Raw genomic sequence first — 71,657 nt, 5'->3', positions numbered from 1 at the left:
GTGCTCACTTTGCAGTCGTGGTGTGATATTATTTGGGATAATGTATGAACGGTATCTAAGGAGGTTTAGGCAAATGAGCCTTGCTCACCATGATGGCCGTTGAGCCCGCTGTGTTTTCTACCAGTAGAGGGCGATGCCACCGCATTCAGATCCTCAGTGGGACTGGTCGGCACAGCTGCTAGTAAGCCTATTGGGAGAGAGACACAAGTTATAATGAATTACCAAGTGTGAGAAAGAGCGCGATAGAGACAGACAGAAAGAAAAAGAGAGAGAGCGAGAGAAAAAGAGAGTGGGCAGGTGATAGGAAGAGAGTGAAAAAGAAAAGCGAGAGAGTTCAATACAAAGTGAGGGAGAAAAATACTTACTGACTCCTCTGTATCTGGACAGCTGCTGGTACATTTGTCTCATCCTCTCTATGTTGAGTCGGCTGGCCTCTGCATGGTTCACCATGGGTTTGGGGTAGTCCACCCCGACCACACATTTGGCCGCCCGCTGCACCTCTATGGGGGCGTTCCAAGGGTCGTAGATGTACTTGTCTGGCATGTCTTTCAGGACAGGTAAGTAGCGTCTGCAAGCAGAGGGAGAAATTAAATCTCAGCACCTCGTCACAACTGCCAGAGCAGTTGGTTCAGCATAACATACAGACAGTGGTCAGACAGAACAGCCTTGCTAATGCATGACTTGATAAAGAAGATACTTGTGTGTGTGCATCTTGTGTGTGTGGGTGTTTGTGTGTGCGTGCATGTAGCTATACCAACCTAATGAAGTCTCCTTCGGGATCTATTTTTCGTCCGAAGCCCACGGGGCAGTAGCAGTGGAAGAACTGCTGGAAGAAGGAACTGCAGGAGTGACACAACCAGCTGCCTGCGTTCACACTCCAGTCTGCATCCAGCAGCAGCTCCTCAAACACCTGACAGACACACACAGAACAACAACACAGTCATTCACACATAACATGTATCTCTTCTGATTCTTCCCCCCTCCCTCCCTTCTCTCTACCTTCATTCCCTCTTCCCAGCCCTCTCTCCCTCCACACCACCCTCCATCTTTCTCTACCTTCATGCCCTCCTCCCAGCTGATCCACAGGTCTCCTCTGGTCAGGAAGCAGGCCACAGCGTGTCTGGCCAGGTGGTGGATCCAGCCTTCCTGCCTCAGCTGAGTCATGATGGCGTCGATCCAGGGGAAGCCCGTCTTGGCTTCGGCCCACTTGGCCAGCGCCTCGGCGTTGCGGTCCCAGGGGATGCGGATACAGATGGGGTTCCCGTCCATTTTGTCGAAGCGGGGGTTGTTAGTGGCAGCCGTGTAGAAGAACTCACGCCACAGCAGCTTGTCGTAGAGAGAGATGGGGGGACTGCCGTTCGTCTTCACCTGAGGGGAGAAGAGAGAGGAGAATGTAATCGTGAGGAAAATAGGAGCAATCTTATGTGAAAGTTCACTGTGACAAGTAAGAGTTGGTGTTAGGTTGGGACGGATGTGTGTTGGTGTTAGGTTGGGACGGATGTGTGTTGGTGTTAGGTTGGGACGGATGTGTGTTGGTGTTAGGTTGGGACGGATGTGTGTTGGTGTTAGGTTGGGACGGATGTGTGTTGGTGTTCGGTAGGGATGAATGTGTGTGTGATAGTATTTAGTAGGTGTAGTTATGTGTGTGAGGTACTGTACCTTCTTGTAGAGCTCTGCCAGTTTGCTGTAGAAAAGTCGACAGGACAGACATCCAAAGCGGAGGTAGGGGCTGAGACCTAGAGGACTGGGCAGCAGGGGGCTGGCGGTCTTCCTGGTACTCTCAAAATTCACCTGCCACGCCTGGAGAGAGAGAAAGGTGGTTTAATATATGATACATTGATGATATAATTGGACAGGAAAATCTGCAACGCTCGTTCACCATAAAAAAAAATCCCATCTATGATATAAAACATAATTACTAATGAGTCTCTGTGTGTGTGTATGTGTGTGTGTGTGTGTGTGTGTGTGCGTGCGTGCGTGCGTGCGCGTGCGTGGTTACGTACAGTGGAGAGGTCAGGTCCCAATTGTCTCTCTATCCTGGTGAGAGCTTCACTCTCTCCTCCTGGCCACACGGCTGGAGCTAAGCCCTCTGTATCAAAGCCTGGGGAGAGAAACACAGAGCATGTTTAGACACTTGAGGTAAATTATCTCGAAAACTCGTTTTTTCCGCTTTTAAGAACCATTCTAGACAGACTTGAAAGAATTGCGAAAACAATTGAATGTTCAACTCCATGAAGCAAGTATGGACACCCATTCCAATAGTGTCTTACCCAGCTCCTCCAATAGGGGTACTCCGTACTTGTCCCTGTGGTTGTCTGAGACAGGGGTGACACATCGACCCATGCTGGCCCGGGACAGAGCCTCTACTGGGGCATCGGGGGGCGGCATGGAGCCCACCAATGTCTGGAAATGCTTGAAGGTGAGAGGAGGATGACCCCCGTTGAGCTCTATGATCCTGCAGAGAGGAGAGTGTTTTCAGTTAGGGCTCTGTTCAATCCAAACCTCCAAGTGATGTCATCCGGGTGTCCCACTCACTTGTCCAGGTCGTAGAGAGTGTGTGAGGTCCTGCTGACAACCTCCACTCCAGCCTCTGTGGCCAGTTTCTTAATGGCTGCATCCCGCTCCTTACCGAACGGCTCAGAGTCACACTCAAACGTCAGCTGGGAGATGTTCCAGTCCTGAGAGGACAGGACACAGCAGACACACACTGGGGTTAAAACCATATATACTGATCGGCTTTGAAATGGTCAGCAAACACTGATACAGTAGGGTGAATATTTGCTGTCCCTGGGGGTGAGGGAGGCTGGGGGAGAGGGGAGGGAAAAGGGGTCTCACCTTAAAGAGTCGGGGGAAGATGTTGGCCGGCTGGCCTCGGATCACAAACAGACGGGAGTTGAGCTTCCGAAGGCTTGCGTCTAGATCTTCCAGACACTGCAGCAGGAACCTGAAACACAGGAGGGACGACGACCGTCACTACATGGCCATGCTGGAGAGGACACTGCTTCAGGGGCATTCTCAGAGCGCAAAGAGACTCATGTTTACTACTTAGACCTGACACCATGTTTGACTGAATAAAACCCTAATAAGTCCCACTAAATAATACATTATAAGTAAATGAATAAGAACATGTTTGTTGGATCAGGATATAAATACATAAACTCTAAATCCCTTTCTAAGAAGCAGACCGACGCCCTTTGACCACATGTCCATCATTTATGTTATGATGGTATGCAATGATCATATTATAATTGCTCCATCACCGCATGTTTCACGATGCAGGTTTCAACAACTAGTCTTTCACACAAACTTTCTGAAGCTCACATTTGCCTTTTCGCATTTACGACACCCTTTCCAGCATTTATGCAGTAAATCATGTCATTGGGGCACAGATTCAGTCCTCACCGTTGCATATGTCATATTTGGCATGAAACTGTGCCGTGGCTGAGTTAGCAGGATCACAGCATAGCATCCCAGGTGACTGAATGACTGACTGAACGTAGTCACCAGAAAATGCTGTGATCCTTCTGCTAAGCGTAAGAACAGCCCCCTGAGAGAAGAGCAGCAGGTGATACATGGTGTGTTTGTCTGGTGTTTGAGTAAACACCTGAACACCTTTGAAGACAACGATAAACACACCGCCTGTGGAGAGAGGCCAGATAAGCCGATAGTCCTGCTATCTGTCTGCTGCTTCACACTAGCAATTTTCCAGATCAAATAACAAAGAAAGTATAGGTGTTACCATTGAAACTGTGGTTAATCCAGCTGCGGATCTGAGGGCCACTGCCACCTCCTGCTGCTTGAGCAGTTAAGAGATCAAGCTAGGCCGCTCTGCCACTGCATAGCCTGCTGGAAAGTAGGTCATCCCAATAGCAACCACTTACTCAGGAAATGTAACTCTCTCTTGGCACACTAAACCGGCTCCCTGCCTGAACGACGCCATTTTACAGGCCTCGGCTCTGCGCTCTTGAGTCTTTGAAAGACGCCAGAAAGAATGCCCCAGAGAGGATTTATTAAATTGTACAGAAAGTGAAAAGAACATTTGTCTGGCCGAGGCAACGGTAAGTACTTGGAGGGAAATATTTATATTACACTATTAATGCTCTCTTAACTGTCACCGGAAAAGAGAAGCTGTTGCTTTTGCCTGCTATTCATCCCATTAGTATTCCTCCGCTAACTTAAAATGACCACGGAATAAGCACCACTTCACTATTTCACATGCTCGCCATCAATCAATGTTTCAAAGAGAATAGCCTAGTAGATACCCAAAAGAATAGTCAAACATAGGATCCACAAACTTTCAGAACCTACCATAATAGCTACATACAGAAGTCACTACTTTTATCTTGAAAGCAGACATAATTACAATATAGGCCTACTGCTGCAATCCTTACTCTGCTGGGCCCAAACAACTACCTGATGATGTCAGGGTCCAGGCTTTCCGCTGGCACATCTGATCACTCCATACTACCATCCTCTTTAGCAAGGCCAGATATTGGCAACTGTGTGACGGGAGCCGTTCTGAGAAGCACCACAAAACTAGAACCACTAGAACAGCTGGGTCTGGGACAATTCAGTGTCATTGATTTTCAATAAAGATTTGTACAAAATCTTGAATTGGACTTTCAATTCACTTCTTGAATTCAAATGGAACAGAGTTCAACCCAACCTACCTCACTCACTCTGTAATAACACTGTAATAACACTGTAATAACACTGTAATAACACTGTAATAACCATTGAATTGTATTTATGGTAATAACACATAAGCATTCCGAGCATGGACAATTCATTTAAATCTACTGGGACAATAGAAGCGTATTGACTGGTTGGTTGATGGATGAATAGTTACGGTTGTTGTTCCTCACCTCCACCGGTTGACCCCCAGGTTGGAGGAGCCAGCGAACCAGGGGTCTAGGAAGTAGACACAGCGCACCGTGTCTGAATCACGCACAGCCTCCAGCAGGGCCGGGTTGTCATGGAGACGCAGTCCCTTCCGGAACCAGTGGATGGAGTTCTTGGCCATGTTCAAAAACAGGGCCTGGAAAAAAGACAGGAAATGTTAAATGTTTAGAAGCACAGTATGTACTTTAGGGAATGGGTCACAATAAAAATGTTTTTAAAGAGTTAAAGACTCTAAAAAGATTTAACAGGGAACTGATTATTAAATACACTGGAAGTTAGAAGCATAATATTAATATTACACAATTTAAAAATTCATTGTTCATAATGTAATGGTTATTGGAATGAAATTGTACATTTGCATGTTCAGTTGGAAAATTACTTTTGTTAGAAACAATGTACAAAAAAAGTATAAAATGGATTATCGTATTTCTGTTACAGACTATATGATGTATAGAGTCAAAAGGGACTAACACAGTACAACTAGCCTAAACCAAGCAAAGCACTGCTTCAAATCTCACGTCTCCAATTAGTCTGACTTATTAAAACTCATTATTTGCGTTTTTCTAACAAGAAAATAACGATCTCGTCTAAAGCAATTTGCGGACAAATCAGAAAAATACAATAATGCACGAAAGCAATAGAAATAAATATTGCCATTATATTTTTTTATCAACTTGCAAAAAAACACAATACCCTCAGTCTCCCAACTTTTGAACGAAGTTATGTCACACTCAGATAGTACAGCTTGTGGCTTGCAAATTTATGACACAGTGTAGGTGATTTGGTCACCGTAACATCAGAAATGTTAGACCACAAGCATCATCAACATAATATACATTGCATAACTGCACACACATTGTTCAGAAAGCTCAGACACACACACATAGACATACAAATGTTATACCGTATCAATGGTCAGACAACTTCGTGTTTTGATAACTTGGAATTATTAGGTTATATATGCATCTTTGCCAATTGTAGTTACTGACAGCCTTGTTCTGTACAATGGTCTCTACCTACATAGTAGTAGTATACTCTAAATACCCCAATTAATAAATAAATAAAAATATATATATATGCTCACACCATTCAAACCAATGAGGGTTGTGAATTGTAAATCCAATTATCTCAGAATAATTCTAGGTCACGATTTGCCAATGCACAGCCTCAGAATCAGGTCAGTGACATGCACCTTATGTCAGGATAATACATGTGCATGGAAGATAGACCTACATTCTGATAAGTAATAAGCTTACCTGTAATGTGTTGTCAAGGATGTGTCTCTTATGTCATTACCGTTGACAGGATCGTTTAATTCCACGGGTGGTCTCTCAAAGTGGGAATCAAACAGTCGAGGTTTTCTTGTTGGGTACAGTTAGTTCTCCCAGTGCAAGAACAAGACGACAGTTGCATAACTGTTCTAGCTACTGCGCATGGCCAATGTTCCAGAACAACACGTGATATAGAAATATAAATGAATAAATATGATGTCTGTTTCAAAGCACAGTGACTTTACTGGCTAGTTACAAAGTTCTAGGCTCCCAGCAACACGCCCCAACAAGCAATAAAGAAGCGACCTAGAAATCCAATTGGTTGACGCAGTAGGCCTTTACTCACGTTTCTGCTGCATGGAACGATCGGGAGTACTTTTTTGAGATGCATCCAGCTGCAGCCTCGCAGACTAGCCTGTTACTAAAACTAGCCTGTCACTAAAACCAATACTATCTACTGGCAGTGGTTAATCTCTACCACATACACGTGAATGTATTTTCTTTCCTAGATTCCTTTCCTCGCCCACTTTCCTTTCCTAGCTTAATTTCTTATCTACTGGCCGTGGTAATCCCTACCACATACATGTGAACTCCTTTTCTTTCCTTGATTCCTTTCCTCCTTTCCTCGCTCCCTTTCTTTTCCTGATTTCCTAGCTCCATTTATTTTCCTCCTTTCCTATCCTTCTTTCTTTTAGTCCTTTTCTAACTTCCGTTGCTAGCTTCCTTGTCTTTCCTCCTCTTCTTTGATAGATTCCCATTCTCATTTCCTAGCTCCCATTCCTCTCCTCCTTCCCTTTCCTAGCTCCTTTCTTTCTTCCTTTCCTAACTTAATTTCCCTCTTCCTTTCCTTTCCTACTTTTCTTTCCTAGATGCAGAATGTCGGCCCAGTTTCACCTAGTTTCATCCTCTCCACTACTCGCGACTGGACTTCCTCTCACTACCATATTTGGTGGGGAGAAAATGTGTAAATGGCTGCTTCAAATTTATAGCCCCCTGTGACATCTCTGGGGTTTCCCTTCTGTCTGTGAGGGTAATTTTAGTGACTGGCTCCTGCCGGGCTATTGACTTTCTAGTATGTAGAGGCTTTTGGTGGACTAGATATGATTTCTTATGTAGTTTTCGTGCCATTTATGTTTTCATTGTAGGTTGAAAATATGTATTTTATATGGAATAACTTAATTTCTATAACCTGAAACACCGCCCTGTTTTCCCCGTGTATTTTGTGATTGGTTACATTGGGAAAGACCCGGATGTTCACGGGTGGTAAGATTTTAGAGTCCTATGCGTAGTGCAGTTGCCTGCTAAAACATGGAAACAAGCGCAACTGTGTCGGCCTGGATGGAGGACGTTATGAATTAAATAACGTACACGTTCATATATTCATATTTTGAATAAATATCTGAAATCAGACGTACAAAAATAATCTAAAACATAATTGCAAATAGTTTACTTTTAACATACAATAAAATGAATGAAATCCGTATAGATTTTTATTTGGGCAATTTCAGCGTGACTTTGTTTGGGGTCCTTCGTTAGCTAGGCGCCAGTCACTCTCTTGTTAGCAACAGAGCTACATAGCTCAACGTCTGTGTTTTGGATAAATCGACTTGAATACTGTTTATTTTGATATTCGTGGTCTCAGAATTGGTCAGCGATGAATTTAGAGTTGCTCGGTAAGGATAATTTATAATTCTTCAATAATTTCTTGGGTGCAGGACTTCACGTAAAGGAGGATATCGTAGCTTGGCAGCACTAGCATGCTAATTAACGAACGCCAAATACTATACAAAGCAGTCTGAGTATAAGTAACGTTAGTGATACATACAATCTATTTATTTCCAGAGTGTTAATCTTACCTTTTAACTACAAGGTGAAAGCACACCGCAAAATAGCAGGCAACTACTACTATTAGACTTTAGCCATTACATTAGCCAATGAACGATCTTCGTATGTAGATACTGTCGTTTGGACTCAGAGTATGTAAACAGCCAGTAACGTTAGCTAGTCTGTGGATTGTGTGCTCTTCCAGCTGTTATATGACCTAAGTCAGTCTATATGTACTAGAGAGCTAACCACATGATTTGTTATTTTTCTATAGAGTCGTTCGGGCAGAACTATCCAGAGGTAAGCCATTCCAATCTTATTCTACATGTTACTTGTCATTTACATTGTAGTCATTTAGCAGACGCTCTTATCCTGAGTGACTTCCTGATGAATACACCTGTGTCTGTGTGAGTGTCTTCACATATAGTTGCGATCTCATTGACAGGAGGCCGATGGCACTCTGGACTGTATCAGTATGGCTCTCACATGCACCTTTAACCGCTGGGGCACGCTTCTGGCAGTGGGCTGCAACGACGGACGCATCGTCATCTGGGATTTCCTGACACGGGGCATCGCCAAGATCATCAGCGCTCACATTCATCCAGTCTGCTCACTGTGGTGAGAAAGTGAGCCGCGGTCACGAGAAAGGGAAAACACCAGGGTTGGGGTCAATTCCATTTCAATTGCAGTCAATTCGGGAAGTACACTGAAATTCCAATTTCGGAAGAATTGTGGTTTGGTTTACCTTATGAATTGATTGCAAATGGAATGGACCCCAACACTGTAGCATAAACACTTTTCATAATCAGCAAACTATGCTTACATTTATATATGCAAAAATGTTCTTCTATTTACTCATAAACCCATGATTTGGTCCTGGAGCCCTTGTCAAAAGGTGTTTTGACTGGTTCTGAATTATTTTTAGTGTGGTTCTGAATCTTAACTGTCCTGAACCTTAACCTTGTGCCTCTGCAGTTGGAGTCGAGACGGTCACAAGCTGGTGAGTGCGTCTACAGATAACATAGTGTCGCTATGGGACGTCCTGACGGGAGACTGTGACCAGAGGTTCCGCTTCCCCTCGCCCATCCTCAAACTGCAGTACCACCCCAGAGACCTGTGAGTTTCTATATATCTGACTCATCTTATACCTCAGCCTAGTCTTGTCCTTTCTAACTCATAACTCCTAACCCTAACCATTAAACTACAGTTAGTACCACCGACCCCACCCACCTGGGAAATATATATCTATACTTCGACCTTAGCTCAGCCTACACCTCAGGCCTCTTATGATTCCTAATTTATTGTTACTCCTAATCTCAACCCTTACACACCCAAAGGTCTGTGAAGTGGTTGTTTATCTAATATGGGATAAGGGAGTAACGGTATGGGAAAATATGGAAATCCCCCCTTGTAAATCTCAACCTGTCCTTTGTTTCAGTGACAAAGTCCTGGTGTGTCCTATGAAGTCAGCTCCGGTGCTGCTTACCCTGTCCGACTCTAAACACGTGGTTCTGCCCGTGGATGACGACTCTGACCTGAATGTGGTGGCGGCCTTCGACCGGCGGGGGGAGTACATCTACACCGGCAACGCCAAAGGAAAGGTCAGAGGTCACTGTGGCCTGGGTTTATGTATTTGTGGATCAGACATTTTGCCATATTCTTTTTCTATTTAGCACTTTATAGGTTGTGTGTGTGTGTGTGTGAGCTTATTGTTCTCACTGATGTGACCCTGCAGATTCTGGTGCTGAACACGGACACACAGGATCTGGTGGCATCGTTTCGGGTGACAACAGGGACCAGTAACACCACAGCCATCAAGTCCATAGAGTTTGCGCGCAAGGGCAGGTGAGAGGTCTGAGAGGAAACGAATCAGTATGTGTTGATGAAGGCTGAAAGGCAATAGGACTATGTTTGTGTGAGAAATCATTCTGGTACTTAGAAGGTAGTTGTGTGCCTCTTACGGAGAATATTTCATAGTTCCGTCAAAGGACTGATCGTGATCCACTCTCTCCTCTCTCCCTCTCTCCAGTTGTTTCCTCATCAACACAGCAGACAGAATCATCAGGGTGTATGACGGGAGGGAGATTCTCACCTGTGGGAGAGACGGGGAGCCAGAGCCCATGCAGAAACTACAGGACCTGGTCAACAGGTGAACACACACACACACATACACAGAGACACACACACGCACGCCTTCGCTGTGCATACAAACCACACACATGCTCACTTTGATACATCTCTTTCCCTCACTCCTTCTCCTCTCTCTGTAGGACTCCCTGGAAGCGGTGTTGTTTCTCTGGGGATGGGGAGTACATTGTGGCTGGTTCAGCCCGGCAGCATGCTCTGTACATCTGGGAGAAGAGCATTGGCAACTTGGTAAAGATCCTCCATGGAACCAGAGGAGAACTACTGCTGGACGTGGCTGTAAGGAACCACCCAAAACCTTTCTTTTTCTAGCCCTCTTCCCCTCACTAGCTAATTGTCATGAGTTATTCTCTTTTTTTGCCTCGTTTCTGGATGATGTGCTTCCTCTGTTTTGAATTGTCTGTACTGGAGATTCACAGAATTGACAGTAACTCATGGTGCTGGTGAACTTTTTCCTGACCTATGAACCCTGACCTCTCTGCAGTGGCACCCTGTGCGACCAATCATCGCCTCCATATCCAGCGGAGTGGTGTCCATCTGGGCTCAGAACCAAGTGGTGAGTGACACACAATAAGGTTGGACCTGAGTTCTTCACCCTGGAACTGGTCTGGGTGCTGGACTGGTCTCTTTCTGCGACTTGGCTACCTAGGTTTTGATTTCCGAGAGTGATTCCTCTGCAAGTGAATCTGATGGAATGGGTTAGCTAACTCAACGCTATGTGTTTTTGTGTTCAGGAAAACTGGAGTGCGTTCGCCCCAGACTTCAAGGAGCTGGATGAGAACGTGGAGTATGAGGAGAGAGAGTCTGAGTTTGACATAGAGGATGAGGATAAGAGTGAACCTGAACAGACAGGTAGACGTGCGCGCGCACACACAGGCACACACGCGCACACCCTTGCATTGCGACTAGTCAGGGACTGATTTGTGTGTGTGTGTCAGGTGCTGACGCTGCGGAGGATGAGGAGGTGGATGTGACCTCTGTTGACCCCATCGTAGCATTCTGCAGCAGGTAAGTGTGTTCGATGATGAAGGTAGACAGGTGTTTCAATGGTGACAGCCTTATAGCTTTAAATAGGCATTGCAATTGAATAGAAGTCTAATAGTAATACAATGATGAATATGGATTGTGGTCTCTGATCTCCCCCCTGTGTTAGTGATGAGGAGCTGGAGGACTTCAAGGCCCTGCTCTACCTGCCCATCGCTCCAGAGGTAGAAGACCCTGAGGAGAATCCATTTGGTCCCCCTCCGGATGCAGCCGGTCAGACCACCCCTGTAGAAGATGGTTCAGCCCACACAGGGAGCGGGGACAAGAAGCGCCAGCCGTCCTCAGAGGGAGTTCCGCCCAAAAAGAAGGCTCGTACCACCACCATCGAACTACAGGGGGTGCCTAGTGATGGTGAGAGTAACACACACACACAATATGAACACTTTTTACTTTTTAATCATGAGCTAGTACCCTGACCTGTGTATTCTCTCACTATCGTAGAGGTGCACCCCTTACTGGGGGTAAAGGGAGACAGCAAGTCCAAGAAGAAGACGGCAGGGCGGCCAAAAGGATCCAAAGGTAAAGAGAAAGACTTTCCCTTCAGGCCCAAACCCTACAGGGGGGACAGGGTCTACCCTGACGGAGCGGTAGCAGGAGGAGGAGCAGGAGGAGGAGGAGGGATGAAGGGCAGAGCGGAGGGGGGCCTGACTGCAGCAGGTAAGGATGCAATATGATATGAAGCCACCATGAGGAGCCATGCTAATCCTGCTAGCTACGACGCTTCACCAGCCCTCTGCTCCCCGCCCCCGCCCACCACACAAACAGACATTGACCCCCCCCCCCCCAACTGATCCCCAAACCATCCCCCAGACCGTCAACCCCTGCACACCACAGCCTCACAACCCGCCTCTAACTACTGATTGGGAACTGATTCTGGGCCAGATTAATAACCACAAAATCCCATCAAGAGAGATTCTCCCCGTTGCGAGGCGAGGGGGTTAGTTTCGATTCTGGATATTGGGTTTGTTTGGTTTCCAACATGGCCGGCTAGCTGGCTCTCTCCTGACCTGACCTGCGGCTGGTTTGTCTACTTGCTGCTTGCCCTTTGACCCTCCTGCTCCGCTCCTGCCTCGCTCTCACCAGGGCTTGTGTGTCTATGTTGGGTGTGTGTCTCTGTGTTTGTTGTGTATATTTGTGGAATCAAGTTGTCTGCTCAGAGATTGGTGATGTTTGCTATGCTTTGTTTTTAACAACTGTCAAATCATCCAGCCGGACCACAATGCAAGACACTGAGAGAGGAGCAAAACTGAGCCGCCATAGGCTGTGCTCGAATGTCTACTCGTTTTTTATTGGTCAAACACCTAATGCATTGCTGTCTATCATGACCTTGACACCAGGGCTGTTCCACCATTTTGAAACCCACCATCTGATTGTCCTGAAATAATTGGTCATGTTAGAAACAGATACGATTAGTGTTCTTGCAACATTATTTTGAAATATAATATCGAAATCTGAGAAATTAGGCTAATTGATTGCTTCCAAATTGGCCATTTTTTTTGTTTATAGGATTCATATAATATTCACTAACTATATTACGTAACATCTGATTTGGACCAAATGTTTTACTAACAATGAGTCAGACATGAGGAATCCATAGAGTTGGTCAAAAGCCACTCAAGAACATCCCCCCCCCCCCCACACACACACCAATCCCACCACGACGATGAGTATATAGTATCAGTTTTCTGTGTCTGACAAGTAGTATGGAGCTGCGGCTCTGAGTATTGTTTCTTCATCTTATGTAATGTATTCCCAGTAAATTTGGTTATAGTTTTTTTTTCTCCTCTGTACAGAGAAATTACCAATTGAAGTTGTTAGGTTTGTCCCGTCCTACATCCAGATATTATGAGATTCTGACCACTATATGGTTCTGTTCCTACGACCCCCCCCCCCCCATGTTGAAGGAATAGTTCACCCAAATTACAAAATGACACGGGCTTCCTTAGCCTGTAAGCAGTCTATTTACAAGGTATGAAAGCAACCCATGCGTTGGTTTTGTTGGCCACTTTTTCAAATGCTAACTGTTTAGTCAATGGAATATATATTATCATTTTTACGCTTCATGTTTAAACCATCCTGAAGTATCTAAAAATTGATTTTGTACCTCAATAGTGTTACTTATATCTTTGGGAATGAAGCACGAAAATGCTAATATAGGTACCATTGACTTACATTGGATTTGTACCACAATTGCTAAAACATTAGCATTTGAAACAGTGGCCAGATAAACAGAACCAAAGCATGTGTTCTTTGGTTGCTGCCATACCTTGTCCATAAACTGCTGACTCTTCAGCTCCACTATACACGTTGCGTTTCTTTGCTTTGGTGATGTATGTAATGCTATGATCCTATGTAATGCTAGAGCGCATGAGTCGAGACCAGAGTTGGCACATTTGCAATTTAACCCAACAGTTTTTGTGACAAAACTATTAGTAGAGTTGAAAATGCGATGGAAACACAGTGAACTTTAGATTTTTATTCGGTACATGAAAGCTTAAGTGGAAAAGTACATTTTGTGTGCACTACATCGTCACGCACTGATTAAAAAAACTAAGTATTTATCTGCAATACGTCTGTTTAGTGGAAATGCATCACTGGCGGGAAAATGCGCATATTTTCTTTATGTGGATTCTAGAATATTTGCATGAAAATATGTCGTCAATTGGATGGAAACCTAGCTATTGTTAGAAAAAAGTTTGGTCAAAATCAGATGTAAGGTACTATATTATATGAATGCTATAAATAAAAATGGGCAATTTGGGTGCAATCAATTAGCTTAATTTCTCAGATCAAATTATATTTCAACAAAATAAGGTTGTAGGAATGCTTATCTTATCTGTTTCTAACTACAGTAGCGATTTTCAGAACAATCTGAGATGGTGGGTGTCATGATTTGCTGAAATTACATGGAACGACCCACCAGGCTATGCATCTGCAATTTAAAAAGATAATTTTTTTACATTTATTTTTTTACCTTTTATTTAACTAGGCAAGACAGTTAAGAACAAATTCTTATTTACAATGACGGCCTACCGGGAAACAGTGGGTTAATTGCCTTGTTCAGGGGCAGAACGAAAGATTTTTACCTTGTCAGCTTGGGGATTCGATCCAGCAACCTTTCGGTTACTGGCCCAAAGCGCTAACCCCTAGGCTACCTGTCGCCCCTGTTGGAGAGTGAGGGAATTTCTTCTTTTGAATCACATTTTATTTTCCAATACACGTCTAAGTTGTATTATTGTTTCAGTGCTAACTTCTGCTGTTGCAAAGTGAAGGAATTTCTTATTTTGAATCCCATTTTACTTTCTAATGCACCGCTCTTCAAGTTGCATTGTTGAGAAACTCATTATGCCAAGAGCCATGATATACCTGTAATGCCTCTGTATTGAATTCAGTGTTGAGTTCACGTTGACCCACCATACTGTCTGCTCTGGGAAAAGTTTGAAATTTATCTTGATACACTATAATTTCTGGACCTGGGAAGGTCAAATGGGCAACATTTAATGTGTTCAAGGACATCATCTCTGACTGTGTTTCTCCGACAAGAAGGTATGTTGTGAGCTATAATATATTTATTTTATGTAGCGCTTTTCGTTACAAAGACAATCTCAATGAACAAAAGAAATGCAGAGATCTGGATGGTCTTGGGCAACAGTCTTCCACAGCTTCAGGTGTTGTTCAGAACGGCTGTGCAGTCGCTTAAGCGGAGGGAGCATCGACGACACAGAGAGGGAGCATCGTCGGTCAGTTACTCAGACAGCTCTTCGTCAGTCACCCCCCCCCCCCCCTGTCTGTTGGTAGGCTGGACAGTCCGCGACTGAAGTAGTGGGTGATGCTTCGGCAGCTATTAGCGCCGGGAAAGAGCACCGCACCTCGGCAGTAGTCAGGAAACAGTCCCCTATGAGGCGGGCCTGTCAACCCCTCGCGCCGCTGTCCACATCATTCATGCAATCAGGGCAGGTGGAAAAAGCTGGTGCTGATGCGTCCTTCAAATGCCTAGCCAAACAAACTGACTTGCCATTAGTCGAGCAACTTCCATGGGTCAAAACCACCAGATATTATCGCTCAGAAACACTCAGAGGTCATGGGAAACCTTGGTGTAAAAAGATACTTGAAACAACATATTTTAGAAATGTATAGAAGCTCTCTACCTATGCTTCCTCGTGGTGCCATGGCAACCATGTGACTATTCTATTCATGGAGTTCTCTATTCTGTGTGATATTCTTGGTGTCTTTCCTACAGGGAGCCTGGTTTCACAGTCCTACAAGCAGCATGATATCGGGGGACTGGACTGAGCCAGCACCATAATCATCATCGCCCCCTGTGGTTCTGGAAGGGGAAGGACAGGCACCTAAATTCGGCCTGTTTTTACACTCTCCTAAAATCAAGACTCTGTGATATCACTCAAGACTGTCATTATGGTATCACCCCCCCACCACAACCCCACAAGACTCATTATGACATCACAGCCTTCTATTGCTCAGGCTGTGACTTTCCCTACCGGCTGTCTCTCTCTGTCCTCTCTGTGCTGGCTGCTATGGTTACCTGGATTATCTCCCTCCTGTCAAAGACTGATGTATGTGACCTGATGATGTCACAAGTTTTAGATGAGAGTTCTGACAAGGAACTCCTGCAACATAGCAGATTCACACTTTCTCATTTTCACTTTTTTTGGGGGATGAGTAACAGAAACAAACCAAGAGAAGAGGCAAGCAACAGTCTGCAATAGTATAGGGTCACCTCTCTTCTCCCCTCTGTCTTTTTTTCTGTAGAATGACTGATGTACAGGAGTTATTACATGGAATGTGTCCCAACTGGTCTGCTTCTAACTCTGTTTCTGGACATGTCTTTTTGTGTTTCTTTTTATACATGTTATTAAACCATTTAGATTGTTTTTGACTCGACCGCTGTGTTATTGAGTCATCCTGACTAGAGATTCCTGTCTGGAAGAACAATCTCTCACTCTGCTTCTCCCCCCCCCCCCCCCCTACAGTTACAACGCATACAGTAGTATCCTCCACCAATCATAGCTAAAGCAGGCCATGCACCATTTTGTAACCGTCAGAATGTTATGACAGGTTTGTGGCACAAGATGGCGCTCCTACAACGCCAATTGCCCCCCCTCCCCCCGCAGAACGGAGCCTGGTGAGATACAGCCTCACTCACTGCCTGGCTGAGCTAGGTAGTGATAATGAAGAGCTTTTCCCTGTCATTTGGATTCCATTTTGTGCTTCTGCACAGTTGGGTTCCATTTTGCCTTTATTTTGTAAGAACCGATTAGGAACTAGAGGATTCACACAGGTGAATAATACAGAGTATGGAGCTGATTGCGGTCATCCAGTAAATGAATATATGGTCCTATACCCACTGCAAATACATTTTAAATTGTTTTATTTGAAGAAGAAAAAAAACTGAAATTGAGAGAAAAGAAAAGACACCACAACAGCCAACGGGCCAGTTAAACCTTCACGGCCCCTGTGTGTGCGTTGCTTATCTTGTAGAGTGGACCAATGTTGCAGATGGAAAGATTACAGTTGGGTCTGACTGTCTATGTGTGGACAGCTGTTCACCCTCTTAGGCTGTCCGGGTAATAAAGGAATGTGTGTATGTGCAGAAGGTGCATCTCCTCAGCATGCCTGACTGGCTCATCATTCACACTGGTTATATAAGACCAAGCTCATTAGATCATTGGCCAGGCGTGGTGTTGCCGTTGTGGTGATGGATGGGTGGGTGGTGCTGACTACATGAGTTTGGAGTCAGACCAGGGACAGGATAGAAGTATTTAAACCAGGAAGAAGTCACATTCCGATCAATGTCTGAGTCTCGAATGACGACATATGCTACCGTGGCCCATATAATGTACTACTTTGATTTTGAGCGGAGTGTCTATAGTGTTCTGGAGTGCACTGTATGTGAAATAGGGTGTTATTTCAGGTTTGTTTAAAGAATCTGTTTCCCAAGGGTGTCAAGTATTTACTGTAAATCCTTCCAGATATCACATCATCATGGTCAGTCCTCACTAAGTTAGAATAATCAAAACTGGTTCATTAGCCTGTTGTCAACGTGACATGAACTTCGGAGGACCCAGAAGATCAACAATGACCCTATTGATGTGGTGGAATGGGTCAGTTTAGAGGAGTGGGTCCCTCTACTTGTGTCCTTTTAGTTATGCACACACTGATGGGAAAGAAGTTGACAGGTGGAAGCAAATTCCTGGGAGGCCATATTGCGCTCTGGTCTCTTCAGATCACTTAGGATCCAGGTAGGACGGTTCAGAGTGGAGGACCACATGTAAATGGATGTGGAAGCGACTTCATAATAAAACAGGTTTACAAAATGGCTGGAGGAAAATCGGGAAGGAACGGAATAGGTAAGGAGGCTCTATGGAAGGCAAGGTGGAGCTAAATGTACTCGTCTGATCACATTGTAGAATCAACATTCAAACACTGGACGGGTTTTAGTAGCTAATTAAAATCTCTTTATTACAACCACATGTACATCATCATCCTACCCAAAAAGAGTCTTCTGAAAAGTGAAAACAAGCAGAACCAGAGAGTTGCACAGACGGTAAGGTGTGGGAGACGTTTGGAGCCCTGTCCGTGGGGAAACAGTGTAGTGGGAGTAGGGAGAGGAACCAGAGGTGTGCAGAGCTTTAAATCACAAGTCCCCCCCACTCCTACCCCAAGCGTCTCTCCTGTGCGATTTCACTTCTCACAGGGAAGGAAGGCTATTTTCAGCCTTAATAATCCTCACCATACAGTATATATAGAGAGAAATGGAAGAGGGGATGGAGGGAATAAATCCTGTCGTTTTTCATCCATTATTCTGAGCATTTGAGTCATGCCGAGTGTGACGTGGAACACCTCGAGGAGAGAGCGACGAATCCATCACGCTCTCCATCCCTCCCTCTCATTCTCTTTCTCTCAGTATTTATTTCCCTCTCCCTCTATCTTCCATTTCTCTCTTCCTCTGCCTCTCTCAGCTCACGCACCAGGCAGGTGTGAGTCTTTCTTGCTGTGTGTGTGTGTGTGTGTGTGTGTGTGTGTGTGTGTAAGAACCACACGCGGTGTGAGAGTGTGTGAGAAACACACTCAGTGCATTAAGGTGTGTGATCCTGTAGCGCCATGTGCCACTAATGACGAGTGCTGACGACACTAATCACAAAGCAAATCACACCTATTATCATTATTATTACATTAAGTTATCAATGACAGTGTGAGTAGTACCTACCACAGTGAACCTTGAGTTAACAGGGCTGCATAGACCTGACATAATCCTGCATAGCCCTGACATAAGTCTGCATAACCCTGACATAAGCCTTTTAATTTATTTTTATCTTTATTATACATCTGACCCCCATCTGTCTTATCAATCAAGGGAGAAAACCAATTTTACAGACATTGTGGCCCTCGTCAACTAGAGCTTAAAACCCCATTGTCGACCCTGTACCCTAGCCTTGTACGGTACGTTCCATAATGAATATGTACAGAAGAAAATAACACAGAAGGAACAAGGCTATACATAGCCAGCTAAGACCAATATACAGAAACCTGGTCCGCTCCTTTCAAGCTCAACACAGCTCTCTTTACAAATGATTTAAAAGAAAGAATTTTTTGTTTGTTTGTTGTTTACATGGATTGTGAGTGTTATATCTGGAAAGGCTCTACACCACTATGACAAATAATTTTATTTGTAATCTTCCATAAAAGCTTTGTGATCTAAATAACAACAGCAATAGATCATTCTACAGTCATCCCACTGGCCCGAGTCCCTTCCCTGTACAGTCAATGTTCTGTGGGTTAACTGTAAAAACACCAGCCTCTTTCCTGGGACTAATTGACTCCTAACCTGCAGAGGCCTTCAGTACCACAACTATTTACCATTAACCTCTGGCCAGCCTCAGGGTCAGCCTACTCCATCTATCTACTCTACAGTATCTATCCCTGGAAACAGGTCATGTAAACGTCAAGCCAACGATAGGGGGGAGAGGGTTGGGTTGGTTGTTGCGGACTCAAGGGTACCAGGCGGGTTGAGCACAATCACGTCAGGTACTGTACAAACATCTCCCACTGCAACACCCTCCCCCTATAAGACTGTAAACTGGATCTCGGTGTCAAAAACACATTGATTGAGCGGGGTGGTTATCAATGAACACACAGTGCTACGCTTGCTGGTCTGTGGCATTGGTGTAAGATGACATCTTATCTCATGTCCAGCGAGCTGTGTTCTGGCGGATTCTCTTACGGTGCTGTATTGCTTTTAGAAATCTCAGTCACGTTTTTAGTTGAGGCGTAAAAGTCAATGTTTCATCAATGTCACCGGTCAGCGTTTTTTTTTTTACATAAAAAAATTACCCAAAGATAAGAGCAACAAAATGACACAATACTGTATAGAGCTCGCCAGCTTGTAGTCTTAAAACCCGGAAATAAGTTACCTTATTTCCGGGTTACCTTATATGGTTCGTTCATCCATCCCGATGGGAAAAGTGAATGGGGAAAGAGTTTTGGAACAAATACCGAATGAGATAATAGCAGTCAGTTAACATGACCTTTACGAATTATGAAGCTTTTATGTGATTTATGTGTTTTTTATAACAACTTAAAATCTTCAAAATTCACAAAGTGGCGTTAGCTGATGAAGATTCTCATAGAAGAAAATGTATAAGATCTCCTAAGCTAGTGTTTCCACACAGACCTTATTTTCGGCGTTTATCCAAAACCCCTACAAAAACGCCATTCATTTTCCTCATCGGCTTTGTCCAACGAACCATGGCGGAGTTAGTGCCTACAAAAAGACGCCATTACTATTTCTCTCTATTGTGTTTTAGAAAACTGTTTTTCAAACCCTATGAGCATGAGGCAGCCAGACATGGTGCAGACACACACACACACATACCTCTCCTCTCTCACACAGGCTCACAGATTGTAACAGACACACACTTGCAGTGTGTTACAGTATTCAGTTAGTAAGAAGGTCATGCACTGACACACACACACACAAAGCTATTGTCCGTGGTGCTTTATAGTGGAAAACACGCATGTACACACACACACACACACACACAGACCCTATACAGTAGTGACAGTCAGTAGTGAGCTGGGACAGAGGGACATCTCGTCTCGGGTACCCAGCCTCGTCCCGTGAGTCAGCAGCTCCTCCACCGTCGTCCAATCATCAAACAGCTTCCTGTTCTGCAGACGACTCAACTTCCTTTGGCTGAGCTCCAGCACCGTGTTGCACCGGCCATCTCCCAAAGACCCTCCCCCTCCAGACACAGCCTCTTCCTCTTGAATAACTCCTCTCCCTCCTCCTCCCATAGCGCCTCCTCTTGTGTTGACGCCTGCCTCTCTCAGAGAACCTGATCCTCCATTGGCTCCTGGCCTTGTGTAAGCCTGTTGCCCTCGGGCCTGCTGTTGTTGCTGCTTCTGCTCACGGGCCAGTAGGAGGTGCTCCCGTCTCTCTGTGCGGCTCCAGTACCTCCCCCTCATCACCTCCTGACTCTCCTCATCCGTACTCATCCCGCTGCGCTCGTCCGCTAGCTGCGACGCCCGGTCGCGAAGAATCTGGTTCCTCACAGCTCTCGGGTTAGGATGGTTGGAGTTAGTGTTGGGGGTAGGGTTGGGGTTAGGATTGGGGCACTTCCTGGACCCTCCACCGACCCCAGCCCCGACCCCAGTGTGGCCCTCAAGAGTGCTGTAGAGGCCCCCACCACCCCCTGACCCCTGGTGGGACAGCCGATTGGCCGGTTTAGGCCATGTCTCATGGATGTCCATGGATGTCTGGGGAGGGTGGCTGAGGGTGCTGAAGCGGTGCACCTCTCTTTCTCTTTGTCTTTCCCGCTCTCTTTCTTTCTCTCGTTCTCTTTCTCGCTCCCTTTCTCTTTCTCGCTCCCTTTCTCTTTCTCGCTCTCTTTCTCTTTCTTGCTGTCTTTCACGCTCCCTTTCATGCTCCCTTTCTCTTTCTCTCTCTTGCTCCCTCTCCCGCACTGGTATCTCTGACATAAAGCTCCTCTCCTGCTGCTGCCTCCTGTCGTTAACCAGCTGATCACGACCTCCACTATTGTCGCAGTAATGTCCCCTTGGTAAGGGCACAGCTCCTCTGTGTTCCCCCAGAGAGATTGCATGTTGCTGTGGTGAGAGGGCCAATCCTGCTGGGTGTGTGAGGACCAGTTCTGATTCTCCCTCTTCAGGCAGGCCCAGCTCCAGGCCTCTAGGTGGCGCTACCCCACAATGCTGCAGGGTGGCATAGGAGGGGGATGACGGGTGACTGGCCCGTCTGACACGCTCCTGGGGTGGGCCACGGTGGTGCAGGGTTCTACTTCTCCGCAGCTGCCCCATTGAGCTGGAGCCCTGGTGCTGCAGTGGAGGTGGCGGCCTGCGGTGGCCGGAGGGGGTACTGCAAGTGGAGAGGACAGGCGCATGGGCAGAGAGGGGCGCAGGGGCGTGGTGAGGGTTGAATAGGGACCCGCTACTTGAGCTGTGTCTGCTCAGACAGGGACGATCCGCCTTCCGGAACTGGACGGACGACACCCTGAAGATACAGAGGGCAACAGGAGTTATAAATGCGATGAAACAATGGTGAACAACATGCATTATCATCGTTCAACACTGGACTGAGGATACTTTGAAGATGGATGGCTATGGATCACGTTATAATGGAAAACTATGACAATCATAATGATCATTGTCTGGTGATGAACCCCTACCTGAAGAGTCCGTGGGGTGGAGGGCCCATGGATGGAGCGGCCAGGCCAGGCATGGAGCAGGAGGGCTGGGGCTGCATGGTCAGTGCCTCAGGGATGGCTTCAAGCAGCTCTCTGTGGTTCTTCTGGCAGCTGTCGCGGCGTTCCCGCTCGCACACCTCCCTCTGGTGGTGGAGACGAGCTTTGTACAGGCACATGCGCTTCTCTAACAGCCTCTGGAAGCGGCGGAACTCTCCCGTGCTCACGCTGTAGAACCCTGAGTCACTCAGCTCAGACGAGATGAAGGACTCAGATGATGGAGACCCTCCACCTCCACCCCCTCCTCCACTGACCGCCAGGCCCCCTCCCCTGGGGTGACATTCCTCCAGACCCCCCTCCTCTGTCTCCAGGCCAGAGAGGTCTCCCTGGTGCAGGCTACCGTCGGTCCAGCCCAGGCCACTGTCCAGCTCATGGTGAAGTGGCAGGTAGCCCAGAGGTTTCTCCAACATATAGTCCTCATCCTCAGTCTGAAGGAGAGAGAGAGAAAGGTTAGCGATAGCACACAGTCACACACACAGTATGCAGCTATACAGCACATACACACAGACATGAACACCCACCCACACACACGCAAGCACACACACACACACACACACATACACACACCTGGCTGTGGTAACTGCTGGGCTCTTCTAGGTTGTTGCAGCAGCCAATCAGACAGCTCTGATCCCTCGGAACACGACTGGCCAGCTCCAGGTCCTTAGAGAGAGAGGGGGGGATGAGAGAGTGAGAGAGCGAGCGGTTAATCAATGTGGAACTAACTATGAATAATGTGTGCTTACATGAATAAACAAGCATCTGATTTTTTGAAAATGCTAATTAGAGAACTTTGGTTATGTAATTTCCATGTTCAAATATAATTGTATTGGAGCGAACAAGCCTCTCAAAAAATTCCCCCTAAATATCCCTTTGTTATCAAAAGTCCTGATTATTAAGTATGGGCGTTAATGCAAGTCAATTACATGCTGTAGGTTTGCAATACAGATTTACTGCACTGAACTGTAGGTTGTGTCTGGCAGCAGTATCTGCGTCAGTGTGTGCTGTAGAAACAAACGAGCATGTTTGTAGATGGGAGAGAGGAGTGTGTTTTTCCCTCTGTATCCTAAGCTGAGCATACTTCCATTCTCCAAGGGGATTTCATTAGGCGCAGCTCACATTCCGCCCGCTGAACACGTGAGCGCTGTTTATGATTGTGTGAGCGTGTGCGTTTTTCGTTGAGTGTGTTTGGGTATATACTGTATGTGGTGTGTTTGTATGTGCTTGATGCCAAATGTGTCGATGATTTAGATGTAAATAAGATCAGGTTTTTGATTTGGTTATTCTTCTATTTATGCAGCGGCAAAGCACACTGACTGTTTGTGCCTGAGCAATCCTGCTTGTGTGTGTGTGCGCACGTGTGTTTATAGTTCCATCTCAGGTCCCTAATGTTTGTCGGCAGCATGAATAATTCCAGACTGGGTTGGCTGAGGGAAGCTGCTCCATTTTGAAAAAATGCATCGCTGTACAGCCCTGATCTACACTATGGTACATAGTCAGCCGCTCTGGAAAATAAAAGGGCCTTTTTTTTTTTTTTTAAATGCGTCAAAGCCTTGATCAGCGAACTCGAAGGGTGCGTTTCCTTCAAGAGGGATGCAATATGGACTTAGACGGCTGGAATTGCTCTTTTGCATGTTGGCCCTGATTGATGCAATTCATTGGAAGAGCTGGGGCCCTATTCAAACAAAAAGGCTATCCCGATGTTTACGGTTTCACCCCCCCCCCCCACACACACACACACACACACCCTGGAGAAGTAAGCTCTGAACCTCCCCTAGTTCGGTATCTGTTTTTCCCTATATGTATCCCCAAGTGCAGTCCCCTGTTCAAAGAGCGCTGTGTACACTCTCACCTCCAGATCCATACAACCCACTACTAAACCCACGAGCTTCCCACTAGTCCCGGGGTCGTTTTCTTCAATAGATAGTATCCTCTCAATGGACTTGCAGAACAACACAGACACAGACAGTATTCTGTAGGTCTAGCTCCTTTAATCACATGTACTGTACCATACAGTACAATGGGCTAATTATCTTGGCTAATTATAATCACCCGTCTACAACACAGGAAGTTATACCAGTCACAATAATGAGTGGGGTGCAGGATTTAACACCGCTGATTGATTGTCTCTACTACAGGTACTGAGTGATGAATGGTGGTCCAATCACAGACAGAGTACCCACGTACCGTAGTCTTAATTATAGGGTATGGCATTGGCTGACAACAACGTGATTATTGTTCATACAAAACCAAAGGAAAAGCTTTATGATATTATGCGTGGCATCCTACTACTAGGTGACAGTTTGTCAAAGTGTCTGTGTGAGTGTGTGTTTCAAGTTTTACATGCTTGACTTTCAAACTCTACAAAACAGGGCAGTAATCAATATCAAAATCGTATGACTAATGAAACACCTACAGTACCAGTCAAAAGTTTGGACACACCTACTCATTCCAGGGTTTTTCTTTATTTTTACTATTTTCTAAATTGTAGAATAATAGTTAAGACATTAAAACTATAAAATAACACATATGGAATCGTGTAGTAACCAAAAAAGTGTTGAACAAAAACTATTGGCCATGTCTCAATCGATTCTCAAAGAGTGTGCAAAGCTGTCGTCAAGGCAAAGGTTGGCTACTTCAAAGAATCTCAAATATAACATACATTTTGGTTTGTTTAATACTTTTTTGGTTACTACATGATTCCATATGTGTTATTTCATAGTTTTGAAATAAGAAATAAGAGAGGAAGCTATATATACAGGGTCAGTTACAGTACCACATTTACAATATGCAGGGATACTGGAGTATTTGAGGTAGATATGTACAGATATGTAGGCGTGAGCGTGTGTGTGTGTGTGTGTGTGTGTGTGTGTGTGTGTGTGTGTGTGTGTGTGTGTGTGTGTGTGTGTGTGTGTGTGTGTGTGTGTGTGTGTGTGTGTGTGTGTGTGTGTGTGTGTGTGTGTGTGTGTGTGTGTGTGTGTGTGTGTGTGTGTGTGTGTGTGTGTGTGTGTGTGTCAGTCAGTCAGTCAGTCAGTCAGTCACCTGGTAACCAAGTGGATCCAACTCCTCTATGTCTTGTGGAGCGGTAGGTAGGTACTCATATCTCCCATTGTCACGGTGATCACGAGGCAGACTCATGTGGCTGCAGTAGTGTCTGAGAGAGAAAGAAAGAAAGAAGAGAGAGAATAAGAGAAGAGAGAGATATGGAGTCATCAAATCTAACAATTAGTGGAGGAAGATATTAGTTAATTTTTATAGACATTTGAAGTGTGTGTGTGTGTCTCTATCTGTGACTCTACCTGTCCTGGTAGGCAGGGTTGACCCTGGGCATGGTTCCGGCTGCTGTGACACCCAAACTGCGCAGGGCCAGGTGGGGGGGCAGGGTGAGAGGCTCCCAGTGTCTCTCAGTCTGCGTGCTGCAGTCCTGTAGTCCATAACCCCTCCCACGCTGGCTCTTGATCTGCAATGTGATTGGCTGCTCATAAGCAGCCAGGATTCTAAGAGCATCACGTTTGCTCAGGTGGGAAAGATCCCGTTTGGTCAGGTGACTCAGATCCCGCCCACTGACCTGTGAGGAAACACAAAGAGACACATGACACCCTATTCCCCATATAGAGCACTAGGCTACATATCATGGGGGTTCAGAGTTCACTCATCTACACTGTAGAGCACTTCATCACTACTTGTATTTCTGAGAGGTATTGATATGTTGAATGCACCTTGAATGACTGTTTGAACTACTGGCACACAGCTCGGACACCCATGCACACCCCACAAGACATGCCACCAGAGGTCTCTTCACAGACCCCAAGTCCAGAACAGACTATGGGAGGCGCACAGTACTACATAGAGCCATGACTACATGGAACTCTATTCCCCATCAAGTAACTCATGCAAGCAGTCAAATTTTTTTAAACAGATAAAAATACACCTTATGGAACAGTGGGGACTGTGAAGCAACACAAACACAGGCACAGACACATGCTTACAAACACACGATAGCATTCGCACTCTACACACGTGTACACATTGATTTTGTGTTGTAGATATGTGGTAGTAGAGTAGGGGCCTGAGGGAACACACTTAATATGTTGTGAAATCTGTTGTGAATGTATTGTAAGGTTTAAAAAGAAATAATGTATAACTGCCTTAATTTTGCTGGACCCCAGGAAGTGTAGCTGCTGCCTTGGCAGGAAGTAATGGGGAACCATAATAAACACAAATACAAATCAAGGGAGGGGATGCAAAGATGAGGACGAAGAGCATATCAGTGTTCCAACCCAAGAGGACAAACAAAACCTTTGGAATTCAATATCTGGCTTCTGCAATGAATCACTCCCGATGCCAAGCATAGCACCAGAGCCATGATACTAGAGCCGCGAGCCAACAACACCATCACCCAACCAGAGTGACACAGTTGTACACAGCATCTCTTAACTACAGTACATCACTAACACGACTCACCGCCTACTACAGTACACACAGCTACAGAGACAGAGAGAGAGAGTAAAGAGAGGGAGAAAGAAAAATAGAATGAGAGAGAGAGAGTGCAATAAATTGATTTACTGTGAAGGTTGCAGAGAAAGCACTGTGTGTGAGCGTGTCGTCTATCTCTGTGAGTGTAACGGCAAAATGTGTTGCATTTACAATTGAAGCGTGTGTGTTTGTGATTGTGTATATGAGTTAGAGCTTGTTTGTGCGTCTGTGTGTCGACATGATCTGGAGCGATTTTCCTGACATGCTAACCCCATGAGGAGACACTCAGCCAAGCACACATCCACACACACACATGCATACACACGAACACACATGAACACACACAAACATACACATTTCACAAAGCTAGAGAGATATAATTTAATGGCTTTATCCATGCAGTCCACTGTCCGCACACACTCTCACACACAATGTCAGGATTATGGTGGCCTTTTACTGCAGGCCATGTGCACTGATACAAAATGCCATCTGTACAGAGAAGCTCTGTGGGTGAAGAGTCAGGAGACTGCACTGCAAAACAATCTTGTTGTTTTTACAGTACTATACAATTACGCTAACAGTAAAGTACCATATTCATTATTTACAGTAAATTGCTGTAAATGGCAATGCACTCTGGGTGATATTAGGTGTAAACAGTTAATGATCATGTAAATTCCTGAAGAAACTTTGGTTTAACAGTACATTACTGTAACCACACAATGCTGTGTAGCAATTGGTAACTGAGTGATCGGATTGAGCGACATCAAGGTCTGAAGTGAATCAACCAAACAAGGTGTGTTTAACATTTATATGATTTACAAATTAATTATACTGAATATTACACTTTAATGGAAAACTGTGATTTAGACGGTAAAGTTGTAAATGTATTAACAGTAAAATACTGTCAAGCGGTATACAGCAGCATATTGTAAATGATGGTGCATTGTGGGAAAATGTTGTGGGCAGATAAAGAATTGCTTTATTTCGAATTCCACCCCACAGAATACATTAGCGTACTGTATTTTTGGAGCGCCAAAAGCCTTTTGATCACTAGTTGTTGCATGGTATTGTTTTTTATGTCTCATTCACATATTTTGAGGCGTGCCTTGTAAGAGGCTACATTTGTGCTACCCGTTAGTGAGAGTGCTGTACCAATTTGAACCTGTAATATGTAACTTTTTGAGTGACCTGACCAAATTCACATAGAATTGTGAGTTATAGATCTGTCATTCCCATTGAAAGCATGTCTAAGAAGCAGTAGATCTATTCTATGTGCGTTATTTCCATGTGCCCCATTCTTAAGTTTTGAGTCTTTTACTTTGGTTTTGTACACCAGCTAAAAAAGCTGAAAATACAATATTTTGGGTTATGGAAAATATATTTCACAGCTGTTTAAATGGTACAATGATTCTCTATACGATACTTGTCTGTTTTGTCACATAAACTGAAATTAGGCAACCTATTCGAATTTTAGCAAACAGGCAATGGTGGAGTGATTTCTGCATAGTGCACCTTTAACTGCTATGTGGTACAGTAGTAGTGCCCCAACAATTAAATGTGTATAGGGGACAGATTGGAGTGGCAGCAAGTCTCTAACATTTAATGGTTGAGTATTTGCCATGTCCTTTCGTCTGTTTTGCCCTCTAGTCCCAATTTATTGAAAACATTACCTAGCAACCAATCTGCTTGCACCAATCCCAAACATTACGGTAAAATACTGTAAAATACAAACCCCTTCTCCCCTCAATTAATGAATTCATCCATTAATTCATTACAATTACTGCAAAAATATTACAGCAACACACTGTACTGTTGTTTTACTGTAACGTACAGGCAGCCAGTTGTCTGTAAATTACAGTAAAAACAACAGTACAAAATATTACAGTAACAGTATTGGATACTGTAAAATACAGTACGGTAACATACTACCTTTTTTATGGCAACTGACTGCCTGTATGTTACTGTAAAAGCAACAGGAAATGTTGTAGAGTGTAGGCATCACCCCACGGCAGAGAGAGGGGGGGTGAGGAGAGGAAAAGAGAGGAGAGGAGAGGAAAAGGGAGGAGAGGAGAAGAGAAGAGGGGAGAGGAGAGGATGAAGAGTAGAGATGGAAATATGGAGAGGGATAAATGTAAGTTAAATAGGATAAGTGAAGAGAGAGAATGTGAGAGACAGGAAGGGAGAGAGGGGAGAGGATTGAGAGAAAAAAGGAGGGGAAGAGTGAAAGAGAGGAAGGAGGAGAGGGGGGAGAGAAAGCGAGAGAGATAGAGAGAAAGAGAGAGGGGGAGAGACAGAGCGTCACAGCTCTCAGTGGTGTTGGATGGGCAAGGCTGTCACTCCTTGTAATCATCAACGCTGGTCACAAGAGGCTGCCACACACACACACACACACACACACACACACACACACACACACACACACACACACACACACACACACACACACACACACACACACACACACACACACACACACACACACACACACACACACACACACACACACACACACACACACACACACACACACACACACACACACACACACACAAAACCTCAAATGCCCCCATCACAGAGCCTCACTATAATACACAGAGCCTCACAATAATACACAGAGCTGAATGTTGCTAGAACAGAGACAGCAGAACAGACACAATAGACGCAATCTTTCTGTAGACACAATCTTTCTAGAATATAGAATAACTCTTTCACACATATGACATTTCTGTTATAATAAGATACACGCCCATCTAACTCTTATTCTGTATTCTCACACACCCACATGCTCGCATACACATATGCAAGCGTACACACACACACACACACACACACACACACACACACACACACACACACACACACACACACACACACACACACACACACACACACACACACACACACACACACACACACACACACACACACACACACACACACACACACACACACACACACACACACAAGCACGCAGCAGGCAGCAGGCAGCAGGCAGCAGGCATCATGTCATGGTGTGTATTCTGTTCCGTTATTCCCCATCTCCTTGATCATGTACATGACACCCACACATCACCACAACCCTGCCTCCATCCATAAATCCCATCTACACAGATACTCCACACACCCACATAGATGCACATACAGTACGCAGGCACGAAAGCATGCACACACACTCACACACAGATTTAGAAGGGTGCACACTAACCCCCAATCCATCGCCGAACCACGGCCCTGAGAGCCGACAGCCCATTGCCACGGCAACGGATGAGCGCCGAGTCTGAGGTTTCCCTCTGTTCTAAAGAGGAGTCCGGCAAACGAGAGGAAGAGGAGGAGAAAGAGTGACGAAGTATCCAGCATAGATCCTCGTGCTCCAAGCAGAGATCGAGAGAAAGATCTCCACGCTATCGCTCCCTCTCTATCTCGCTCTCCCTCCTTCGCGATCTCTGTTTCTGCCTTGTTCTCTCTTTCTACTTCTCTCTCCCTCTCCCTACCAGAGGCAGAGGCAGCCTCTGCTAAAATCCAGAGAGACAGAAGCAGCTACCACTGACACACAGAGGATCTCAGCACTCTCTTCTCCTCAGCTCTCTTTCCGCTCTCTCTCTTTCTCTCGCCCTCACACACACATAATCTCGCATCCCTCTCTCAGCTGTCATTCTACCCCCCCTCCCTCTATCTATTACACTCTCTCTCCTTCCCTCTCTCTCCCACCCTCCCGCTCTCCCTCCCTCCTGTGCCAGCCTTGTGTTGAGGCTCCACCCTCTCTTGCATAGTAACCCGGCTGGACTGTGAATGTATGCACGCACGCACACACGCACTCTCTCTCTCTCTCTCACACACACACACACACACACACACACACACACACACACACACACACACACACACACACACACACACACACACACACACACACACACACACACACACACACACACACACACACACACACACACACAAAACCTCAAATGCCCCCATCACAGAGCCTCACTATAATACACAGAGCCTCACAATAATACACAGAGCTGAATGTTGCTAGAACAGAGACAGCAGAACAGACACAATAGACGCAATCTTTCTGTAGACACAATCTTTCTAGAATATAGAATAACTCTTTCACACATATGACATTTCTGTTATAATAAGATACACGCCCATCTAACTCTTATTCTGTATTCTCACACACCCACATGCTCGCATACACATATGCAAGCGTACACACACACACACACACACACACACACACACACACACACACACACACACACACACACACACACACACACACACGCGCACACACACACACACACACACACACACACACACACACACACACACACACACACACACACACACACACACACACACACACACACACACACACACACACACACACACACACACACACACACACACACACACACACACACACACACACACACACACACACACACACAAGCACGCAGCAGGCAGCAGGCAGCAGGCAGCAGGCATCATGTCATGGTGTGTATTCTGTTCCGTTATTCCCCATCTCCTTGATCATGTACATGACACCCACACATCACCACAACCCTGCCTCCATCCATAAATCCCATCTACACAGATACTCCACACACCCACATAGATGCACATACAGTACGCAGGCACGAAAGCATGCACACACACTCACACACAGATTTAGAAGGGTGCACACTAACCCCCAATCCATCGCCGAACCACGGCCCTGAGAGCCGACAGCCCATTGCCACGGCAACGGATGAGCGCCGAGTCTGAGGTTTCCCTCTGTTCTAAAGAGGAGTCCGGCAAACGAGAGGAAGAGGAGGAGAAAGAGTGACGAAGTATCCAGCATAGATCCTCGTGCTCCAAGCAGAGATCGAGAGAAAGATCTCCACGCTATCGCTCCCTCTCTATCTCGCTCTCCCTCCTTCGCGATCTCTGTTTCTGCCTTGTTCTCTCTTTCTACTTCTCTCTCCCTCTCCCTACCAGAGGCAGAGGCAGCCTCTGCTAAAATCCAGAGAGACAGAAGCAGCTACCACTGACACACAGAGGATCTCAGCACTCTCTTCTCCTCAGCTCTCTTTCCGCTCTCTCTCTTTCTCTCGCCCTCACACACACATAATCTCGCATCCCTCTCTCAGCTGTCATTCTACCCCCCCTCCCTCTATCTATTACACTCTCTCTCCTTCCCTCTCTCTCCCACCCTCCCGCTCTCCCTCCCTCCTGTGCCAGCCTTGTGTTGAGGCTCCACCCTCTCTTGCATAGTAACCCGGCTGGACTGTGAATGTATGCACGCACGCACACACGCACTCTCTCTCTCTCTCTCACACACACACACACACACACACACACACACACACACACACACACACACACACACACACACACACACACACACACACACACACACACACACACACACACACACACACACACACACACACACACACACACACACACACACACACACACACACACACACACACTGTGATTGGTCACCTCTCACGTGGTGAGACTAGGGGGTAGAGGACAGGAGAGGAGGGGTACCCTGCCCCCTCCCCTGCAAAGTTTTCCTCGGTTGGAGGGAGATTCTTCTCTGTCTAATAGAGGTTCTCATACCCTCCCTCCCTCTCCATCTCTCTCCTGTTCTTATGCTCTTATTGTGTCTCTCTCTCCATCTCCCTCCTTTCCTGCATAATTCTCTCCTTCTCCCACCCTCTCTTTCTCTCTCTCCTGTATCTCTTCCCTCTCTCTTTCTCTCTCTCCTGTATCTCCCCCCTCTCTCTTTCTCTCTCTCCTGAATCTCCCACCCTCTCTCTTTCTCTCTCTCCTGAATACCCCCCCCTCTCTCTTTCTCTCTCTCCTGTATCTTCCACTCTCTTTCATTCTCTCTCCCTCTGCTTCTAAAATACAGTTATCCTCCTAGTTATCCCTCCCTCGCCACGCTCCCTCCCTCCTGCTCTCCCTCCCTCTTTCTCTCCCTCAGGTGCAGGGGTATGGCTGCAGAAGCTGTTTATTCTGTACAAGCAACATGAGCTAGAGGGGGAACCCTTTTCTCCCCAATTGAACATAGGAAGCAGCTCACATATGAACAACAATATTGTATGCAGTACTAGGACAGATATTGTATACATTATGTTGCTCCCGGACGTGTGCACGACACACGACACACACACACACACACTCACTCTGAATAACCAGTTCACTGTAGCAGCGCTGTATGCTAATATGAACAGGCAGGCATGGAGATGACGGATGGATGAGAGAAGGAGTGATGATATAAATATGGAGAGATTGATAGATGAGAGATGGATGTAGGCTTGATTACATCTGACTCATCCTCTGTGGCCCCTCACTGACTGTGCGTTGCCCTGGATACCAATGTCTGCTCGATGACTAAATGTAAACCTTGACTGTAAGGAAAGTATGTGCTTATATGCACGTGAATGTATGAATATGTGTGTGGGTGTGTGTCCAACAATGTATTTTGAATTTGAGTGTGTATGTCCTCCAGAAATGTCAATGTTTAAGGTGCTGACATTCTTGTTTATGAGTGTGTTTGTGTGTGTGTGTGTGTGTAGGTGTGTAGGTGTGTGTGTGTGTGTGTGTGTGTGTGTGTGTGTGTGTGTGTGTGTGTGTGTGTGTGTGTGTGTGTGTGTGTGTGTGTGTGTGTGTGTGTGTGTGTGTGTGTGTGTGTGTGTGTGTGTGTGTGTGTGTGTGGTGAAGATTCCTGCAATTAATGCATGTCTTGTAAATTCTGCCATTTCTATGTTGATTTGTGGGGGTGTTAGGATGAGGAAAACAGAGAGAGGAGAGGAAGGAGCAGAGATAGCACCCCCACACACACATTGTACAACGTAACAAGTTCTGCTAACTCATTGTTTGTGGAAATCCATTGCCTAGAACCATTCAAGTAACCCAAATCAAAGTATTCCAGTGTTCAATACTTAATGTAATAAAGTGAGTTCACCACCCATATGGTTATCTTTTTTAAGTTGTAAATACTTAACTGTTTTGTTTTTTTATGAACTTTTTGACACTCATTTGTATTATGTATACTGAGTTATAACGACTGAAGTTACTTAAACATTAATCATTGTTGTAGTAAAGGGTCCCTTTTACTTCAATTAAATCATTTGTGTGTAAGTAGTAGTTCTGATTAGTAATTTTCAGTGGTCATGTCTTAATGTTTAATATTGTTTTATGTATTCAACGATTTGTCATTATAACCCGCCTTAGCAGTCATTGCAGGATTCCGCGTTAGTCTCTGTCGTTAAGAGTGGTGCTCACGACCTTGTTGTTGTTCTGCTTCTTTAAATTTGTAATGGCATATCACAACCAACTGAAAGGTTCATACACCGTCACTTACTGGTCTGGAGTGTGAGGCCGGTCACGGCCTCCCTATTCATCTATTTCTCTAATCCAGCCCTGTGTTTCCACCTGCTGTTCTGGAGTGTGAATTCATTACACTTTGTGACACAAAAAGGGAAGGGAAAAAGGGAAGAAATATTGCCCTGCCTACTAACCCCACATCCATTAAAATCTTACTGAAGCACATGTTATTCCTATCACTCTCTATTGGCCTCGGCCTACTCACAGGGAGCCTCTTAGGATCCCTCGCCCTAGACCCATCTTCCTCTACTACTCTCTTCACTGCCTCAGTATACGACACCTTCTATACTACTCTGATCCGGGCAACCTCAACCTGCCTTTCTCTTACCGAACACTTCTGATCTCCAGCACCATGGGTATCCCTAAAGTTATCACACACAACTTTTTCCACCGATACTACACATTCCTTTGTCTCATGTCCTCCTGCACACTTCTCACATCTAGGAATCTCCCTCCTACACACTGCTGCAATAGCTTGGCACCTAAAACACTGTAATGGTTTCGGGACAAAAGCTCTCATGGGATAACTGATAAATCCTAACTTGACTTTGTCAGGTAAAGACTCTGCATCAAAACTCAGTTAGACAGACAGTGTCTTCTGTGTTTCACTCCACTGGGCACACACTGGTTGAATCAATGTTGTTTCCACGACATTTAAACAAAATTAAGTTGAACCAACGTGAACTAGACTGAGTATAGTCTACCACTATATCAGTCAAAATACCCATAAAACCTAGCGGTCAAACATGGAATTGGTTCCAATTATTTTTCTACCATTCATGTTGGGGGGTAAGGGTAAGCCTACACGAAACACAGCCCGGATTTGTAGTGTGGATTTTAGAAACACTACACAAAATGAAACGCTAATTAGCTGCTAATGTGGCTATAATACAGACCTACAAATGCCTGTCTCAAGCTTCATGTCACTCTCCTCACTCACCAGGGCCATGATGATCTGGACGAGACTGCCGAATTGAGGCAAAGGTAAGGATCTCTGGATTAACTATCTAATGTTTGCTAAATGTAGTAATGAATAAATTAGCTAAAGTTGCCTAAATTGACAATTATTTGAACTGTCTTAGGCAAGTTTTAAATTGAATGCATGCTAGATAGTTAGCTCATGGTTAGCTAGTTAGCAACATTAGCCTGGCTAGATGGCTTCATTAGATGTCTATATTTCTAGCCATTTAAATGCATGAGAAATTCATAAAAACAAGTGCATCTTTCTTTGGCTTTTATAAACCAGGAGTCTAGCTTAGTTTCTGAAGCTATGGCTAGGCATTCTTGATAATGTTTGTGTGTGTCTGTGGTTGAGGGGTGGGTAGCCTACTTCAAGTACTTGTTGTTTTGTAGCTACAGGTAGCTTATTATTTTAGTCTAGCTTTTTGAGAGGTTTTAGAGATGGACTGATTAGCATCCTCTAAAAATAAAATTTTATTGGTCACATACACATGTTTAGCAGATTTGATTGTGGGTGTAGCGAAATGCTTGTGTTTCTAGCTCAAACAGTGCAGTAATATCTAACAAGTAATATCTAACAATTGCACAACAACACACACACATTTTATTAAGTAAAGGAATGGAATTAAGAATATATAAATATTTGTACGAGCAATGTCGGAGCGGCATTGACTAAAATACAGTAGAATAGAATACAGAATATAAATATGAGATGAGTAATGCAAAATATGTACACATTATTAAAGTGACTAGTGTTCCAATTATTCAAGTGGCCAGTGATTTCAAGTCTATGTATATAGGGTAGCAGCCTCTAAGGTGCTAGTGATGGCTATTTAACAGTCTGATGGCCTTGAGATAGAAGCTGTTTTTCAGTCTCTCTGTCCCAGCTTTGATGCACATGTATTGACCTCGCCTTCTGGATGATAGCGGGGTGAACAAGTGGTTGTCCTTCATGATCTTTTTGGCCTTCCTGTGACATCGGGTGCTGTAGGTGTCCTGGAGGGCAGGTAGTTTGCCCCCGGTGATGTGTTGGACAGATCGCACCACCCTCTGGAGAGCTCTGCGTTTGCGGGCGCTGCAGTTGCCGTACCAGGCGGTGATACAGCCCGAACGGATGTTTTCAATTGTGCATCTGTAAAAGTTTGTGAGAGTTTTAGGTGCCAAGCCAAATTTCTTCAGCCTGTTGCGCCTTCTTCACCACACTGTCTGTGTGGGTGGACCATTTCAGTTTGCCAGTGATGTGTACGCCGAGGAACTAGAAGCTTTCCACCTTCTCCACTGCAGTGACGTCAATGTGGATGGGGGGTGCTCCCTCTGCTGTTTCCTGAAGTCCATGATCAGCTCCTTTGTTTTGTTGGCGTTGAGTGAGAGGTTATTTCCTGGCACCACTCTCCCAGGGACCTCACCACCTCCCTGCAGGCTGTCTCATCATTGTTGGTAATCAGGCCTACTACTGTTGTGTCGTCTGCAAACTTGATTATAGAGTTGGAGGTTTGCATGGTCATGCAGTCATGGGTGAACAGGGCATACAGGAGGGGGCTGCGCACGCACCCTTGTGGGGCCCCTGTGTTGAGGATCAGCGAAGTGGAGGTGTTGTGTGGCCCGTCAGGAAGTCCAGGACCCAGTTGCACAGGGTGGGGTTCAAGTCCAGGGCCCCAAACTTAATGAGCTTGGAGGGTACTATGGTGTTGAATGCTGAGCTATAGTCAATGAACAGCATTCTTACATAGGTATTCCTCTTGTCCAAATGGGATAGGGTAGTGTGCAGTGCGATGGCGATTGCATCATCTGTGGATCTATTGGGGAGGTAAGCAAATTGAAGTGGGTCTAGGGTGTCAGGTGAGGTAGAGGTGATATGATCCTTGACTAGTCTCCCAAAGCACTTCATCATGACAGAAGTGAGTGCTACGGGACGATAGTTATTTAGTTATGTTACCTTTGCTTTCTTGGGTACAGGAACAATGGTGGCCATCTTGAAGCATGTGGGGACAGCAGACTGGGATAGGGAGAGATTGAATATGTCCGTTAACACTCCAGCCTGCTGGTCTGCGCATGCTCTGAGGACACGGCTAGGGACGACGTCTGGGCCGGCAGCCTTGCGAGGGTTAACAAGCTTAAATGTCTTACACACGTCGGCCACGGAGAACGAGAGCCCACGTCCTTGGTAGCTGGCCCTGCGTTATCCTCAAAGCGGGCGAACAAGGTGTTTAGCTTGTCCGGAAGCAAGACGCCGGAGTCCGCAACGTGGTTGGTTTTCCCTTTGTAGTCCGTGATTGTCTGTAGACCCTGCCACATACGTCTAGTGTCTGAGCCGTTGAATTGTGACTCCACTTTGTCTCTGTACTGATGTTTTGCCTGTCTGTTTGCCTTGTGGAGGGAATAACTACACTGTTTGTATTTGGCCATATTCCCAGTCCCCTTGCCATGGTTAAATGCGGTGGTTCGCGCTTTCAGTTTTGCGTCAACAGTGTGTTACTTTACTGCGGGAAAACATTGATATGTTTGCTGTTACCTTCTGAACAGGTCAGCTGGTTCAGCCTGGAACGCTGTTCTCCTGCTTTGCTATGTTTCAGTCAGTGCAGGGTCCTGAAGAGCAGCAGGGTGTGAAGGGTTTTGTCCCAGCCCAGCTCTAACACCTGACTTAAAATAATCAACTTACTGAATCATGGTGATAGGCTATGATTTGTAATCAGGATATACGCTGGAACAAAAGCTTATACACACTCCTGCAATTCACCCATTTATTTCATTATTCTGTAATAATGGGGGGGTTGTTGATATATAATGCATGCTCAACTCTCAAGTTGAAGTTCAACTTGTTGACTGATGCCATGGCGGCGGCTGCTGCTAAGAGGAAAGCAGCTGTGAACCAGAAGACTGCAGCAATAGGCTATTGTACTGGCCTGTGTGGTACAGTCTTTCAAATGTGTAGTAGTTTGTTGCATCGTATTGCTTAGTTGATCATTTGTGCCAACTTTGAATTCAATCTATGCCACAGATTGTTAACTTCCTCCATTTTGTACTGGACCTTTATAGATTCAGACCCGAAGACATTCAAGCAGCATTTTGAGAGAAAGTATCCCAAGTCTCCGATGGTCCCAGTAACGGTTAACGTGCAGGTCTAAGCGACCACACACTCAAATGGAGCTACTGCTGGGGTTAAGATTCTTCCATCATTTACACACAGTGGACATAGTGTAAACCACCATGTCAACCAAATGCTGTCCTCAATGCTTAAGTTGTGTTTGTGGCTCAGTTCGTGGAAACGCTGTGATCGCTCATCGTCTTTAATGGCAAACCATCTCTCTAGCTACCCTTTATTCCACACTATGCCTTTTATGCCCCATGGTCCCTCAACTTCGGACACTTTGGAACTCTCTATCTTATTTGTATTTTTATTCATTTATTTATTTCACCTTTTATTTAACCAGGTAGGCCAGTTGAGAACAAGTTCTCATTTACAACTGCGTCCTGGCCAAGATAAAGCAAAGCAGTGCGACACAAACAGCAACATAGATTTACACATGGAATAAACAAACGTACAGTCAATAACACAATCGGGGGGGGGGGGGAGATGATCCCTATAATCGCATCCTACCTTCACCCATTTTCCCTTCCTTCAGTTGTTTTTCTACAGACTTGATAACAGCTAGACTCAGTCACACGTTTAAAAGTGTACTGTTTTTGCTACCTTTTTTTCACTTGTGTAATTCTGTCCTCCTTTTTAATTTTTTATTCTGGGGTTCAAACTGAATGCAGTGCTAAATGTGCTGCTCACAATTGACATCAGCAACATGGACATTGACAAGAAGGGTGATAATATACCGTAGCTGCGTTTAGGCAAGGCTTCCTTGTTTTAAGTGTGTTTCTCATTCTACTGGAGTTGACATCGTATTATATATAACACCTACGTTATGCATCCAGTTGTTCCATTTGTAACTCACCCCCCAAAATCACAATATGCTGTTTTACATTTTGTTAATCTAATTCCTCAAATGGAAAAGCATAAAAGTCTGTGTGCTCTCGGGTAGTAATAATAGTTTATATGGTGCTCTAAGATGTCCCAGGTTTGTGGCATTGATGAATAAATCATTTAATATTTGCTTAAATTCAGCTGTTTATATGCTATGTGTAAAATGCATTACTATTTTGATTTGTACAAAATAAAAAATGTTAGTTCAGGTGTTTGATGTAATTGATGGGTGACTAGGTGCGTTCTTGTCAAAGAAATATACTTATTCATTCATGATTATGGATACATTCTGCAATGCGTTAATTTGGCTTTGAATCTCCAACAGAACATGTCAACAAGTTAGTTCTGAATTGCTTTAATACAGCAGTGCATTCTGACACCATGAACTGAAATAGATTTCACCTTGTTCATATAGCTGGCAGAAATAAAGACCTCCACCAGCTGAAGGAGAACAGGATCTCGTAAAATAAGGGTATGTTGCTGATATCATCAAGGTAGGTTGCTAGCTAGCTATATAGCTTCTTTGAAGAAAAAAACGATCCTTATATTCGTGGCACATTATAAATATCTGACTGCTTCTAGGATAGTATTCTGTTCAAGACACAAGAGCAAATGCATAAATAAGAACAAATATTAGTTACATAAAATGTTCAATCTATCTTTCATTTTCGATCACTAGTAACTAGCTAGCTGACAGCAAAGGTGACGTGCATGAGCTTGCAGGGATTTGTAGTCTTGCATGATGTCTAATTTCATGCAAATGAGCATTTTTGAATCTGAGTAAATAGAGCCGAATATATTTATAAGAATCACCTTGTCCGAGAGAGATTTACACGGATATCAAAACGTCATGCCAGGGTAAGCGTACACAAAACACATCACTTATTTGAAGTGTTTCTAAAAACCGAAATGTATATAATGAATTGTGAAAAAACGATTGGAACCATTTCCATGTTTGACCGCCAGATTTTAAGGGTATTGTGATGTGTCCACTGTGGGGCTCAAGTAGTATACATTTGAACTTCTTGCCTCTTCCTGCTGGAATTAGTTTAGTTAAGTATAGGAGTCCAAATGTTACTACAGAGAAAAAGCATACAGATATGTTATGTTAGTTCATGTTATAGCATGCAATCTTTTAAAATAATTATTCCCCTAAAATAAATTGTATTGTAAATATTGACCAAAGCTATCCCAAAGTGAAACAATGAAATTATAACCACGCAAGCCCTGTTAATGCTAAGAGGACTGGACGCTTGCTGAATCCCTTCAGCATGACCTCCTAAATCTGTTTTCTGCTTTGCTTTGCCGCTGGTTAGGCTGAAACAACGCTGCCTGGTCTGGCCTCTCCTCTATCTGCACAGGGACGCCACACTGAGCAACCCCTAATGAGGTTGGTGTGTATAATCAGGGTCAGCACCCAGCCTCATCCCTCTCTTTTCGACTAGGGAGGTAGAGGGAGGATGAGGGGGGCCGGGGAGGATGAGAGAGGGCAGGGGACGGATGAAGAAGGATATGAAGGATGAGGGAGGAAGAAGATGATGAGGTAGAGGGAGGAAGGACAGGGAGGATGAGGAAGAGAGAGTCTGAGGGAGGGAGAGGATGACCAAGATGGACAAGGGCCTGGGTTCACCCTAAGGCTGAGGAAAGGAGTCACACAGAGACGAGGCGGCACAATAAAAAAACAAGCCACGCCAAGAAAAGAGAGCGCGACTGAAGATGAGAGGCGTTCCCTTAAATATCACTTGCATAGCCATGTCATCTCTCACTCCGTTTCCGTCCGAGGAATTTGAATAGTTTTCTCTGAAGAGACAATTATCAGCAAATGACAAAGAAAAGGTCCTCCATCATACATGGAATACACTGATTGCTTCTGTTTCTTTACTTTTCTACATGTCTTGTCATGTATCCCTGTTGTAACTGCATAATGTGTGCAGTAAACATTTCAGTACTCGGCTCTGAACAGGTATAGCCTAGCGGTTAAGAGCATTGGGCCAGTAACTGAAAGATCGCTGGTTCAAATCCCTGTGCCGGCAAGGTGGAAAAAGTTGCCCTTCTGCCCTTCAGCAAAGGCAGTTAAACCCCAACAACAACTGCTACTTGGGTGCTGATGATGTTAATTAAGGCAGCGCCCTGCACCGCTCTGATTTCGAGGGGTTTGGTTAAATGCGGAAGACGCGTTTCAGTTGAAGGCATTCAGTTGTGCAACTGACTGTGTATCCCCTTTCATGTCTACCAACTCCCCCTTGTCGCTACAATATGCTATTCACATTACTGTACCCACAATCTCTTGGGCATTATTACTCTATTGTGCTGAACATAACCACCCTCAATGCACCCCTGGTTTCACTGTCTGTTTGATTAAGGGAGAGTTTAGCGGTGATATTATTATGCTAATAAGAATCACCTTCACCTGCAACCATCACCCAATGACGTGAGGACCAGCCGTTGACGCAGTGAAACTTCCTCCAATCAACAGCCACCTCTCATCTGAAGCATCGTCAATGGTAACTGGAATGATCGTTAGTGTTCTGCCAGGCTACAATTAATCAAGTCAAATAGGCATTAGGATTCAGCATGACAATTGATTAAATGTCTCTCCATGAAGAAGGGGCTTTGCGTATGCAAATCTGAGACAACTGGGTCTGTGTAGGCAGCATCTCAACAGTTTCGGCCATATTGCTTTCACATATCCAGTCTCATGTGTAAGGGACAACTGTGCCCGACTGAAATTGTGATTTTAGGCAAAGTCTTGACCAGAGCAGAATACGTTTGTTTATCTACGCTTCACATTGACACAGGGAACCTGCCTGCTCATGTCTCAACCTTAAGGTTTCATGGCCCCATGCTCTGGTCTGGAAGAAGTCTTACCATTAGTAAGGAGCCATCAGGAAGGAGAGGAGAGCACTGTAAACACGCCACCTCAGAAAAGGCTCATGTAATTTATTTATTCACTCCCTTTTCCCAGAACTCTCCACTCACTAACGAGAGCAACACAGATCTGCACTTTCCTGGAGCTTGTCTGAAATATTCTTACTAGACACACACACAACCACAGGCACACACACACACAACCACAGGCACACACACACACTGGTCTGTTTGAAAAGCTCTCTTGCATTTGCATCGCCTGCATTTATTTTCCTCACCACTGTCAATTGGTGTTACATGTACATCGTCCTCCACTTCACCCGCAGATACAGAGAGCCTAGTCTGGGGTTTAAATCACTGTACTGGTGGCACAAAACCAGGAAACACGCTGCCACCTTCTCCTGTTCCGCCCTTTAGTTTTTTTTATCCCTTTGGTACTATTTTCACAATGATGTGGTAAAATTTCACAACTCTTAGTACAAAACTCAAAACAGATCATCAAAAATGCTGTTTTTTTCTAAACTCAAAGCATATTTTCAATTGACTAAGTACCGCACACAAAATCCCACAGTAACATTTTCACCGAACCTAATCAGTGTTTCATCTAGAAATACCTTTCATATAAAGTCATTGCCTTCCACAATGCAACGCTCACAATAGTTTTCCTATGATTCTTTTCTCATTTGTTTAAACACATTTGACCATCACTTAATCCAACTGCGCTTAATGGTTAATCACTTAAATCAAATCTAATTTTATTTGTCACGTGCGCTGAATACGGCGGGTGTAGATCTTACAGTGAAATGCTTACTTACAAGCCCTTAACCAACAATGCTTTAAGAAGTTAAGAAGAAAAAAGTGATAAGTAAAAAAATAAATAAGAGTAACAAATAATTAAACAGCAGCAGTAAATTAACAATAGCGAGGCTATTTACAGGGGGCACCGGTTAGTCGAGGTAATACAGTGGGGCAAAAAAGTATTTAGTCAGCCACCAATTGTGCAAGTTCTCCCACTTTAAAAGACGAGAGAGGCCTGTAATTTTCATCATAGGTACACTTCAACTATGACAGACAAAATGAGGGAAGAAAATCACATTGTAGGATTTTTAATGAATTTATTTGCAAATTATGGTGGAAAATACGTATTTGGTCAATAACAAAAGTTTCTCAATACTTTGTTATATACCCTTTGTTGGCAATGACATTTACATTTACATTACATTTAAGTCATTTAGCAGACGCTCTTATCCAGAGCGACTTACAAATTGGTGCATTCACCTTATGATATCCAGTGGAACAACCACTTTACAATAGTGCATCTAACTCTTTTAAGGGGGGGGGGGGGGGGGGTTTAGAGGGATTACTTTCTCCTATCCTAGGTATTCCTTAAAGAGGTGGGGTTTCAGGTGTCTCCGGAAGGTGGTGATTGACTCCGCTGACCTGGCGTCGTGAGGGAGTTTGTTCCACCATTGGGGTGCCAGAGCAGCGAACAGTTTTGACTGGGCTGAGCGGGAACTGTACTTCCTCAGAGGTAGGGAGGCGAGCAGGCCAGAGGTGGATGAACGCAGTGCCCTTGTTTGTGTGTAGGGCCTGATCAGAGCCTGAAGGTACGGAGGTGCCGTTCCCCTCACAGCTCCGTAGGCAAGCACCATGGTCTTGTAGCGGATGCGAGCTTCAACTGGAAGCCAGTGGAGAGAGCGGAGGAGCGGGGTGACGTGAGAGAACTTGGGAAGGTTGAACACCAGACGGGCTGCGGCGTTCTGGATGAGTTGTAGGGGTTTAATGGCACAGGCAGGGAGCCCAGCCAACAGCGAGTTGCAGTAATGCAGACGGGAGATGACAAGTGCCTGGATTAGGACCTGCGCCGCTTCCTGTGTGAGGCAGGGTCGTACTCTGCGAATGTTGTAGAGCATGAACCTACAGGAACGGGTCACCGACTGCCTTGCAGTCGGAGGCCGAGCAGTTGCCATACTAGGCAGTGATGCAACCAGTCAGGATACTCTCAATGGTGCAGCTGTAGAACCTTTTGAGGATCTGAGGACCCATGCCAAATCTTTTCAGTCTCCTGAGGGGGAATAGGCTTCGTCGTGCCCTCTTCACGACTTTCTTAATGTGTTTGGCCCATCATAGTTTGTTGGTGATGTGGACACCAAGGAACTTGAAGTTCTCAACCTGCTCTACTGCAACCCCGTTGATGAGAATGGGTGTGTGCTCGGTCCTCCTTTTCCTGTAGTCCACAATCATCTCCTTTGACTTGATCACGTTGAGGGAGAGGTTGTTGTCCTGGCATCACATGGGCCAGGTCTCTGACCTCCTCCCTATAGGCTGTCTCATCGTTGTTGGTGATCAGATCCCTGTTATGTCATCAGCAAACTTGATGATGGTGTTGGAGTCGTGCCTGGCCATGGAGTCATGAGTGAACAGGGAGTACAGGAGGGGACTGAGCACGCACCCCTGAGGGGCCCCCGTGTTGAGGATCAGCGTGGCAGATGTGTTGTTACCTACCCTTACCATCTGGGGGTGGCCCGTCAGGAAGTCCAGGATCCAGTTGCAGAAGGAGGTGTTTAGTCCAAGAGTTGCAGATGGAGGTGTAACCGTTTGGTAGACCAATAGATTTTAAACTGGTTTGTGTACTATATATGGATTTTGAGAACTACAGAAGAAAATGTGTGTTTGTAAAGTATAAACATCTCAATTACATGTATGGTACATGATAACCATACATAATGAAAACTCATCATTGCTAATTGATTTCACATAGTGGTAACTACAATTGGTCACCATATAAAAGGGTGTTTGCTGGATAAACAGCAAGGGAGACGACGAAATCAAAGAGCCTGTGGCAAAGGGGCCCGTCAGAGAGGTGGTCATGGGCCTCATCAAAGAGGTCAAAGAGGTGGGCATATGGGCCCCGTCAGAGAGGTGGACATCAGGCTGAGGGAGGCAGATGGCAGGGAACTGTTGTGTTTTATGAAGTCCGGGCCATCGTCGTTGACCATGTGGTAAACAGAGGCCTTACCATGGCAGTGGCTGCCAGATTAGGCCACCCAAATCTGAAAAGGTCAATTCGATCATGAGAACATTTCGTCAAGAAAACCGATAAGTCTGCAAGATGTGCACTATGCTTTACCATTATGTCGTGTCTTTGGCTATGCCAGATTAATTGCTATGACATGCTATTCTATAAAATAATTTCTCCGTAATTAATATTACCTGATTGAACTAATCATGTAAATGTAATTAACTAGAGAGGGACACCAAGAAAGAATATTTATAGAGCTGTTATCTTTCGAATAAACTCTTAAAGATTTAGTAATATTTTACATCCATAGCAGTCACATTAATCGTCATTTTATTCAGTCTCATCTGAAAGTTGTAAATCCTTGGTTATCTGCAAGAATCCTGGCTAACAAGTTGAATCAGCAATACAAAATTGGGTTTAATTATTTATTTACTAAATACCTAACTAATCACACAGAATCACACATACACAATTAAATCATAACTTGATCACAAATTGCCGTCATAAAGGCAAATGTCCCTAGCGGGCGGAATAGATATGACAGCTTGTTACACAAAGAAAAGGGGCGGGATTTTAGTGAAAGAGCGGGAGACTGGAACATAGGCGAAGCTGTACCATCGTAAATACAGTATCTTATGCATTCTAAATTACCGCCCATTTAGAAAAGGAAAATGCAATAAATATTTACTCTGAGCTGCGCTTCAGTAGGTTGGTGGTAGATGGAAGACCGTCTTGCCAAACCGAGTCCTCTGTCCTTTGAAGAATGTCTCTGGTGGTCACTGGATACGTTGGAGTAACGTCGATGTGGAGTAGACGGGATACTCTGACTGTCCTTCCTAACCTGCGTTTGTAGCAGCTGTTGCTAACTCAACGGCTAGGAGGTATAACTTCTGTAGTGAATACGAGTTCAAAGTTCATACCATTTACAACCAAAGTCCATGCTGATGTTGGCTTAGTTCTGTAGTTATTATCTGAACCATTCTGACATCGGATCGTCATCCTAGTGTCCCCGGAACAGGAAGTTATATTTTTGTCAATGGCTTTTATAGTGGAGGGAGAGGGGTGTGTCTGAAAAGTTTATAACCCATGTCTCTTCACAGGGGCGGGCCCCTGGTTGAGCAGAAGCCAAACTTATGAAAACCCAAATCTCTCATTTGGAAGCTAAAATTACATTTCATCTCTTCACAAATAATTTCATATTCAAACATTTGAATTAAACAACAATTCCATGTGAATCCGATACCTCTGACGTTTAGACTTTCCACAGTAGAGTTTGTCATTCTATCATTGATGAGAATGTGTCAGAGGGCAACCGAACTGACATAATATACCTTAAGTACCACGGCATATGTTCAGTTGGTCGGATTACCAGAATATAGTTAATTTCCCCCCAACTTCTGATGTTCCCAGAATCTCTATGTTAACCAATGGGTTTTCTTATGTCACATCAGTTATGGTAGGGAGAGGGAAAGAGGTATTTATGACTGTCATAAACCTACCCCCAGGCCAACGTCATGACAATTACATATGCAGTAAATTACATTATAATACATGTAAATTCACAAAATATGTTACAGTATTCTTACCGTATGATCTATTGACAGTATACTCTGTTCCACCCTCAGAATTGACAGAAGACCCCATGGTGGTGACCGTGGCCGTGTACTTGTGAACCATCACAAGTATATCTTTGTTGATGAAGTGGGCTTCAACCTGGCCAAAACTGGACACTGTGAGCGGAACATCATCGACCCATACTCTTCTTTCCTCAACCCTATTGAGGAATGTTTTTCAGCATGGAGTTGAGTACGATCGCCATTCCAATGAGCGTGCCACCCTCCTTCTGGACATGTATGAGGCATGCGACGACTTCAATGCAGACCAATGTCAAGCTTGGATTCGCTATGCCAAAAGTTTTTTCCCGCGGTGCATGAACAATGAGGCCAAATGCACAAGACAGGCTTGATGCAAATGAATGCGTGCTAAACGTTGTTTTATTTTCATTTAATTTGTTACATCTGATTACAGACAGTACACCTATGTTGCAATTATATCTGAAAATGTCATGTTTTTTGTTTTGTATAAATGATTGTAGAGGATGTCTTCATTGATCAGACCTTTGATTACACATTGGATAGATATTATGGAAATTATAGGTTTTCTGTCAATTTTATTGGGTAATGTAAGTCTATTGCCTAATGTGAAAATTGTGTAATCGACTGTAATTTGCAGTACTGTAGCATATTACTTTCAGCACTTCTAAGGGCGATTTGAAACACATATCTTGCATTGTTTGCTATTGGATTAACTGGTAGTTAAAACGACTAAATTGAAAAGATATCGTTATGTTGTGTTTTGGTGATTAAACCAATGTTCTCATGACATTTCGCAATAAACTTAGATTTTGAATCAATGGTTGTGTGGTGAGAGATGTTTACAATCCAAATGAATGCACAATGACAGGTTTTGAATGAAAGACTGGCTGCATTACAAGTGTGACAAGTTTTGCGTTTTGTACTAACAGTTGTGAAAATGTATCACATGCCAAAATAGTAGCAAAGCAAAAATAATAAAAAATAATAATTTCAAATCAGTCTGTATCCTACTGTACAGTACTGTACACAATTGCTCACTTGACGACACTCAACTTGATACTCAACTACATTAAACACATGCATATGAGCTTTTTTTTGTAGTGGTCATGGTAATAAAATACAATGCAACACACAATTGGAGCTAAGGTATTAGTACTCCTTGGTTGGAGAAAGCAAAACTCATCATGGAGGTCTGCAGTGGCTCACGGGTCTGTACGCACATCGATACCTACACATGCAGTCAGAGCCAGCGAGAAAATTCTACGTTTTCGAGCAAATTTCCTGCAATGGGGTATAGAGAAAATGTTGCCGTTTTAAGGCAAGTTTGCTGCAAATCTACACATTCTGCTCAATATGCAGAACATTATTATTTTTTTTTTAAATATGCAATTCTACTCGTTTTGCCATGGGGCGAAGAGAAAATGTGGCAGTTTTACATCATATTTCCTGCAATTCTACAAATGTTGCCATAGGGTGGAGAGAAATGTTTGCAGTTTTTAATATGATATCTGAGTGAGAGTGACTAACAAAATCAATGGGGCCCCCCTGTCGGTAATTCAATCATGATTACTACAAGTTATATAGCTGGCTGCATTGAACCTGTAGAGCAAGTTTTCTGCAATTCTACACATTTTGCCATGGGGCAGAGAGAAAACTTTGCAATTTTAAAACAAATTTCATTCAATTCTACTCATTTTGCCATGGGGTGGAGAGAAAAAAATGCATTTACAGGTAATTTTCTGCAATTCTACCCATTTTGCCATGGGGTGGAGAGGAATGTTTACTGTTTTAAAGCTAATTTCCTGCAATTCTACACATTTAGCCGACATGGCTAATTGAGTGACTGTCAGTGACTGACATCACAAGAGAAAAACTGCTGATGCACAACCACATTTTGAAATTGCACCTTGTATATTCTTCTATTCTGGCTCTCAACAAACAGTAAGCACATCTTTTTAAAAATGTCTTTGGAAATTGATCCACGGGTCTACAAAAGGGGGACCGCCAGTTGCCCATCCCTGATCTAAACCCACAGGATCAGAAATGTAAATATTAAGCCGGTGGGGTTGAACTCTTCAATTTGCAATGGACCAGAAACCAGCCATGCCCTTAACCTGCGAGAAGACCAAGAACATAGAGGTGGGAGGGAGGGAGATAGTGTGTGTGTGTGAGAGAGAGAGGTAGAGAGAGAGGCAGAGAAAGAGTGAAGAGAGGGAGAGAGAAACAGAAGCTGAGAGGGAAGAAGAGCGGGAGAGCGAGGAATAGAGAAAAAGAGGCAGAGAGAACGAGAAAGAGAGATATGTCGTGGGTGGCAAACACGACGGGGCTTGAGGGAGATGTCAGCTCTCATCAGATGAGCTAGGAGAAGTGCTAAGGGGTGTGTGAGTATGCTTTCATGTGTGGGTGTGTATGTGAATGCTTACATCCATGCATTTGTGCATGTGTGTATGTGAGTGCTTATATGTGCGTGGCTCTGCGAATGTATGTGTGAGTACGTGTATATTTGTGTGTGTGTGTGTGTGTCAATGTGCATGTGTGGGTAGAGCCCGTGACCATGCCATAATGTGTGAGAGCAGACCACCTGAGGCTCCAGAGTACGGAGTCAGCCTCTGCCTGTAGGTGGCTCCATGCTGCCCACACAGCGCAGGTATCAAAGGTCACTCAATCAGAACAGGAAGTGGCCCTGAGGCAGCAGGAACTCATGCATAGTACACAACACCTGGGTAGCATGAGTTCCTGAATTATAGGCAATACAAGCACAAACACACCTGATTCAACTAATCAGACAGGGATGATCCTAAATCTGTGGGTACAGGCTACTTCTGAAACCTGCAGCTGTGTTCCACTTTCAATAGACCAACATGCAAAGCAAGAGAAAGGTCCCATTAGCATGGTTGGTTCCATTAGTTCATTTTGCATCAAACAGGACACGTTTTGTCTCTCTGTGGAGTTCAGAACTGAGTCTGGGTGGGGAGAGTGGGGTCCTGAGGGCCAGATGGCTTGCTAGGAGTCAGTCCACTGTGATGACTCTGACTCTATCCATCTGTCCATCACACTCCAACACAGCCTCTCTCTCCTCAGGCATCTATCACTACAGGCCTACATGTACTGTACAATATGAACAGTATTTCTTCCTTATCCTTTCCATTTTCATTTGTAAAGTGTGTGGAGATCCTTTCAATACTTTTTGAATACGTTAGGATTTGATTTCGAATGCCATTGATGATTGGAATGCCCTGTTTTCACAAGCCACCCAGCCAACGTCCGAGTCTGTCAGTTTTATTTAATATTATCTCTGCTCTTGGTTTGTTAAGTGCAGCAGCTGCAGTCGAAGACCATCACCTGTCTGTCCTGCACCGGAGAGCAGATCCTCAGCTCCAGGAACATTCCCAGGCAGCACATTTATTAGAGACATGATTGATACAGTAATAACTTGGTTAGGACGTGTGTGACTAGTTCGAGGCAGGAGAGACTTTTCACAGCTTTCATACACTTGACAAGTGATACAGTACCTTTCATGCATAAAGTAATCAAATGGGATTTCTGAGCAAAACTGCTTAAACTTAAGAGATACAGACTGGAGTCGCACAAGGTATTTGGCATGGACTTATTATAACATGCTGGAGTTCTCATATACCGCTCTGAATAAAATAAATAGAGGGATATTCAGAGTTCCTATTTCACAACAACAAAGACAATCATACATGCAGCCGTTTGCATTCACACACCCAGCTACAAACGCAAACAAAACGAGAGGAATAAACTACACATACGGAGTGCAAAGTTGCAAGACAATCAACAGCAGATCACATCAAAAAGGGGGGGAAAAACAACAAAAACCTCCCGCTTTTGGCTGAAAATCATTCTGGTGTTGCCATGGTGAGGGGGTTCTGTGCTTGAAGCCTTCCATTACTGCGACAGTGACATCATCCCATCCAAATATAGCATAACAGTTAGGAAGGGTGTCATAATACCCTCAGGAAACACCGTGGGCTTCTGCTGAAACACTAACTGACGATCCCTTCTAGATGGACCATAGAGAGTGGCTGGAGTCTATCCAGGTCAGGGGTCACTCTGTTACGGTATATATGGTCATTGTCTTGTCGAGACAGGCAGCAACATCAGAGGTGTCATAACCATTGAAACTGAGCAACCAATTACCTCCCTCACTTTCATACAAGTTTTAAGACAAATTGCCCGTTGTATATTCTTCTATTCTGGCTCTCAACAAACAGTAAGTACATTGATCCGTGGGTCTACAAAAGGGGGGCCACCAGTTGCCCATCCCTGATCTAAACCCACAGGATCAGAAATGTAAATATTAAGCCGGTGGGGTTGAACTCTTCAATTTGCAATGGACCAGAAACCAGCCATGCCCTTATCCTGCGAGAAGACCAATCACATACACACAACCTCAGGAGCTGCTGTGGCCTTTGCTGTGTGAGCATAAATGCTAAAGTTCATTTGCTATTCAGACAAGCAGGTCAAGCATGTGGTTGTGGCATTTAAGCAACAGGCAGTCGGCCACAAGAGAAAATAAATCTCAGTGGCTCTGGAGAACTAGATATGGATCTCGTCCCCCCCCACCCCACCAAAAAAAATCTAACCTGAACACCATGATACTAATAGCTAGGTCAAAAGGCCTAGGAGGACAAAGAGCAAACCAGATGGCAAATAACAGAAAGTGTTTGATCTGAGGCCTACTGCTCCTGTTGAGAATGGATTTCTCATATAGCCAACATGTTCACATTGATCTGATGTGTTTTCTAAAATATGAGCTAATATTTTTTTTCAGACTAACTACTCTCTACGCTACGGTCTACACTGACTACAGTTCACTGATGGGCAAAACTGCACAAGTCTATTTTAATTTCCAACCACCAGATGTCACTGAAGTAGCACCAGCGGAACGGAATCACAACGCCACACACTTGAACGCTGTGATTTAACAGTTTGTCCCCCGCAGCCGAGAAAGTATTTCATCAAATACAATTCTATTGGCATTGATTCAATTAAATATGTTGTGTTTAATACTTGGATGCATACTTGGGATTAATGTTTTTGTCAATAACAGTGTGTTCATTTCACTTGGCTGAAGGGGATCGAATAACTTCTCTCGCAGTTTTTCTTCCTGGTGTAGCGTATTTACTGTATCTGCAAAGTTTAAACAAGAACTATTTTGTCATCAAACCTATTTTGAGTTCATGTCAATGGTTGTTAAAGACGGTAGTTAGTGTAGTGGAAAAACCATAGACGAGAAAAACATAAATGTTCTCGTTTGAAACTTACGGTAAGGGGTGTTTTTATCGTACTGTCGTCACAAATACTTTTAGAGCAGGGTTTGACGTCAGTTTCTATATTTGGTGTTGGACGGAACCCTATTTGCATGTTAATCCCACCACGCTCTCAGATTGTTTTCCACGATGTGAACCAATCACATCGCACAGTGTGTCCGCTTTCTCTGTGAATCCCATTGGTTAAAATGCCAATCACTCTAAAAGGGCACTTAAGTGACGTCATCCATTCTCTGTCCCTTGATAAAAAGAGGCCACAAGCCGTAATGTAAGCACAAAGAGAACTTGGAAGTGCTATTAGAGAGGCCACAACATTAAGCGAACCATTATTTTGGATAAAGAATGCTGAATGTTACGTTGGCCAGAGCCAACTTGGTGCGTTGATATTACTGCTTCTGATTTGAAGATTCCATTTACTGAAGGATTAGCCCTGGACTGGAGTGAGGCCCGCATAGCTAGCCAACGTTAGTTTACGGTACCTCTGCTTCACACTGCATTCCTGTCGAAAAAAACGTCTTATTTTCTACGAACTGAAAACTATTTTGCGGGCAAAATGAACCAAGCATACTCCTCTAGAAGTGAAATAGGGCCCGAAGTAACGGCCGCAGCAACCTTTGTTTCCAGGCTATTGAGAACAAGAGGCTTCCTGAGCGAACACCAACTCCATGATTTCAGAGATTGTCTTCAACAGTCATTATCAGGTAATTTGGTTAGCCATTTCCTATAGAAATAGATTTGCTCGGTACTAAAGTTAATGTCGAAATGGCTTCCTATACAAACTGGTTGCTTGTTTACTAGCGTCAACCTAGCTAACGTTAGCTAGCCTTTGTCTGTTCAACTGACAGTCAAACTAACGTTAGCTAGCGAACGTTCACTTTCTGTCTTGTTTTATCGATTTAATACTTAATTTCAGCCAAATGCTCTACCTAATATTAGATAATGTTGAAATAGAAAGCCAACCTGTTGCTTAAGTGTCATTTTACGATGTTTTGTCGAATGGCTTTGCTGTTTTTGCAAGGCAGAAAATTCTCGTTAGCCTAGGTAGGCTTGTCTCGAGACTTTACTAGGCCCAATCGAAGGATCGACCAACTGTCTATTCTCGAGCATAGCTATATTTGGGGCTGCGAGCGATGTCGGCAAAAGTTGGTAGGTAGTAGTATCCCATATCAGTAATTCAAACTCATTCAAAGGAGGTTGACTTGTCTATAGCTAGCATCAGCGGTCAAGTTTTATTGTCTGGGGCTTTGTTTTCAAAGCAGCACGTTGACTTCTAATTTCGTGTCTGTCTGAACATTTTCTCTTCACAGAGCACTACCAGAACCACTGGTTCCCTGACAGACCACAGAAGGGCTCCGGCTACCGCTGCATCAGAATGAATCATGAAATGGACCCAATCATTGGCAGGGCTGCTGGTCGGATCGGACTTACTAGCGATCAGCTCTTTGCCCTCCTTCCCCGGGAGCTGACACTCTGGGTGGACCCTTTTGAGGTCTCTTACCGCATCGGGGAGGATGGCTCCATCTGTGTCCTCTATGAGGCAGAGTCCCTAGCGCCCGCAGCAGCCCCTAGCCCTGACCCCACAAACAACTGCAAGAATCAGTTTCTGATCGGTGGCCGCACTAGCCCGCCGAAGAACTACCTGATGACTGTCTCGAGCTAGTGTGGTTCAGGCACTACCGCGACGCCAAACAGCGTCGGTGTGAAGGCCATCGACCACCCACAGTGATCCTTTTTGTATTTTCATTTCATAGTGTTTTCCCCTATTAAATTAACTTGATTGCTTATTTAATTGAATTTGCGTATTCTAAAAGCACCTGGTATTTGTTAGAGCGTTGGGTAGCACTTTAGAATGTTTGACTACCAGCCCATAGGCTCTAATTGCACTGCTGGGACTCTCAGTATGTAGTGTGCTTATGTCCTGTGGTATTAGCACACTACATGCAAGCATGGGCTTTATTAAGTGTAAACACAACATCTCTGGGATTCTGATGCTAGTTTCTCATGGTGTAATAATACTTCACGCCACTTCCCACAAATGTAAACTAAAATAATCGTATAACTGGAGTCAAGTATTTGTTCAGTAACCTATACATTTACAAAAATGTGGTTTTATAATTCAGTTCACTGCTGGTTTGTAATCTTACGGGACCACGTCACCTATCTGTGCCCTGAAATCAACGACTCAAGACAAAATGTCTGACTTCCCAGTTGTAAAAAGAGCTGCCTCTAAAAGGTTTTACTGCCTTAATGTGATGTTTTCTGCCCAAACACCTTTGAGGAATACTGCCTAACTTTCATAGATCCTTTTTTCGCAGTAGTCAGTGTTCAGAGAAAGTGGAGTATGTCAATCTCAACAAATGGCATACTAATTTCACACCTCTTGCATCCCAGTAGACTTAACATTAAAAATCTAAAATGGCTTATACTGTCAACATGTTCAAAAGGGGTTAGGATTTTAATATTTCACTATTGTGAATTTTTTTGTTGGGAAGTCTTCTGTTATTCCCCCCCAGGTAGAATAAGCTGTGAGGTGATTGTTGGCGTCATTTTAACGTCTAGCACTGCCAGGTAGTGTGGTGCTCTCAGCCCTCTGTAGCATCCTCTTCTTCCTACCGAGCTGTTGAGCAGCTCACCATTGCTTACTGTTCTAGACAGGGGAAGGATATAGTTTGTAAGCTATTTGACGCACAGTAAGCATTTAAAGTAACTATTTTAAATGACTTTTGTGCATCTATAAATATTTGTACAGTTTGTCACAATTTTATTACAATAAACCTTTATGAATTCCGATTGTCTCTTGCTGTGGTCAGTTCAATTTACATTTGTGTGTTCCTAATCAACACAGCTTTGCACCTGTAGCACATTGTAAGTGATCTATTCCTTTTGTGACCCAAGGGAACCTGTCAACATAAGTTTTAATTTAACCAGTTAAGAACAAAGTCTTTACAATGATGGCAAAACCCGAATAACGCTGGGCCAATTGTGCGCTGCAATATGGGGCTCCCAACCATGGCCGGATGTGATACAGCCTGGATTCGAACCAGACTGTAGTGAGACTTTTTGCACTGAGATGCTGCGTCACTCAGGATGCCTCTACTCTAAGTCTGTGTGTTGATCTGAAAGGCTTGGATAGTATTCGTCAAACACCTAACCATAGGGCAGGACCATTATACCCTTCTGATCCTTTCAGGTCTAGTTGGCATGAGTGGCCTAGGGGTTTGTATGAGTGGTGCGTTATCACTTTCTGTTGTGTTCACTCTCAGGACCAGGCTTGTCTGTGCCTCCAGCACTGGCTTGGCTTAAGGGCACACCTGTGTCTGGACATGCTCTACACCAGACACAGAGGGATCTATCAGCAGTTTCCTGGATGTAATCATTAAGTGGACTGTCTTTTTAATACACATTTCTGTTGGACAAATTCAGGTATGTCCCTTTGTTTTAAGAAACCTGCAACCGAATCTGCTTAATACCTACGCCTTTGTGTCCTGGGAAAATGTGTCAAGTTACATTATGAACCCAGCCTCCATGTGTTTGTGCAGCCTTAATTTCTGTCAAACCCTTCAAAGAGGGTGTTTGTGTGCACATGCACATTTGTTAGGGGAAAGCGGCAGTCTTGACTCAGCAATCCTACCTTCTAGGAATGGAGAGGCCTGTTTGAGCCTAAACACCAGGCTTAAACAGTTGGAAATCACAACACGGCCAATAGATCTACAGACTGAAGTAATGTTTTCTAAACCTGTATTGGCAAAGGTGCCCTCGGGTTGGTTGTGTGGGGGTAAATATAAAATAAAGGACTATGAGGGTGTGTCTGGTTCCTTATGGCTTATTTTTGGTCACGCTGGCACTCCCTTGTCTGAAATGCTTTTACCTTTTGATTTCAAACTTTTTAGCAAAAAACGATTTGAGTTGACCTGCCCAGACAACTAAAAACTTCAGTTATGTATTCTGCAGCATGTTTATGTAACAATGTGAGTTATACAACACAATGAATGCCAACACTCAGGGACGTTTTACCTCAGGTAATTACGAACAGAATACACACACAGATGGAACAGGAAGGGGCTGGTATCAGAGGAGCAGGGCTCTGTTGTGACCTCCAGTACCATGTCTAGCACACACAGAGAGAAAGAAGCCCTGCAGTGGTTCCATTTCCATAAGAAATAAGAAACCCCTGAACCTCCCTCTTTGAGGGGCAGTCAGTGTCACCTGGCCCTCCTCACTCTCCTCCTCTGTGCCCCTAAAACCCAGCAGCAGAGAGGGGTAGAAAATACCAGAATGCAGCTCTCTTAAGCCTTGCTCACATTGGCAGTTGGATGTGACTCGAATCCCAATTGTTTGCATATCTGATTCGAATCTGTTCTTTTTCCTGTAGTCTGAACAGCCAAAAAGCCCATGGAATAGGGTATTTCAAACCACCTTCATAGGTGGTTTGACGTCAGATACAAAGCTAGCTAGTTGATGGTTGTGGCTAGCCCAAAAAATACTTGTTTTGAAAGTTGGATTATCTTGTCCTTTGAGGCTTTAAAAGTATTCTTTCACTATTATTTTGAATATTTAAAAGTAATTCGGAAATGTCCATTGCAGGCATTGTTGTCACCTTAGCTTGCTACAACTTCTGAGTGACAGAAATCACACGCACCACCACCAATCAGTCTACACAACTGCGCACACACCTATGACAACTAGCGTAGCCATGTCAGCAAATGACTGCGGTCTGAACACACACAAATCTGATTTGGTCACTTGTAACTTGCTGTTCGGACAGTGAGTATTCCAAAACGGATTTGGAAAAACAAAACTGATATGAGAATTAAGGCCTGCAGTGTGAACAAGGCTTAAAAGACTGGAAAGGAGGTTGTTCTACCCCTGTCCCTCATCCATCCCTGTTACCCCTTTCTTCTCCCTCTGCTGACCCAGGAGGGGCGAGGGATGGACCCTTTGCAGCACGCTAGCAAGACAATTTAAGACCTTGTGACTGTAAGGTTCTATCTGCGCAAGGCATTGTTCTGAGATATTGAGTATTTTTTTAAGTCCCAGATCTCAGAACTGTCTTGTGATCTCTTCCTCGTCAGGACTCAATAAGTATGTCACCTTACATATTATTATTTGGGATTGGATTGCAGATAGAACCTTATAGCACCATGTTAAAAGGTGTTTACACAGATATAACTTTCAGATTTGTATTCCTTTTCATCATACATTTTATTTTTCAAAACTCTGACATATCTCACATGTAAAGGACCACCTAAAGAGCAACTCTATCATTTTTGACTAACATGTCAGATAGAACCTTATACGTCCCAAATTGGCATCGCATCGCTGGGCCTTTCAGGAGAGGGTGTTTGTGAAACCTGGGGGAGATGGGGGGGAACAATAAAAGAGGCATGCCTCGCTCCCCGGCTCTATCCCTGGCTCCCCCTCTCACAGTAGCCATAGCACCATCTGTCCCATCCCCACCTCGCTCCTTCCCCCCCACCCTCCTCACCCCTCCAGCACTAAACAGACAGCAAAAGGCCTTTTTCAGCTCAGCAGACCCCCTCAGCCCTCCTGTCTTCCTCTCTGTTACAGAGGCCCGTGAGGTCGACAGAACTTTTCATGCAGCAACATGTACCTGTGGTGGATTACTCCGCTTTGACTGAGGGGGAGAGAGAGAAAGAGAGAAAAAGGGTGACGAAGGGGAGTAGTTGAGCAGAGAAACAGAGGAGTGGAATCAGTGCAATTTATGCCTTTGAAGGAATCTTATTGATGTGTAGATGTCTTAAAGCAGACGTTTCCAGAAGTTTGCCCACTGCTTTTATGTTGGTCTGAGCCTCTGCAGCTACAAAGTAAATCGCTAACTGTCAAAGTACTTCAGTTTTCTTTTATTGAGTCAACTCTTAAGCTGTCAATCAGTACAACAGTCACATTTGTAACTACGTCAATCTCTAATTTCAGATACAAAAAACATACTACAATATATGCACCATAACTCTCAGAAAATATGGACAATCAGATACTTTCTAAGAGTTGATCTCTACCTTATTATTTACAGCGTATTGGTTGTGTGTGGGGGAAGGGAGCATTTATGTATGTGTGGGAGAGAGAGGGGGGATATGTGTGGGTGCAAACAAAACAGTGAGTGAAATGGTGTGAAGAGGGATATAACTGGAAGTGAGTAAACAAGATGTAGGTGTTAGGGTGGAGCACAGAGGGGGTAGTTTATTACCCAGAGTTTGTCTGTTTCTGCCGCTCTGTCTGTCTTTTGGTGTCTGACTAGTACCTGTGTGCTCGCTTCAGGATTGTGTCATTGTAGACCAATGTGTGTATGTTGTTATTTACTGAGTTGTGTCTTTGTGTCTGCTTAGAGGACACCACTGCGTGTCTGTGTGTGCTTGTGTGTCGGCTCTCGGTTGTGTGTGTGATCCAGTTAGAGTTTCATCATAACGTAGGGTGTGAAGGAGGATATAATGGGAGGTGAGGTGATGTGTGTAAACACGGTGTGGGTGCGAGGCTCAACATGGGGCCACTTTATTGACATCACAGTGTGATTGGCGGGGCATAGATAAAGCAAAGGGATATGTCAGAGACATAAATGGAGGGATTCTCTGTCTGTTGAAACAGTGTGGATTCCACCTCAATTCAGACCTATCACATGCGCGCACACACACGATTCACATTTCTCCCTTCATCTAGATTGTAGAGGAAAGGAGACCCTCCAATCCTACATACATGTAGACCATTGTGCTTCATCTTAGGTCACGTCTCACATATCACACTCCTCACTGTTGTCTCTTCTCTTCGTCACCCAATCAAGACTGTGTAAAGCTGCCACTCCGTGTCTTAGGAGCACACAGGCAAAGCACACTCTAAATGAGACCCAGTTAAGATAGCAATATGCAAAGCTAACTATGGTAACTATCCAGGGAAATTCTGCTTCCCTGACGCAGGATCCTCTTTGGCCCTTGGGAGGTAGACAGCTGGTTAAGAGTGACACAGTGACCCAAAAATGTACTTCATGTAACACTTGCCATAATGGACATGTTGCTCCTATAATAGTGCTTATGCCAGCCTAACAACATGTTCCCTGTCTAAAGTAGCCTGCGGATTTGGCCTGCTGTGTTGTAAAACTGGCCCATAAACTGAATAAACACCGTCGCAGTCTCTCTTTTGCCAGGTGCTGAGTTTGCAGATTGACGTTCACCATGGTTCCCTTTGTCTGCATTCACCCTGAAGTACAAGGTAAAGGTTAAAGATAGGCTGAATAGTTTGTGACGTTGTACTCTTGGTTGCTACAGAGAGACAGACAGAGTGGACGTCAGTGGGGGCTCTCTGTCTGCAACACACCGGACAGAGTCAAAAGGGCTCTGCGTGTGCGTGTGTGTATGCTTGAGTGTGTGTGAAAGAGACAGAGAGAGAATAGTCTGCCTGTCACATTCGGGCCAGAGTGATACTGTGTCCTCATGGGAATAAGTGTGTGTGTGTGTGGCGTTGACAGAGTCTCTCAGGCCAGACTGATAAGTACAGTCTCCTGTAAGACACACCAGATAGGAGAGACCATAAAAAGATAAATGTGGAGCATCAACGTTCAAACTGACAGCCAGTCTTACATCTATTCATATGACAACTGAACACTCACATTTTGAAAAGTAAACACAAATTGGAATTGTGTACTAGTGCAGTATGTGTGTGCTCATTTGATAATTCTAGTCAGTTTGTTGTTTGTGTTAGGCCATAGTTGGGACAAAGATGGGTAGAGTTACATCTCTCTCTCTCTCTCCCACCCTCTCTTTCTTCCACCCTCTTATTTAACTTTGTTAGGACATTCTATTGAGGAAACTGCATCTCAAGTTACCTGTGAATGCCCCCTAACCACACGTAAAAAATAAAATAAAAAAGTTTTGGGGGCGAACTGCCAAGAATGTGACACTGTTTCCTATTGTATGTTGGCCAGAATGATTCAGATTCACATTGAGGGTTTAACAGTCACATGTACAGGGTTGCAGGTGTGATTGCAGGGTACAGTGGAAGTCTTAGGGTTCGAGTTCCAACACGCAGGACTAGTGAAATAAAATTGTGAAAATGGTAATTAAACAATAGAAATAACAGTATATACATAATATACATGATGACATGATTATGGGTGTGTACATTTGAGGTCATTCCCTAAACAAAACCCCCAGTCTCCCCTGTCATGTGTGTAATGGGTCCGTGCCCTCCTTTCCCCTCTCGTTCTCCCAGCCTGTCTCTCACTCTCTCAGGGCCCATTGACAAAGAATGGGTGATCTCTGACCTGTAGGGGCTGCTGGGGCCAGTCAAACGTTGAACTCTATTCAATCTGATTCCTTGATAGAAACTTTCTGATTGAGCGTTTGAGCATTTACGTGAGTGCAGTCTCTGCTAAAGCGGGAACATTGCCTTTACTTTTCAATCACGCTGTAAAGCTGAACATTCACAATGCGGGTTGAATAGAGGTCTACATTCATAGACCTGTCTGCTTTCTCAGTGGTCGATGGTGGCATCCTGGCAGGTTTCTTGCTTCTTTCTCTAATTGCTTCTCTATCTGTCTCTGTCTCTATTTCTATCTCCCTGTCTGTGTCTCTGTCTCTATTTCTATCTCCCTGTCTGTGTCTCTGTCTCTATTTCTATCTCCCTGTCTATGTCTTTGTCTCTATTTCTATCTCCCTGTCTGTGTCTCTGTCTCTATTTCTATCTCCCTGTCTGTGTCTCTGTCTCTATTTCTATCTCCATGTCTGTGTCTCTGTCTCTATTTCTATCTCCCTGTCTATGTCTTTGTCTCTATTTCTATCTCCCTGTCTGTGTCTGTCTCTGTTTCTCTGTGAGACTCACTTCATTCCCACAACAAAGTGAAACTGCTTCTTCATGCTACAGTGCTGCTGAAAGTCACTTATAGAAGTAGAGAGATGGTAAACAGTACTGCTAGTGTGTCTCTTCTTACCCCAGTGAAATAGAGATTCAATAGGTTCTTTGACAGAGCAGTCCCCACATGAAAAAAAATATTCATTTAGAATCCCTAAGCTATAGGATCTCAAAGCTATTTTTTCTCTCTCTCTTTCTCATTCATCTCTCCCATTCACCTCCATGCTACCCTTCCCTGTCCTGAGGCTGCCAGTGTCTCAGCTCAGGCTTCATTCCCCATTCTGCACACAAAACACACGCACCCGCATCCCGTTGCCTTGGCCTTGCTCCCCTCCCCCCCAGACCATCACAACAGAAACTGTTAGGAGGCCACTGGCTGAAGTGGAAGATAGAGCATGAGAGATTATGAGAGTCTTATGACCATGGTTGACTGTAATGACAACCAAAGATCCTTCCTCGGTGGCCCATCTCCTCAGAGACCATTTGATGTCAGTGTGAAAGATGATTCTCGACACAGTGTATTTACTGGTTTACCTCCCGGCCCAATACGTTACAATAGACCCTGTCTATTCTGCTGTGTGTGAGAGAAACATACTAGAGGTGCCGCTCAATAACCTTCTCATTTTCATTCTCTATTCTCCTATCCTCTCCCACTCACTCGTTGCATCTTATGTGAAACCATACTGTCTCTGTCTGTTTGTTCTTTCTTTCGCCCACCTGTCTCATTTCTCCTGCAGTGCTGGAAAAAGTACCCAATTGTCATATTTGAGTAAAAGTAAAGATAGCTTTATAGAAAATGACTCAAATATAAGTGAGTCACCCTGTAAAATACTACTTGAGTAAAATTCCAAAAGTATTTGGTTTTAAATGTACTTAAGTATCAAAAGTAAAAGTAAGTGCTATAAATCATTTCAAATTCTTTATATTAAGCAAACCAGACAGCACAATTTTACATTTATTTTTTATTTACGCATAGCCATGGGGCACACTCCAACACTCAGACATAATTTACAAACAAAGCATTTTTGTTTAATGAGTCCGCCAGATCAGAGGCAGTAGGGATGACCGACCAGGGATGTTCTCTTGACAAGTGCGTGAATTGGACCATTTTCCTGTCCTACTAAGCATTCAAAATGTAAAGAGTACTTTTGGGTGTCAGGGAAAATGTATGGAGTAAAACGTACATTCTTTTCTTTAGGATTGCGGTGGAGTAAAAGTTGTCAAAAACATAAATAGTAAAGTACAGATACCCCAAAAAACTACTTAAGTAATGCTTCAAAATATTTTTACTTTACACCACTGTTGTCATGTAGCCCATTATCAAAATGGCGGAAGGGAACTGAGAGGTAGCTGTGCTGCTAACTGGGGGAAGTCCCTATGGAGGGAAGCTGGGGGTTGTTAACTGTAAAAATGCAGGTTTGAACTTTTATGGAAGTTTTTTATTGTTTCTACTGGAGTTTTACTGTAAAGAACCAAACACTTGTAGGACACAAAGCCACAGTACTTCCACAAGTATCTCCCATCTGTCTAGTGATGACTAATGTTTGATTTTTTATCTTTGCGCTGTAATTTGACCTCAGACTAAAGAACTAAACAAAAGTGTGTGAGCATAACTCGATTGTTCGTTGTTTTCTCTAAACCTCTATATGTTTCTTCTCTATCTATAATTGATGTTATATCACTCATCTCACAAAACCCAACCCAGACTACAAACATACAAACAACCGCAGATTAGATCAGACATTTGCTTCGTCTTTGATTCTCTAAGTGATGATAATGAGTAACGATTTAGTGAGTTGGTTGGAATATGAATCAAAATACATTACCGTTAGCTCTGTCCCTGCTAGTTCTGATTGTTGATTCTCTATGAGTCTCAGTGGTAAACATGTTGGACTGTTCCTCTCATATTGCCGAACGTTCATATAGAAATGTATTGCGTAGAAGACATATGAACAGAACGTTTCACCTCACTGAACACACCCATGGTCTCTTGTTAGTTTCATTGTCCTGAGTGACCCTAGCAGCTACCTGTGACTTTAAAGTCAATCTCATTAGAACAGGGAAACACTAGTCAAACAGCAGTAAACTCCAGTAAATAGATCACAGTAAAGCTGCAAAGGTGAGACTTAAAAAGGACAGGGTGAGTTTTATGGGTGCCGTGAGTCTTTTAGCAGCTGTTTACCAACTCTCCCTCTGACCGTGTCCTCCTCTTCTTTCTCAACCCCTGAATTCCCCACCATCACTCCCCCCAGCCCCCTCACCTCACAAAGCCTAAATTGTTCCCTGTGGATGCCGTGAACTCGACTCAATCCAGGGGCAGCTGTCTGAATAAATCCACACGCGCATGCACGCACGCACGCACACACACACACAGGGGCTTGTGGCCCACCCCCTCCCAGACCGCAGCCATATCCTCCAGCCCCTCCCCCAGTCTTCCCCCATAACAAACTCCCAGGTCCCCGCTGATCTCCCCATCCCAAAACAACCCCCACTTGATACACATGGGAAACTGTTGAGCGTGAAAAACCCAACAGCGTTGCTGTTCTAGACAGACTTAAACCAGTGCACCTGGCACCTACTAGCATACCCCATTCAAAGGCACTTCAATATTTTGTCTTGTCCATTCACCCTCTGAATGGCACACATACACAACCCACGTCTCAATTGTCTCAAGGCTTAAAAATCCTTCTTGAACCTGTTTCCTCTCCTTCATCTACACCGATTTAAGTGGATTCAACAAGTGACATCAATAAGGGATCATAGATTTCACCTGGATTCAACTGGTCAGTCTATGTCATGGAAAGAGCAGGTGTTCCCAATGTTTTGTACACTCAGTGTATACAGTGCATTCGGAAAAATATACAGACACCTTCACTTGTATTTTTCAGACGCCAGAAATACATATTTTCCGGACATTGAAAATATGTAATTTACCGACATTGAAAATACGTATTTTTTTGTTATTGGTTCTATGGCGAAATTTCAATTTCACATACATTTTTTATGAAGTAAGCATTATATCACATTCATCATTTTTCAAGGAAAGAGGCAATGTAAGATTACAACAGAATACGCATGATTTCTCCCATCTTGCACATGCACTTATGTTAGCTTTTTCAAAAGCTTTAAACCTGTCAGCAAAGTGGTCAAACCTATAGAATAAACCAACAGATCACTTCAAATACAATAATATTCTCAGTCAAGATTACAGATTTTTCTTTTCTTGCTATGACTGTGATATGTTGTTGTTTATTGACCTTAGTTGAACGCATTGACTGTAAGTCGCTCGGGACAAAAGTTTCCGCTGAATGACCAAAATGGAAATGTTAAAACAAACACTTGCAAAGCATGCTGGGTACCTTGACCATTCAATGATGGGTCAGCCCACTGCTGATGTCTGTGTGTGTGTTTTGTGTCTGTGCGTGTATGCATGTGGCCGTACTTGTGTGTGGTGGACAGATTGTCTCCGTGTTGATAGAGAGGACAGGGGGATGGGGAACCTAAAACATTTACAGGAACCTTATGGAAAACAGGCATGTTGAGTGTTTGAAAAACAAACACTACTCCACTTAAAAGTGGGCCTTACCACTGGCCCTGCCACCACACCCACGCCCTCCTCTCCTCACTGGCCCTGATAAGCCTGATAACAGCCCCAGCGTTGGGAGCAACCGCCTAGGTTTAAACCCACTGCTAAACTATAATAAGCCAGCAGAATGGAGACAAGATGTGTGCCAACACACAGTACCTAGCAGGGCCTTGGATTTAGATTTAAACGGAATAGACTGGTCTATGGATACATTCCCCCAGGTTGTGTTGGTTTTCTCCCTCCTCTCTGACGACTAAAACTGAAGAATTACGCTGCTCTATGTTCGCTACATACTTCAGTCTGAGACTGCCTTCGTTGAAGTCGTTTACGGCGACGTTAAAATGAGGGGTGTTGTACAAGTCAAAGTCACCAGCAACGGGAACATCTGTAACCCATCAGAGTATCAAAGTATTACGAATTTTCAAAATGGCACTTTACCCACCTGTGTTCTGGCTCTGGCCCTACCCATCGGTTTTTGGGACCAGTCAGAATGTGTTTGCGTTCTAGAAATCTTCGGGGAGGTTACTCGGATCCAGACACTAACGTCCGTGGGCGTGATGTAGCGTTTGGCCGGAGTAAGGAGTTTGGGTAGCCAGGCAAACTCTCTCCCCCCCTGAGCTGTTCTCAGCTAAACGGGTCTGGGTGATAGGATCAAAACCAGACCTCTGGGGTGACCCAAAACAACAGTAAAACTACTCTTAAGAGTCTGTGTGTGTAAACACCCAGAGGACAAGGCACCGTTCACAGACAATAGAAGTCATGATGTGGGGTATATGAGGTAGCATGATGAACCATCAGCTTGACCAACAGTAGTTTATTAGGACCCATGTTTAGCATTGACTTGACTAGTCAGTCATAAAGAAGTAGCCCTAAGGACTAGGTTGTCCTTTCCATACTACGACAAAAATGCATGGGTGTGTGAATAAGCCTACAGGACTAGGGGATAGGCCTTTTCTAAAATGATGATTGATTGTGTGGGGGTGTGTGTGTGTGTCAGCATGCGTGTGCGTGAGTAAATGAGAGATCGTGCATGTGTTAGTGTGTGTCATTCCAACACACAGATTCCTATCCAGGGCTGGATTAAGAAATCATAGGCCCTGGAGCTTTGTTTTTTCAGGCTGTTGGTTGTGGCCTGTGGTATTGTGTGCAGATCCTTGCAACATGGGGCCGTGCATGATCATGTTGAAACATGAGGTGATGGCGGCGGATGAATGGCATGACAATGGGCTTCAGGATCTCACCACGGTATCTCTGTGCATTCAAATTGCCATCGATAAAATGCAACTGTGTTTGTTGTCCGTGGCTTATGCCTGTCCATACCAGAACCCCACCACCACCATGGGGCACTCTGTTCCCAACCTACAGTTGAAACCGGGATTCATCCGTGAAGAGCACACTTCTTCAGCATGCCAGTGGCCATCAAAGGTGAGCATTTGCCCAATGAAGTCAGTTACAATACCAAACTGCAGTCATGTCAAGGCCATGGTTAGGACGACGAGCATGCAGATGAGCTTCCCTGAGACGGTTTCTGACAGTTTGTGCAGAAATTCTTCGGTTGTCCAGGTGGCTGGTCTCAGACGATCCCACGGGTAAAGAAGACGGATGTGGAGGTCCTGGGCTGGCGTGGTCTGCGGTTGTGAGGCCGGTTGGACGTACTGCCAAATTCTCTAAAGTACATTGGAAGTGGCTTATAGTAGAAAAATGAACATGCAATTCCTGCAGTCAGCATGCCAATTGCACTCTCTCTCAAAACAGAGACATCTGTGGCATTGTGTTGTGTGACAAAACTGAAGATTTTAGTGGCCTTTTATTGTCCCCGGCACAAGGTCACCTGTGTAATGATCATGCTGTTTAATTAAATTCTTGATGTACCACACCTGTCAGGTGGATGGATTATCTTGGCAAAGGAGAAATGCTCAATAACAGGGATGTAAACAAATTATATATTTTTTAAATGGACAAATACTATTTTTGTGCGTTTGGAACATTTCTGTGATCTTTTATTTCAGCTCATGAAACATCGGACCAATACCTTACATGTTGCTTTTATATTTTTGCTCAGTATATGTCTACGGCCACAATGCAACAAGCTGGATGTTTGGCGCGCATGCTGCCCAAATTGCAACCGGTTACTGCCAAAATAAAGGAAACACTTGAGTCAATGAGGGACACAAAGTTTATGTTATTGTGTGTGGGTGTATTTTCCTGGCATGGTTTAGGTCCACTTGTAGAATCTATGCCAAGGCACATTAAAGCTGTTCTGGCAGCTTGTGCTGGCCCAACACCCTTTTAAGACACTTTATGTTGGCAGTTACCTGTTAGCGCTTGTGACATTTTTTTTATCTAGTTAATTAAAAAAATTACTATTTGTCCTCCGTGGCTAAATTATGCTCTCTGGTGTATTTTGAACATTGAGAGCGGGCTAAATGTTTTTTTTCTAAACGTTTTGCCTCTTGGGCCCCTGACTCACAATTTACCTGTCACATGTATTTATTATGCAGTTTATTTTGATGAATCAGTTACCCAATCATGGCAGGGCTCCTTATCTCCTCTCCTCCCCCATCTGACAATTAGCAGAGCGGTGGCAGCAGGCTGTCTACACTCATTGAGAGCAGGCTCCTGAATCCTCCTGTTGCAGTAAAAAAAATCTAAAATATGTACTTCATATCTAATACAGTATATATGTATTTTTGAATTACTTTTCTTGCTGCCTCTTGGGCCCCCCACAGGCCTGGGCCCAGGGGCTTCAGCCTCGGTAAATCTCCTGCATTAAACCGGCCCTGTTCATAGTATTCAGATCAACATCAGAGGGCCACTCCTGTCGGTTACAGGTTGTAACTTGACCTCCTTCCCAGGGTGCATTGCATTGTGATTACCTGTGGCAGGAAGCCAATTCCTGAGAATGTCTCTGTTCATCAGATTAGTAAACCAAGATAAAGGCTGATTATACCACAGGAGAGGTCTGTTGTTTTAGTTATGGCTAGAGCCAGCCACCCTATCGGCCCCCAGCAAGACAGATAAGAAGTCTTCTAACTTCACCCAGCTCAATGGAGAGCACATTGTTTTGTGCTGAGACCCATCTAAAGCTTTTGGGCCACCAAGTCAACAAAACCAATGTTTAGTCAGGTCTAAAAGTAGTCTGAAATTGTAACCCAAAGGGAATCCTCCCCAACCCACCAGTGAGTCTTTAGGAAACAGTGGTCTGGCATCATTTAGCTGAAGAGGATATGATTACAGGCTACGAGGGGGGTTTGCTGAGTGCTAGGTTTCGGGGAGTTTGTGTGTGGGACTGAGAATGTGTTGGTGCTAGGCTTCAGGGTTAGTATGTGTGTGTTGGTGCTAGGCTTCAGGGTTAGTATGTGTGTGTTGGTGATAGGCTTCAGGGTTAGTATGTGTGTGTGTTGGTGCTAGGCTTCAGGGTTAGTATGTGTGTGTTGGTGCTAGGCGTAGGCTCTATTCTCCTCTCCCTGAGACAGGATGTAGCCAAGGCCGCTCTAACACGTGTGTCAGTAAACACAATAAACACGGAAAGCGAGGGAGCACGGAGAGCCAGGTGGACCACAATAGAGAGGAAACACAGGTTGGCCAAAGCTCTCCACTTTCTGGCTCTGCTCTATATTTCTCCTAACCTCCTCTTACGTCTTTCTTTGTTCCTCTCATCTGTTGTTCTTTCTCAAATCTCTATAGTTACTCTGTTTCTCGCTTCACTTCCACTCCTTCGCCACTGCTCTCTCAACCTCCTCCGTCTCTTCCTTGCTGCAGCTGTTGGTCTCGATGAGGCGTGATGTCACAGCCGCCCAGCCAATCAGGTGCTGTTGTCAAGGGAGAACAGAGCGACTAAGCAGAGGAAAGAAAGAAGGGGTGGAGGAAGGGTTTCGTGTGTTCTGCCTGGTGGGAGCTGGTGTAGATAAAGGCCCTCCTTGTGAACAGCGATGAGAGCCAGATCACCATACCTCTGTGTGTTTAGTTTCCCCTGGACTTCTTTAATTAGACGTAAACACAGGTCCTTGACTGTGAGTCTTATCTGGAATAGGTGAAGCTACACCCACCGTACGCCACAACTACTACCACCATGAGTGTCGTGATAAAGAGGGGACTGGTTGGTACGTGGCTGGGCTGGAATGCACTGATCATGGGGGGGGGCTGGGGTGTTGCTTGGCCATCCCCTTTTGTGTGAGGCAGGCAGGATGCAGGGTGGGTGTGGCCGCAACATTGGCAACTCATAACAAATGAAAGGTGGAGACAGCTGGCGGTGGAATGCAAAGATCCAATGGAGACCTCATGTTTTGTCTTCTCTCTTTGTCTATTTTGATCCCAAAGTTGATTTTTCCAACCACTTTTTGTTGTCATGATTGGAGTTGTTTCATTACAACACTCTATTCAAAGACTCGTGTCTCTCGTTCCCTTTACCCATACCACTGAACAGGATCAGTAGGCTAGATTTACATACATTTAAGATGCAGTTTGTACTGCTTGTCTTGTGTTTAACATGTACACGATGCCTCAAACAAAATTTCACATTAGGGGAGACTTAAGTCAGTAAAGATAAAAGACAAGAATCTTATCTTTCTGAAAGGACAACTCCATAAAAATCTATTCGCAGAAAATTTATTTCCCAAAGGAAAGTGTAACATTTAGGAAAGAATTAGCAGCAATTAGCCCTTTCCTGTACTTTTTTCCTACAGTTTATGAAGTCAAGAAACTTTTCGATTCAGCAATTGTCTGAATCAAGGACTTCCTCCAAAACATGGTAATTGTTCAGGGTATTCTAGGTGCGAGTCTGACCCCTGGTGGTGAAAAGATAATGCCCATATAAATTGTCTGGTAGAACCACAAACACACACAAAAAAAAACTATTTATTGACGAATTTACACCTCAGCACAGGTCCAGATAAACAGTACAGCATTATATCATATTGGACTCTGTGATTTTGTTCATTTCTTCAACGATTTAGACAATGCAACTTTTAGCTCCTTAGACCGACAGCATCACTCAGAGCAGATTAAACAGATGGATTCTTTCACTGATGAAGAGTGTCCTCCAAACCAAAACTTCCACGTTTTAGAGCTTGATGAGTAGACACAGAAGTACACAGTACTGGCCCAGGAAAAATCATTGCAGTCAGTGTTGCAAAACCAAACCAAAACTTATTGTATTATGATTACAAAGATTGGGAGGTGAAATCTAAACTCCAGCTTCTCAGAAGAATGAGTATGCTACTGTATTGTGGTTAAACAAACAAAGATTGATCTGCTCATGCTCACATCTGAACATTCTAACCCAGTCTCCATGACAACGGGTCCTCGGATTCTCTCTCTCTGATTAGTTCTGAGATCCGCACACTGTGTTTGTGGCAGGAGGATGGGCTCCAGGAGTGCTCTGGAGCTGGTTGGAGCGGGCTCCGTGTCGTACCCAGGGAAAGGTGCTGTTTGGGGGTAGGTGTGTCTCAGCAGCCCCCCTCTGAGGTGTCCTCGTCCTGAACCAGCCCTCCCTGCTGGATGGCAGCTGTCGCCATGCTGATGGCCTCCTCCAATGTCTGCTGCTCCTCCAGCCACACACACACACACACACACACCACACTGTATAATGCTAAGAGTGCAACTCGACAAGTTCTTAACCTCTGTGTGCATGAACTGACCTGAAAAGCAATCGGTGTGCCGTTAGCCGTGGCCAGCAGCGCCACCTGCTGGTAGTGAGGGCCAGAGCCCTGCGAGCCGCCTGTCATAACACCCTCCGACGTCACTATGGCAACCTGGAGAGGAAAGACAAACCACCAGAAACATGATGATCCACTTTACAGCACAAACATTGACATGCAAGAGCAAATACTGCTTCATACATTTAGCCTAGTGTGGGCTAAGGAATACGTGCGTGTAACCTACCTGCTGCAGCTCCTTGCCCTCCCCTGTAACCATGGTAATGCGGCGGTGTCCCATGGCGGTCGTGTCCGTCTGCTGGGCCGGCAGGGCGATGGTTGTGCCGTCCCGCATTACCATGGTGATAGCCGTGCCAAGCGCCTGTAGGTCCTCTTCCGACAGACCCACCTGCCAGAAGAGAACCAACTGTTTTTATAATACACTCAAGTTCTGAGAAACAGAACAGCTTGGGACTGTGGTGACAGCATGTACTAGAACTGAGCACGCAGCTATCAAAAGAATGGGAATGGAAAATGTATGCCCTTTTCTTTCCATATCACACAAGTGGAATCACTAGATAGGAAAGTAGGACTACCTGAGAGCCAATGACGTCTGGGAATCCGACTCATCCTCTTTCTGCGCCGCCCCTTCCAGGAAGGAGGCCTGTGAATGGTCATTCATCGCTTTTGCAAAAGAGAAAACGGAGAGGCGGGTCATTAACGAATGAGGGGATTCGATTATCTGGCCCGGGTTACTCCGGTGAGAGGAGTTAGCACCGTGTTAAAAGTGATTGCATTTGTTTTGGAAGCGGGTAGCCTCCCGGTCATGAGCCAGGTGCCCCGTTCAAAGCCCGCGGCAAAGTCGGCTTAAAACAAACGTGACGTAGCCTAGGCTAGATGGAGCACGTGGAGTAATGAGTAGGATTCTGTGTTCTCACATAATAGATTGTATGTTTCTGGACGACGCACCATGCTGCCTTGTTGACAACATGACCGAGCGGCGCAGATTATTGTTCAATTTGAGAAGGGAGCTCCTCCCTCACCGCTTTTGTCCGTTCACGTCACGGGCCATGGACCGTTGCACCGCGGCTCAGGTTAACAGAGCTCCCTCAACGAATTGAATACTGTTAAGATCTTCAAGAGGAAATGAGTCCACAGCTGGTGTTTATTATGAGTGTGTGTGTCTCTACATACCTTCCCTGTCCCCTGTGGCCTCAAAGTCTGTGCGTGGTGCGTTTGTGCATGGCCAGTGTGGAGGGCTGTCTGTAGGTCTTGCCACAGTGGATGCAGGTTTAGGGTTTGCAGTGTGTGTGAACCACATGGTGCTTGTACAGGCTGGAGTACTCTGTAAATCGCTTCCCACAGCCAGGTACTGTACACAGGTAGGGCTTCTCTCCTAAAGGAGAGAGAGGGAGATAGAAAGAGGGAGGGAGCAGGGGAGAGAGAGAAAGAGGAGTACTTATTTAATGTGAAGTATCTAACTAAACAGTCATGTAAATCGCTCACCCGTGTGTATTCTCATGTAGTATGTGTGTATGTGTGTTTTATCTTGGGGTGCGTCCTACCCGTGTGTATTCTCATGTGGTTCTTGTAGTTGGTGGCACTGGTGAAGCTTCGTCCGCAGAAGGGTTCAGGGCACATGTAGGGGCGCTCTCCCGTGTGTGTTCTGATGTGGACCTTCCTGATGTTCGAGGTGGTGAAGGAACGACCACACCCCTCAAACGGACACTTAAATGGCTTCTCACCTGACAGAGAGAAAGACAAAATGTCAGGGGAAGAGATTGAGAGAAGGAAAGAAATAGATATGGGGGAAGAGCACGTACAGCCCTTGAACGGGCACTTTAACAGTGTCCCATCGAACAAGAGGGAAGGAAACAAGGAGGGAAAGACAAAAAAGGAGAAAACGAGAGAGAGAAAGTGAAAGGTAGCGTTCTTGATACACACGGTAAACTGTTGAGCGTGAAAAACCCAGCAGCGCTGCAGTTCTTGACACACTCAAACCGGTGCGCCTGGCCTACTACCCTGTTCAAAGGCACTTAGTTAT

At 44.5% G+C, this 71,657-nt stretch overlaps 4 protein-coding genes and 1 pseudogene across 6 annotated transcripts in view; 2 read left to right on the top strand and 3 right to left on the bottom strand.

Moving 5' to 3' along the window:
• The window catches only part of LOC139563412 (cryptochrome-1-like), an 8,240-nt gene extending 1,936 nt beyond the window's left edge, over window positions 1–6,304 (bottom strand). The window contains exons 1-11 of one of the 2 annotated variants that reach the window (XM_071382064.1): window positions 6,159–6,304; window positions 4,866–5,038; window positions 2,836–2,944; window positions 2,536–2,678; window positions 2,271–2,455; window positions 2,004–2,101; window positions 1,660–1,800; window positions 1,057–1,368; window positions 759–910; window positions 366–568; window positions 89–187 (exon numbers count right to left, since the gene is read on the bottom strand). In XM_071382064.1, the coding sequence (XP_071238165.1) occupies window positions 89–187; window positions 366–568; window positions 759–910; window positions 1,057–1,368; window positions 1,660–1,800; window positions 2,004–2,101; window positions 2,271–2,455; window positions 2,536–2,678; window positions 2,836–2,944; window positions 4,866–5,023 (1,600 nt within the window). In that variant the 5' untranslated portion in view covers window positions 5,024–5,038; window positions 6,159–6,304. The remainder of the gene's footprint in view (window positions 1–88; window positions 188–365; window positions 569–758; window positions 911–1,056; window positions 1,369–1,659; window positions 1,801–2,003; window positions 2,102–2,270; window positions 2,456–2,535; window positions 2,679–2,835; window positions 2,945–4,865; window positions 5,039–6,158) is intronic. The other variant, XM_071382073.1, reaches the window with a different exon arrangement.
• A 1,161-nt stretch (window positions 6,305–7,465) lies between these two features.
• On the top strand, window positions 7,466–16,083 carry LOC139563422 (retinoblastoma-binding protein 5). 2 transcript variants are annotated; one of them, XM_071382096.1, is made up of 14 exons: window positions 7,466–7,846; window positions 8,272–8,297; window positions 8,443–8,615; window positions 8,973–9,113; window positions 9,436–9,598; window positions 9,733–9,842; window positions 10,027–10,146; window positions 10,268–10,421; window positions 10,627–10,698; window positions 10,877–10,994; window positions 11,081–11,150; window positions 11,296–11,537; window positions 11,628–11,705; window positions 15,427–16,083. In XM_071382096.1, exons 1-14 carry the CDS (start codon window positions 7,828–7,830, stop codon window positions 15,477–15,479), a joined length of 1,539 nt encoding a protein of 512 aa, XP_071238197.1. In that variant the 5' UTR covers window positions 7,466–7,827; the 3' UTR covers window positions 15,480–16,083. The 2 variants fall into 2 exon arrangements, with proteins under 2 accessions (XP_071238197.1, XP_071238188.1); XM_071382087.1 differs by having other exon boundaries at window positions 7,690–7,846; window positions 11,628–11,843.
• A 4,035-nt stretch (window positions 16,084–20,118) lies between these two features.
• LOC139563405 (uncharacterized) lies at window positions 20,119–30,077 on the bottom strand. Its single transcript, XM_071382054.1, has 6 exons — window positions 29,643–30,077; window positions 25,261–25,529; window positions 25,004–25,115; window positions 22,532–22,624; window positions 21,890–22,392; window positions 20,119–21,714 (listed from the first exon to the last, which is right to left on the bottom strand). Exons 1-6 carry the CDS (start codon window positions 29,685–29,687, stop codon window positions 20,253–20,255), a joined length of 2,484 nt encoding a protein of 827 aa, XP_071238155.1. The 5' UTR covers window positions 29,688–30,077; the 3' UTR covers window positions 20,119–20,252.
• Window positions 30,078–51,742: 21,665 nt separating this feature from the next.
• On the top strand, window positions 51,743–54,323 carry LOC139563398 (protein BTG2-like). The gene is made up of 2 exons (XM_071382041.1): window positions 51,743–52,236; window positions 52,843–54,323. Exons 1-2 carry the CDS (start codon window positions 52,089–52,091, stop codon window positions 53,193–53,195), a joined length of 501 nt encoding a protein of 166 aa, XP_071238142.1. The 5' UTR covers window positions 51,743–52,088; the 3' UTR covers window positions 53,196–54,323.
• A 14,491-nt stretch (window positions 54,324–68,814) lies between these two features.
• The window catches only part of LOC139540919 (zinc finger protein 76-like), a 12,354-nt pseudogene continuing 9,511 nt past the window's right edge, over window positions 68,815–71,657 (bottom strand).

This window comes from Salvelinus alpinus, chromosome 2 (genome assembly GCF_045679555.1).
Source record: "Salvelinus alpinus chromosome 2, SLU_Salpinus.1, whole genome shotgun sequence".
NCBI lineage: Eukaryota > Metazoa > Chordata > Actinopteri > Salmoniformes > Salmonidae > Salvelinus > Salvelinus alpinus.
The sequence above is the reverse complement of the archived record's forward strand: the minus strand, read 5'-3'. Positions and strand labels throughout refer to the sequence as shown.

Coding starts and splice junctions, on each gene's coding strand:
- LOC139563422 (XM_071382087.1), top strand. Junction 8,616..8,972: donor CATCCAGTCTGCTCACTGTG/GTGAGAAAGTGA, acceptor GTGCCTCTGCAG/TTGGAGTCGAGACGGTCACA. Junction 11,844..15,426: donor GGGGGGCCTGACTGCAGCAG/GTAAGGATGCAA, acceptor TCTTTCCTACAG/GGAGCCTGGTTTCACAGTCC.
- LOC139563398 (XM_071382041.1), top strand. CDS start 52,089: ATGAACCAAGCATACTCCTCTAGAAGTGAAATAGGGCCCGAAGTAACG. Junction 52,237..52,842: donor TCTTCAACAGTCATTATCAG/GTAATTTGGTTA, acceptor TTCTCTTCACAG/AGCACTACCAGAACCACTGG.
- LOC139563405 (XM_071382054.1), bottom strand. CDS start 29,687: ATGGGCTGTCGGCTCTCAGGGCCGTGGTTCGGCGATGGATTGGGG. Junction 22,625..25,003: donor TGGATCCACTTGGTTACCAG/GTGACTGACTGA, acceptor TCTCTCTCTAAG/GACCTGGAGCTGGCCAGTCG. Junction 22,393..22,531: donor CCAGCAGTTACCACAGCCAG/GTGTGTGTATGT, acceptor TCTCTCCTTCAG/ACTGAGGATGAGGACTATAT.